At 31.2% G+C, this 72,089-nt stretch overlaps 3 protein-coding genes and 1 long non-coding RNA gene across 13 annotated transcripts; 1 reads left to right on the top strand and 3 right to left on the bottom strand.

The window, feature by feature from the left end:
* The first annotated feature begins 38,729 nt into the window (after positions 1-38,729).
* LOC129287574 (uncharacterized) lies at positions 38,730-45,762 on the top strand. Its single transcript, XM_054923783.1, has 7 exons — positions 38,730-39,533; positions 40,843-40,989; positions 41,300-41,649; positions 43,721-44,465; positions 44,548-44,644; positions 44,729-44,783; positions 45,239-45,762. The coding sequence occupies exons 1-7, from the start codon at positions 38,993-38,995 to the stop codon at positions 45,299-45,301; spliced, it is 1,998 nt and encodes a 665-aa protein (XP_054779758.1). The 5' UTR covers positions 38,730-38,992; the 3' UTR covers positions 45,302-45,762.
* A 979-nt stretch (positions 45,763-46,741) lies between these two features.
* Positions 46,742-50,523, bottom strand: LOC129308959 (transmembrane ascorbate ferrireductase 2). Its single transcript, XM_054950318.1, has 4 exons — positions 50,286-50,523; positions 49,432-49,480; positions 47,345-47,544; positions 46,742-47,240 (listed from the first exon to the last, which is right to left on the bottom strand). The coding sequence occupies exons 1-4, from the start codon at positions 50,430-50,432 to the stop codon at positions 46,950-46,952; spliced, it is 687 nt and encodes a 228-aa protein (XP_054806293.1). The 5' UTR covers positions 50,433-50,523; the 3' UTR covers positions 46,742-46,949.
* A 2,759-nt stretch (positions 50,524-53,282) lies between these two features.
* LOC129315677 (uncharacterized) lies at positions 53,283-60,980 on the bottom strand. Of its 10 annotated transcripts, none has more exons than XM_054959601.1 (10): positions 60,786-60,924; positions 60,411-60,514; positions 59,422-60,113; positions 58,639-58,720; positions 58,274-58,349; positions 56,987-57,067; positions 56,034-56,167; positions 54,974-55,226; positions 54,544-54,607; positions 53,283-54,409 (listed from the first exon to the last, which is right to left on the bottom strand). In XM_054959601.1, the coding sequence occupies exons 3-10, from the start codon at positions 60,011-60,013 to the stop codon at positions 53,766-53,768; spliced, it is 1,926 nt and encodes a 641-aa protein (XP_054815576.1). In that variant the 5' UTR covers positions 60,014-60,113; positions 60,411-60,514; positions 60,786-60,924; the 3' UTR covers positions 53,283-53,765. The 10 variants fall into 10 exon arrangements, with proteins under 10 accessions (XP_054815576.1, XP_054815594.1, XP_054815612.1 ...); XM_054959619.1 differs by having other exon boundaries at positions 59,422-59,817; XM_054959637.1 differs by having other exon boundaries at positions 59,422-59,586.
* Positions 60,981-63,550: 2,570 nt separating this feature from the next.
* LOC129304634 (uncharacterized) lies at positions 63,551-65,059 on the bottom strand. Its single transcript, XR_008591741.1, has 2 exons — positions 64,875-65,059; positions 63,551-63,723 (listed from the first exon to the last, which is right to left on the bottom strand). It is a non-coding gene; the product is annotated as an uncharacterized LOC129304634 (long non-coding RNA).
* Positions 65,060-72,089: the final 7,030 nt, after the last annotated feature.

Genomic DNA, 72,089 nt, shown 5'->3' with positions numbered 1-72,089 from the left:
CAAATATCTCACATTTTATCTTGTCAACCAATAAATTCCTTTTTCTAATAAAAGAAACAGAAAAAATTGATTTTACCTCTGCAAGATGAAAATGCTTTTGAATCCTAATGTTACTATTAGTCCCAGCCACTTCCGTTCAAAAAAAAAAAAAAAGGGATTAGTCCCAGCCACTCAATGCCTAATCTGGTTTGGTACTTTTTCACCGTATAAACTTGATTTTCAATCTGATTTGGTACTTAATAACGTCCCGATAAAACAATGAATATTTCTCCATGAAAATGATAAATTTTATGTAAATACAAAATAAATCTAGTTCATTCAGGCATTTTTTTTATTATCTACAAGTATCCTGTTATTAGAGATAATTTAGTTGATACATGTTTTAAATAAATTTTTGACGTATTTATCGCGCTTGATACAGAATTTGATATATAAACAATATTATTTACAGCTTGTAAATAGCTCATCATCTCACTACAAATTATTAAATTTTAATCAATCTATGTCTATGCATACATGCATGCTATATATATATATATATATTGGTGCATTGATGAAGAGAAGTGATCCACGATCAGGAAAAACAAACAGAATAGTGGAAGCTTGTAGCAGTTTCATCAAAGTTGTTAATTTGGGCTATTTTTAGGTGTTAAGCCTTTCCTATTCTGCTACACATTTTAACCTGTTCATGTGGGTTAGCTCTTCATCTTGTCTGCTAAGATGTTTTCTCTGATTTTGATTTTTCGAACAGTTTTTTTTTAATTTTGGCTCTTCATGTTGAGAGTTTAATTGGAGACACGTACTATTTTTTTCAATCCAAACAAAAAGAATAGTTAATTGTTATTATATGTGAACATCAATCAAATATAATATATGCATCTTTATCTTATCTTTTGTAAAATGCATTAAAGTCAACTGTTCCTCCTACAATTTTTTCACTGTTTTTTGTACAGTGAAGTATAATGTATTTTTTGTGTTTTATCCTTCCGCGCTAAAAGAAATTAAAAAAACCCTCCGATTTATATTATTAAAAAATATAAAGACTGATATTATAGGGAGTTTTTCATATACGCACTATCATTGTTGAAAATACATCAAAAGTAAATCCTTTAAATTGTTTAAAGTCTTCATTATTAAATATGAATAATAGTTAAATTTTTTAAGAAAAATAATGAGAAATATACTTTTGACAATTTTTTTTAAAAAATGAGTTGAGAATATTAATTTAAATAATTAAAAATTCATGAGTTTTATAACAAATAGGGAATTTTATTTTTTCAACATATATTATTAAAAAAACATATAAAGACCGCCACAACACACTATATCTTAAAGTTAAAGACTATTATATCTTTATTAAAAATAATAAGTCTCAATCAATTTTTACTTAAAAAATAATAAATTTATTTTATAAATTGCAAGATTCAAAAAAAATTTTTACAACTTATCAAGTGTAATTTCTTTATTAAAAACAAGTCCAAAATACAATTTTTACTTAAAAAATAATAACTTTTATTCTGAATTATAAGAATTGAACAAGAAATCATAATTTGTTAAATACAATTTATTATAAAAAAATAAGTCTCAAAATAACAAACTCCAAATTACAACTTTTATTTATAAATAACAAATTTTATTCAAAGAATTGTAAGAATTAAATAAAAAATAAAAACTTGTCAATAAGGTTAAAATAGTTTTTTTATTTTAAAACTTATTAACACAAAGGTCTTTATAAACTTCAATAATATTATAATTCAAAGATTTTAATATCACTTTCCCTGTATATATTGGCGTGTTGATGATTTTTTTTTTTGACCGACTTATTGGTATGTTGATGATTGAAGGGAATGATATACAAAACAGAATAGTGGAAGCTTGTCGCAATTTCATCAAAATTGTTAATTTGGGCTATTTATTAGCGTTAAGCCTTTCCTATTCTGCAACATATTTTAACCAGTTCGATAGCTCTTCATCTGTCTGTTAAGATATTTTCTCTGATTTTGATTTTTTGAACAGTTTTTTTTTTTTTTGCTCTTCATATGAGAGTTAATTAGAGATACGTACTATTTTTTAAATCCAAAGCAAAAAGGATAGTTAATTGTTATCATACGTGAACGTCAATATCAAATATATACATAAAAAATTCATTAAAATCACTGTTCCTGCTACAATATTTTCACTGTTTTTCTACGGTGTAGTATATGTATTTTTAGTGTTTTATCCTTCATCACTAAAAGAAATTAAAAATCCCTTCGATATATTAAAAAAAGTATAAAGACTGATATTATTAAGGAGTTTTCATATATACAATACTGTGAACATTTTTGGCTGTTGAAAATACATCAAAAAGTAAATCCTTTAAATTGTTTAAAATCTTCTGCTACAGAAGCCATTGTCAAAGAAAAATTTAACTAATGACAAACATATTTTTGACCGTTTTTTAAATGAGTGAAAATACCAATTCAAAACATTACAAATTCATAAGTTTTAATTATAAATAAGTTCCAGCAAAAATAATTATAAATAGGGTAAATTAGCCTAATAGTCATGAAAAATACAATTCCTATAAATTATGGATGGAGATGATTTTTTAATATTTTAAAATTTGACCCATTCACAAAACTAATTAGAGGTTATTTTTCTTTTTAATCCATAGACAAATATATTATTAAAAGTTTTTGCATAAATTGATACACATATGAATTTATATTCTATAACTAATTAATACTTTTAACCTTTAATTAACTAAATCAAATCCTTATACAGTTGTCCATCGCATCGCTTTCCCTCTCACAGTAATTTTTTCTCTTTCTTGACGGGAGGAGAAATCAAGGCGATATTCATAAATTACTTTCTTGTTGTCCTAACAAATGCACTCTTCACAAGAGACATCCCAACATAGGTAATTCAATTTTGTGCCTCTATAAAGAAGTCTCATTGTTAGGCTTTCTTGTGCAAAAGTAAATGTAAACCTATAACTTTCATTATAAAGGGGTATTTGATTCTCTGTAATAAGTTAAGATGTCCAGAATTTTTTATAGCTTGTGTTGGATTTGTTTTGAGCAAATAATTATTATTTTTTTTCATGTTTTTGATCCATGATAGTATAATTGTATATCACTAATAAACCATATTAGTAAATTTTTCATGTTTTTGATCCATGATAGTATAATTGTATATCACTAATAAACCATATTAGTAAAAATTTATTAACAATATTAATCTTTTAGATATGAGGATGCTAATATTATCTTTTCTAATGATGAAAATAAGATTTGTTAATTTAAGTATTTGATTCTTTGTAATAAGTTATGATATCCATATTTTTTTTACTAACTATGTTGATTTGTTTTGAGTAAATAATTTTTTTTGTGTTTTTGATCTATGATGGCATATCAATGATTATACCGATAAATCATATTAGTAAAAATTTATCAACACCATTTAATCCTATAAATACAAGGATGTCTAATTTCATCATTTTTTTTTTTGGTTTTTGAAAGAGGATCAAATGAAGTTTTCTTCTTTCTTCGAGCATTTAAAAAAATTTGTCAAAAAAAAGTATTTGAAAGGTCATATTATTTGCAAAGAGGATAATTTTGTCATATAAAGCGTAACTAAATATTAAAATAGTCATTATTTAAACTATAACAAATATTAGCAATTTATTGAGCTGTTTATTTTCAATATATATCATTAAAAAAAATATAGAGACTGACACTACACACCATATCTTATTATTAGGGAGCTTAATATGCACTATTATACACATTTTTTAGTGTTGAAATATCTAACTAAACGCAATCCTTTCAATTGTTTTGAAGTCTCTTATGAGTCAAACCCAACATGTTATTCTTCTGAAAGTTTTAGCTAGAGTTTTACGACTTGCTTGGTTGTGTTTTATTCATTTTTTTTTAAATTGTTTTGCTATATGATAGCCAAATGTAACATATTTTGAAAATAGAAATAATAAAATGAAAATAATTTTAAAATGTTTCTATTTTTTTAAAAAAAATGAGAACAATTTTAAAAATATTAATCAAAAACACTCGTCTGCTAACAAATTTTTATTTTTTATTTTTTTTAAAAAACTGTTTTTTTCAAAAAAATAGAATCCAAAGAGCCTGTCAATGATGAGAACCTAAACTTTGTTTAGGTTTATTGAGATATAATCTACCGGTCAAATAGTTGTGTAATTGACTCTAATCCCATTATTTCTAAGATGTTACAGACACATGACAGTTATATTTTGAGCTGTACTCATTTATATAGTTCATAAATCCAATTTTGCTTAGTATTTCAAGGTTTTTGGAGCCACATTTTTCCAATCCCTTTAAAATGTCTTCATAAAATTCAAGTCATTTGCGGACAATTTTCAGGTCTGCAGGAAATCAAGGGAGTGGGAAACCATTTGTCAACACAAGGGAATGGTGGATTAGGACATGGAATTGGGCAGCCTTATGATATTTGGTTTTTCACAATAAAAAATTTAAGTGAGTTGAGTTTTAAAGACTCATTATAAAAGAAATTACAAATTAACTGCTATCAAGATCTTAACATTAGTAATGGAATTTGAATTTGTTGACAAATTAAAGAGGAGAAGACTGTTGATGAAACCATCCACCAATAAAAAACAATAAGTACAAACATTCGATTCACTTGCAGGATTACAAAATAATCAACCACTTAGGTGATAAACAAAACTTTATTTTGTAGACTAACAGGAGGTGGAGTACCTTAGTAACCTCCTTTTTTTTAGGTAAAACTAAAACCTCTTATCAAAATATCCAACCCTTATCCTTTTATAACAGGTTTAAATTAACAACTAACCATGATTATTATTAATTAACTAACCATGGTTTAACAATTAATATTTCAATAAATTCACAATCTTATAAGATATTGTTAACCCTTATTACTTGATCAATGATGACACAAGACAACTTCTTTTGTATAGGGGCATGCCCATGTGACTTTTTTAAGACAAGGAAAATAATTTTTTTCGCTATCTTCAAAACGATCCTACTATGATCAGTTTCTCACCATACAATAAAAAATAAGTGATTTGTTTTTTATAAAAAATCCCCAACCAGGCCGTACATCTGCGCCCTCGCATCAGTCTATATAAAGGAATCAAACCTATATAATCTAAAGGAGAAATGGTAAAAGCAAAACCAAAGGTAAATGGTGTGCTAATGAATGTTTAGAAAGTCAATATAGAAAGTAATAGCATTGCATATATGCAAGTGTATATATGTATGGAGCATAGGGATGCATGAGATCGATGAGGAATGATGGAGCTGAAATATCTGAATAAAGTTGTCATTTTCTCAAGAGTTGCTTTGGGCATCCTCGTTGACAGCTTCCCCCCCCCGACAACTTACGTTGTCCGTAATTTATGGGTTGGTGCCCTATAATTTTTTTAAGAATCTCCATAATTTAAATAATTTGGATATGAATTTTAAAAAAATTAATAAAATTATAGAAAGTAATAATTATATTTTTTCTATATATAAAAATTTCAATTTATAGGTCATTTTTAACCTATTTTATTGAAATTAAAATTTAAAAATTCATTAACTTTTTCCCAAAAATTAATAAGGTTCCAACATGAATTATATTAAATATGGATATTTTAATGACATGCTTTCTCTACGAATATTTCATTAAGGATAAAAGAAAAAATTAATCACTTACTTATACATAAGTTAAAAAATAATATATATTCTTTATCTTGTACATAAATTAGAGAGAGTAATAAATTGCATACGCTAGCATATCATGATTGTATCAATATGATTTAATAATTAAATTATTTTTAAATCTCAAATTTGAAGGAGGTATATTTCTTTCTCCGATCCTAAATAGAAACAAATTTTAGAAATTTTTATTTGGTCATTGATATAAGAAAAGTTAGAGTAACTATTTTTTTTAAAATTTTACTTATTATTTATTGTGGCTTGAATTTCTATGCAACAATTTATGACGATTATTATTATTTGGAAAGAGAGTAAAATTAAAAAGTTATATAGTTTTTTTCATAATTTTAAGGATATGACTAACGTTTAGTTTATTTTACTTTTATAATAAGAATCAAAAGTATATTAACATTTAATCATGTTCCAATTGCTTTGGGATAGTACTATTATGAAGGGTATGCATCTTTGGTTGAGCGCAGTTTCACTAATCCGTTGAAATTACAACATTACCCTCAGCTTTCCTACCCTCAGCTTTCCACCTCAGATAGGGTGACGTCATCCAGTACCGGCCTTCACTTTCGTCCCTCTGAGAACCAACCACCGACGGCAATCCTTTCTGTCTGGCTCTCTCTTTCGAACTACACGGGGAAGCTAAAGGCCTAAAGCTTGAGAAAAGCCAAAATAAACTAAGGACTTATTGATCGCCTGTTCTGAAAATAATTTTTTATTATTTAAAATAAGAAAATAAAAAAAATTTGTTTAATATGTATTTTTAAACAATAAAAAAATAAAATATTATTTTAAATAATAAAAAATAAAAATAATTTTTAAGTTTTATAAAATTATTGTTCTGAACATTAAGAAAGAATGAAATATTCCCTCCGTTTAAAAGTGTAAGGCATTTTTAACCGCATCTCACCTTTTAATAAAGTTGTTATCTATTTTCAAATTAACCCTATCTTTTTATATTTAGCCCTATTAAACACCCTATAATAAATATAAAGTCACTATTAATAGGGACAATTTAAAAAAAAACAATGATTATACCTTAAAAATTAAAAGTGCCTTATATTTTTAATATCTAATTTCTCAAAAAATATTTTATATTTTTTAACAGAAGGAGTAATTATTTTTATTATTTTTATTTTTAAAACATATTTTATAAAATATTAATTTTTAAAATAATAAAATAAAAACAATTTTAAACAAGTCATAAGAGTCCTTAGCACCATTGGCTTTGTCAACCATGAGAGTCTGATGACGTGTTAAAACAGTGGTGTTGCAAAAACTACGTCCTCATATCGCACATGAGATGCTTTCCCTGCACATGTACGTCGACAAAAATCACAAAATGATGTTCTTGGGAATATTCCTTCCATATGTACCCGCAAACTATTGGAATATAATTTTTAATTAAAAAATTTTTTAATTTTTAATACGTGCAATCCAAGGCATATAATTCAAACATTATAATCCAAGGCATATTTTAAGACCTTTTTTTAAAAAAAAATTATAATATAATTTGTTAAAGATTTTCCTTTTTTATTCCTAATATTTCTTAATTTTCTTTAAAACACAAATTTGAAATTCCTAAGAAAATAAGTTATGATGTTTCTAAAAATAATTATTTTATTTATTTTTATTACATTTTACTATTTATTTTCAAGTATTTTATTTTAAGTTGTGAATTAACTTGTATATTTTTATTTTATTTCAAAATATACTGTAATATGAAAAAAATAATATCTAAAAAATGATTAGATTATATATATATTATATATAGTATTTTATGATTATGTGTGCTCGCGCCCTTGTCTAAACATATTATCCCTATATTTTTTTAAAAAATTAATTATTTAATTCTTATAGTTTTAATCCAATTGTAATTCAATTCCTCAATTTTAAATCATTATAATTTAGTCTTTAAAATTTTGACTTGGTTATAAATCAGTTCCTGAATTTTACGTTTTACAATTCAATCCTTAACATTGCAACTTCTTAAATATTGATATCTATATTTTAAAAAAATAAAATCATAAATATTAAAAATATTTTAAAATTTTAATGTTTATAATATTTATAAAGATTAAAAGGGTTTAATAATTTAAAATATTAGTGATAAATTTTAAAATATTTTTAATCTTTATAATTTTATTTTTAAAATATAGGGATTAATATTTAAGAGGTTAAAACTTTAGGAACTAAATTACAAGAGTTAAAATTTAGGGACTAATTTACAATGAGTCCAAAACTTTAGGATTGAGTTTTAACGAATGAAAGTTCAAGGATTTTAAATTACAATTAAATTAAAACTACAAGCAAAATGATTAATTTTTTCTTTTTAAAAATAAACATTTGGACATACCACATAGGTATCATATCCTGTTCATATATCATATTATGAATCATAACTTATTGTATACCCAAGAACATATAATTTTCTCTATTTACATGTGGCTTCGCAAAGTGTCATTCACATTTTCTTTAATAAAAACAAATATCATTCCATCAAATTTTATACCGTATCAAACACATTATTGACAATCAATGCTAGTATTACATTATTATCGAGGTTTGTAATTAATTAAACCTACCCTTGAATTTTCATCAATCAATGTTCCATTAATTTGAATACTGTTTAAATGAGTTTGCGTACTACCTCTGATCCATTCCAATTGATAAGATATTTTTTTAGTAAGATTCAGTAATTTAAAATATAAAATAATTTAATAAAAATAAAATTTCAATAATAATACTTTTTTTAATATTATCTTTCTTATTATATTCTTTCTCTTTAATATTTTTTATAAAAAAGACTTTTTTAAAAGTTTATATTTTTATTTAAAATAAGATTGTATGGTATATTTAATAAATTTAATAAATATATTATAATTTTATTTTGAAATATTTATAATTTGAGACCAAAAAAACGTGGTTAAGGAAGCTTGTCAAAAGAAATTGTTTTTGTCCAAAATTTCCTATTCTTTCATCTTTTGTCGGGGGCCAAATGTCTCAAATTTCCCGTTCAGTACCCCGCTTCTCAGCTTTTAGTCGCCGTCTTACTCGAGGTTCCCAAAAAGTCTCCGTCTCCCTCCTGATCTTATTTCCGTACGGACAAGATAGTTCCAAGATATTTATGTTCACTAGACACTAATTTTTTTAACCCTAAGATAAATATCGCTATATGAAATGACATTCTCCCCACGTCATGGAAGAAACGATAATTCAAAAGCCTTCAATATATACATATATATAAAATTTGATAACATGTCATTCATCATCATTTGTATACTGTGAGGTTTATGCAAATTGGATAACCATAAATTATATTAATGGCCATGTTGTTAAAATTCATTCATTATTACATCACATTTTATATTTATTTTTTGAATAAATGAACAAATTATCTCTTACTTTAAATTTAGTAGTACCATGAACCTTGAATTTATTTATTGTACAAATTATTCTTTAAACTTTTGAAAACAGAGTAATTTAGTTTTTGTTATTAACAAAAGTTAATTTAACCCTCAATTGACTAGAAAATAACCTCAAAATTATAGAAGATGACCAAATTTTTTATCTTTTTCTATAATTTTTAAATCTTTTATTGTAATTTTTTAGTCATTTTATTATTTTTTAATCAACTAACTGTTAAGATTAACTTTTGTTAACGATAAGGGTCAAATTGTACTATTTTTAAAAGTTGAGATAATAATTTACACAATAAATAAGTTTAGAATCTATGGTATTACTGAACTTAAAATTTGGGTATAATTTGCTTATATACGCTTATTCCTTTAAAATATATATGATTTAAAAAAATTAAAAAGTCCATACTTTTAATCTTTCATCAATTATAATTATGAAAAAATAACTTTAAACAAGGTTTTAATTTGATCTTTTAACTTTATTATAAAGTATCTATTTATTCATATCTAGCTAATTCTAGTGCTATTAGTTTCATGTAATGATTTTTTTTATATCAATAATTATTGTCAATATTAAAAAGTCCTATGCCAGTATCTTCTGTTATAGAAACAAACACTGTTAAAACTTAAAAAGCTAGCTAGAAAACTAAAATGAAATTATATATAAAAAACTAAAAGATCAAAAGCTTGTGTGGGCCACGCTATTGATAGTGGGAGCTCTATAAGAAGGATTCAAAGTTAAGAGCTCAAAAAGCAGATTGATTGATTGTGTAAGAGTGTGGTGTGCATGTCTCAAGACCTTTGTGTTTGTGCACGTGATACGTATAACATGTATTATTAGTAAAGGAGGATCGAGAACAACAGAAGATCAATGGAGATCATGATGAGCTCAAACAATAATAAATCTATGAGAGCTTCAAACATGAAGACTAACACGAAGAAGATGAAGGTGATCAGTTTCCAGAAGCTTCGACGCTCTCTCGCCCACCAGAAAGCAAAACTCTACATTATCAAAGCATGTCTCCCTATGCTTCTTTCCCCCGACTCTTCATAACTCTCTCCCTCTCTCTCTATCCCCATTCCCTCTTCTTATGCTTCGTCCCTCACCATTTTAAGTCAAACTGTCGTCAAAATGATCATAAATAAAGTATTTTATTGAGTCAGTTATAGCACTGTTCAATTAGTCAGATTGGTTTGGATTTCAATATTATATACTAAAGCCTTTATCTTGGTTAATTAATTGTAATTTCTCATGTACATGAAGAGTTTGTATTATATATGCTTTTTAATCTTAAGTCCTATCTTATGCTTAAATACAATCGCGCTTGATACTAGCAATATTCAAGCGCATGGTTAGAGCTTGATTTGTGTTGAGTTTAGTTTGTTTGGATACTTGTTGATTTTAAAGTGCAAAAGTTCGTTTTCAATGAGTTTTCAAATATACTATTAGTTATTTATGGTTTGTGAATAATGTAATTTTATGTACATATCAAATTGGATAAATCAGAAGTTTTCTTAAAAAGCAAAAAATAGACTAATATGTTATATATAATTATTTATTTTTGTGTTCTATATTATATAATATATTTTATATATAACAGGTATATTATATGTGTGTGTGTAATGTAGGGGTGAATGGAACAAGAAGTGGGGGTCTAACTTTCGTTTCTGGTACATGGGTGGCCAAATCACGAGTCAAATTAGTGGGAAGGAGGCTTGGAAATATAGAGCATATATTATACTCCTAAATTATAAAATATTTTTAGATAAAATTTTACATACTAATAAACTTTATTAAATATACTTAATAGACTTATCTTTTTAAAACAAAAATATAAAATTTTAAAAATATTCATCATTTAATATATTGAAAAGAAAAGTGATGGAAATTAATTATAGAGAGAGAAAGGATAATATTAAAATTGGTGTATTTAATGAAACTTTAATCTACTCAAAATGTCTTATATTTTATGATAAAAAAACTCCTTCAAAGGTATCCTATAATATAAGGCGAAGAGAATACTATAAAAGATATCATTAACTACTCTACTGTTCTAAAAAATTATGTAAAAATTTAATTAATTTCTAAAATATGACAATAACTTAGCTTCATTAATTTCTAACGTATTAATAGCAATAAGCACTCTGTACTAAAAAGTGAGGTAATATTTCCTCTAAACAATTATTTTAAAGGTAAAATCATCCTTCTATCAAATACTTATCATTTTTTTCACTATCCGTTGATAGGGAATAATTGTGGGGTTTACAAATAATAATAATAAGGTATTCTAAACCCATTTTGACTAGTGATAATGACAATAACTTAACTTGATATTAGTGATGAAACAATTGCAAAATAGCTCAATATGTTTTCTATTACTATACATTGGTCCTACAACTATTCTAAGTTAGTAGGTAGCAGCAAAGATGACAAGTTTCTAGCAGAAGAACAGTTTGTTCCTAAAAGAAGTTGTTTAGGGGGGAGATGTTGCTCTTTTAATTTAGGGTGTTCAACACTTCTAAAAAAAAAGTTAAGAAAAAAATAATCTTTAACCTTTTAAAATATACACTCATTAAATAATAAATCAATTAGGATATAGTTGAGAAAATAATTATAAAAATTATATACTAATGTCATATATTTTTAAACTAAAAAAAATTTCTAAAAAAATGTCTAATATATTATGATTAGAGGTAATGTATAATATATGGAGAGGGGGTGAACCAGACCCCACATGGATGCTCTCTTGTCACTTGCCACCAACATGGAAACATGTACTCTTTTAGTTATGTAATAAGTGAGGTCACCAATCTCATGAAAATTCGGATATGCTTTAAAACTTATAGAACACTTACAGAAATTTATTTTTCATTTATTTAGTATGGAGATCTAGATTAATTATATTATCATAAATACTTGCTCTATTTTATTATACTTGAAATCTCTCTCCACTTCTATGTATTAAGCAAAACTTTCACGTAGTTTTTTTAATTTTTTTTTATAAGCAAAACAACAAATTTTGAAAAGTAAAAAATTTATTTTCATTAAAAAATTAATGATCAAACTTTATCTAGATTAATGGCAGGGGTGAGAATGATTCATTTTTTAATCTTTGAGAAAAAATTAATTTAAAATTGAATTTAAGACAACAGTTGTATCTAAAGCTAATATGTCACAAGGAAAATAATCACATTTAACCTTTTAATAACCATGGACTTGATTAAGTTTGTCTTGTACTCTATTAAGAACTGGATAGAGAATAAAATATTTTTGATAGAGAGAGAGAGAGAGAGAGAGAGAGAGATTATAGTACCTTTTTAGTTCTATTTATAAGATATATAGTTGATTCTATTTATACGACATCTCAATTATCGTTATGCTTTTCTTTACTCTTTTACCCCAACTAAAAATTGGGAAGATTGCTAAGTGATAGAATAATTTAACTTTCAAAAACATATATTTAATAGAAATAAAATAAAAAATAAAAATAATAAAATGACTAGTCTGAACTTTTAGGGGCCGCCCTTAGGTTGATGTGTTCAAGCCTAAAAAATTTAGGTCTAAAAAACTTACATACCCAAAATATATATCATCTATGAAGTTTGGTTTCGAGCTTGCGAACTTAAGGTCGGCCCTAACCTCTAAGAGCTTTAGGCTCTTTTAATTATTTTCAAAAAATATTTAAAATGAATATATGAAAATAAAAATCAATTAAATCATAAATGAAATATTAATAAATTAAAATGCCAAATCATTGTTTAAATCTTTAAAATAAAAATAAACAAAGCTAAATAAACTAAACAAATCTTTCCTAAATATAAATAAAACAATAAATCCAAATATTAGCATCATTATCATCTTCAGTATTAATAATATTTGATTCTACATGCTTCACTATGAAATTGCTGGCAAAAATATCAAGATTTTTTATTTAGGCTACGGTTTTTAATTTTTCAAACATACTTTTTTTTTTCAAACTTAAATTTTCTTTCTCCCCATTTATTAAATATTATAAATTTTTTAATAAAAATATAAATAGACTTAAATGGGCCAGCCCTTGGTCATAGAGTGTCAACTTGTTTATTTCTAAGCCTATCAGGTTTGGCTAGTTTAAACCCAATTAAGCATTGATGGATCTAAATATAAACTCAGTCCTTCAATTAAATGGGTTGACTCAATAGGCTCGATCAGTTTTCCTAATTCTAATTAAAAATTTGTTAAATTTTTTTAAAATGTTAATGAAGTTTAAAGTTTTCTTAGTTCTAGTAAAATTGATGAAAGTGACTTATGAATAGAATTAAAGAAAGTAATTTGCCTTTAATGAATGGACCCTTACACCCTTATTAAATTGGAAAGAGAAAAAAATAAGTACTCTCATTAATTTATTTTGAAAAAAGAGATTCATTTTTTATTTATAATAATTAGGAGCAAAATTGAAATGTTTCTGTTCTTTTAATTAAAAAATCAACTTTTATTAATTTGCGTGATTCAATTAAAAATATCTTATATATAAAGACAGAGGAAGTAATTCACAATAATTAAAAAATTAATTAAATTACTCAGTACTTAGCAGTAATAAATGTGTCGACCAAAAAAATTAGTAGCTGTAAATGTGTCAATAATTTTTGTTATTATTCTAGACTTACTCTTAGCATTTAATGGATATATTACTTTAACTAATACCTTTTATTTAAATTTTAGCATTGATTAAAGATATTTCTATTAAAAAAGTTAATGTAATAGATAAAATGGATGTAAAGCAAAACATAATTTCAAGTCCCTGTAGTTCGCTCACATTTTATTATAAGTCTTTATATTTTTTTTTTTATATTCTAAACACCTACACTTTTGTTTTTTTTTTTTTTATATTCTAGATCCTTTCAAAGTTTTTACACTTTATTCATAAAGAGATCTACAACATTAAAAAATAAAAATATAAGGGCTTAGAACACTAAAAAAATATAAGGACATATAGCAAAATGAAAGCAAAGTGTAGGAATTTAAAATGATATTTTTTTTCTAAATATAATCTTATATGAAGTGCTGAAATAAAGTGCTCAAAAGTGTTTTATGTAGTTAACAAAGGTTTGTATAGCTAATAAATATTTAATCCATAATTCACAAACCATTAGATTCAAACTCAGTTGTCAATATAATGATTATATTAGCAAGTAATATGGCATCTTTTAAATAAAGGCATGCTCTAATTTTAAGAAACTCCAAAAATTCAATTGACTCAAACTTTTTATAACCCAAAAAAAAAAAAAAAGTATTTTACAAGCCATACGCCAAAAAGAACGCATGTGTATATTGACGTCATAGAAACCGTTCACATTAGTGTTTAACAGTATCTTGAATCATTCTAGTATAAGAATATCCATATATAAAAAGGGAAGAAAAATTAGTACTCCCTCCATTAAAAAATATAAAGTATTTTTAATCGAATCTTATTTTTAATAAAGTAATCACTTACTTTTTAACTAATCCTATTTTTTCATATTTACCCTTATTAAACACCCTACAATAAATATGAAGTCATTATCAACAGGGACACTTAAAAAAAAAGGCAATAATTATATTTTAAAAGATTAAAAATGTCTTATATTTTTAAATATTTAACTCTTTAAAAAATATCTTATATTTTCAAGCGGATGGAGTATTATCTATACATCATAGTCAACGGCTGACTTTCATTCATATATGTTCGTGAATGATGGAAGAGTATATCTTCCTATATAATCTTATGCATACTTGTAATGATACATTGATATTTTCCGAGGTACAAAGGCTGTAGCGACAGCAATAAATGCATCATAAATAAAAAATTTTATTAATAAAATTTTATTTTTATTAAAATATTTTATATTTTAAAATACTGAATTTCTTTTAAAAGTGTTTTATAAATTAAAATAAAATGAAAGAGCAGTACATTGCAAAGATTAATAAAAATAATTATATTTTAATTTAAACTAATTAATTTATCATAATTGATTATTTTGCAAAAAAATACCTTTTAATGTATTTGAACATTTTGTCTCTCTTTCCTAATTAATTAACATGAAAATAGTTCCATCTATGAGAATATTTTTATCAAAAAATGATAAATATGATATATAAATGGGAAAAAAAAAAGAATCCATGAAAGGAGGACTTGTTTTAAACAAAAAAAGAAAAATAGATGAGTTGAGTTTTAGGATATCACTAAGACTAGCATGCCTCTAAAAGAATCACCTATTAAAAAAGTCTTCACATTAATAATAAAATTTGATCTTTTTTAATTAATTTTTTATTAACCCAATCAATTTTTGTTGGCATGAAAGGAGGACTTTTGTTGTGATGATATGATAGAGTTTAGCCCACCAAACACCAAATGACTTTTTGTACCATTTGGGTCCAAAACCCTGTCCTTTTTGAGTTTTTTATTTTATTTTTTAACTAGATTTTCGGATTTTTTAGATAGTGCACAAGTGTATTTCTAATAAAGGCATTTTTATTATAATGGATTAGTCCTTTCTATTATATATAAGTTATGTTGATATTTCTTGGAGATTCTGATTACAGTAGTATCTTTTTTTTTTTAATATATGTTTCGTTCATTCCTTGTCCTTTTGCACTCATTGAAATAAATAATATTGTAACAAATATGGCCCATGTTATCATGATTTTCAAAAATAATAGGGGAATCAACTTTCCGTTTTGCTATGTGATGGGGCAAAGTTTAAAAGTCTTATTTGATGTTAAATATAAGGTAAAGATGTGATAGTTATCTTTTTCATTTTAGTGCCATAAAAAGAAACAGGAAAAAAGGGGGTTTCACGTTTACAAAATGAAAAATGCCAACTCAAGCCAAATATCAGCATCAGTCCAAGACACCCATCTTAATAGCGTCTCAATAAGACCATTGAAATCTTTTATTGGAAAATAAACAAATAAGCAAAGTATTTTAATCATTTTAATGTTCCGAGGTATTAAATTAACATATTAAAAAAAAAAAACCATCTAAGCAAGGATGCGAAGATTAAAAATTCAAGATCTCATGATCAAATAAATAAAAATAAAAAAATGTGTAAACAAAATATTAAATTTTCAGGTAACTTTTATCATACTTAGACATATTTTTCACGCGTTATCCATAATTTTAATAAACAAACATAAACAATATATTATTTATAGCTGGTAAATATAGCGCGTCTCTTAATTTGTGTATGTGGCCATTCCATCAAAATTCTCAATTTGGGCTATTAATTTATGTTGAGTCTTTCCCTATCTGAATTCTGATACATATTTTAATTTTCTTGGGTGGGGTCGCTCTTGATTTTTTCTGTTTTCTGTCTCCAGATATTTTCTATGATTTTGATGTTTCACACAGTACTTGAATTTTGGCTTTTCATGCGGATGAAGGAAAGTAATTAGTTAATTTACTCATTAAATGTATCGTATTTAAAAACATTTTCTCTCTCACATATAACCTTTTATTTTACGCACTCAAACAAAATTTTGAAAGAGTAAGACAGAAAGAAAGTTATTAGTGATTCATCTGTTCATGCAAAGATGACTTGTGAAAAGCATAGGACGATGGAACGCTCTCTGATGACGAGGAGGGTGTTATGGTTGTTGAAACTCTGCAAATTGCAATCTCAAATACCCCCATGGCACCACCTTTTAAAGACAAGCTATTGAACAGGGACCCCTCATCCAGAACGAAGAAGCAAGGAGGAATTACCGTTAAAGATGACAATGTCAAAGCTGATAAGGAAGGAGACATTCCCGCCATCTCTTCCTTAGAAAGGATCAGGAAAGCTCTTTTTGAGAATAAGAAACTCTTTGTTGTGGTCAAGCTGCTAGGGCATCCCATTAGGATTAAGACTCTCCGCGATTGTATCATTGACCTTTGGAACTTGTCGGGTGACTGCCAAATAAGTAATTTGGAAGGTAACTGTTTTATCGTAAAGTTTCAATAGGAAGAAGAATGTGAGGGAGCCTTAACTGAAGAACTATGGGTAATATTGGGGCACTATTTCGTAGTGCAACCATGGATACCTACATTCTTGTCGAGAACCTTCACGGTACATAGGGTAATTGGATGGATTAGAATGTCAGGGCTCTCCTTTTATTACTATCACAAGAGCGTGCTTGAATGCAATAGTGAGGTAATTGGGCAAGTTGTTAAGATAGATCACAACACTGAAGGAAGAGGCAAGGGGAAGTTTGCCACAATGATCATGGTCCTTGTAAAACTCAATCCAAATACTCAATTTTATTGGTTGATCAAGATTCTCCATGGTAATTAAACATCAAAATGGGATCCCAAGTTTTATAGCTAAAAACAAAAATAAAAAAAACAAACTAAAATAAAACTAAATCAGAGTTACAGATTGTGCGGAAGCATAGAATACCAACAAGTTTGGAAAATGTTTGCATAAAAGGGCAAAAACATCATTTCACAAGGACATGAGATGTTCACCACTGCCAACTATGCATTTGTGGTGGCGGACCAGATAAAGTGCATTCATCGTGGCCAACGTACTCATGCACTACGGTGAGCCTCCCTTATGCAGTGCATTGTGGCAAAGGCGCTATCTACCACGACAAGCTTGGTAGATCTGATAGCAATAATAGATCTAAGGGCCAATTTCCAACGCATTCCAAATCTCCACCCGACGTCTGATTGAGGCAATTTAAGTGTCTACAAAAAGTACATATAAAGAGCTAACTGATGGCATTAGTTTTACTTTCAAATTCTTTCATACAAAGGAGTTAGACATCAAAAAACATTTTAATCACTTTTCATAAATTTTATAGTAAAGGGTGTCCAACCCCCAACTAAAGTGCCATAAGTTCACCTAACCACCTAGATTAAGTTCAAAAGATCTAGGATAAACTGTGCAACATACCACAACACAACAATACATTTAAAATCTCATTTTTAACCCTCAAGCCCCATATTCAACAAAAAGCAAGGGGAGGTAACTCATCATGCAATTAACAAAATAATCATCCAATCTTTCTGAAATAACTCGAAACATACTTGTATTAGTATTTTGGCTTTATTTATAATTTAACAACACTTATAACTTGATCTAGGGCCCAAAATACCAATAACCAACATAAATACATGTAATGGTGCAAATATCTAAAATTATCATCTTAGTTGGTATTATCAATATAAATTACACATAAACAAAATAAAAGGAGGCATTACTATATGAATAGCAACTCTCTCAGCCTTAAGAGCTTTTCTCTTATCCTAATTAGAGCTAGTGCTTGAGAATTGTAAAATAAAAGGGTGAATACAGCCACTCAATAACCCATGTCGTCTATAACATGCTTATACAAGTCAGATAATCACAAGTATGCAAAGTGAGCAATTAAATAACAATTAACATCATTATCAACATAATACAATGCAATGCATGATTATCTATACCATGGACCTCTCTCATTGAATCCATGGAGTATACAATAATTAGGAGCTAAACTCATGTGACTAGGATGATCCAAGCTCTCCAATCATAAGAGATGACCCAATCAAGGCTTCATGCTCATTCTTAAACCTCGAATTCCCTCATATCAAACATAGAGGTATCACAAAACCCCTGTTGCCAACTTCGCTAGTTGGGGTTTAAGGGTAAGCCCTATTATCACATTTGTTAGGTAGGATTTAAGGGTAAAGTAATAGACCAAACACTGAGGCCTTGTGGTGTTGTTGTGATTTATGTGGATACTAATTACAACTCCATTAAGGCAAACTCCCGGCATCAATATAATTATGCAACTCATTACATGTTATATCACATAACTCATCACAAAATCATCACCATCAAGTTCATATTCAATAACATTTATGAAATTCAAGAATTGAAATCCTCATTTCCAAATTTCACAATTACATTTATGTACAAAATCCTACTTGCATAATTTTTTAAGACTAAACAACATATATACATTTAGATATATAAAATTATATTTTCATTTCACAAACACCTATAATTAACTAACAAGCAATAACACACAATAAAGTCTCCAAGTTATGTTCAAATCTTTAAGGGCTCAAAGGTTAGCCCTAAAAATTTACTTGCATTTGAGCTAAATTCAAGCTCCCCGATACTTTGCAGGGTTAATTTACAATTAAAATCAACCACCAATCACTATTAATCATCTAAAATAATACTTCCAACTTCTACATTTCCTATGTCAATAACTAACTTTCCAACTACAAGTTAAATCTCTTATCCAATGAGTTTATTAAGTCCCGTCAATTTCATTTAGTTTCTATTAACTCAAAGAATCACTAATATAGCATTTAATAATCCAAAAATGATCCCTTAAAGGCCTAATGTTCATCCAAAATAAATGATCCAAGCTCATAACCTTGTGTAAACTTCAAAAATAGGTGTAAAACACTTAAAACAACCCCCATTAGTCTTCTTTAGACCAATAGGTTCGAACCTATAGCTCTAAGTTCACAAATCACATTCTTTCAACTTAAATGCTTACTTCCAAAATGTGCAAAGAGAAGAAGAGGGAATAAAAAAGACATTTCTAGGTGGAAGAGCTCAAAACAACTTTCAAGTGTTCTAAAATTATTACCCTAGAAGAGCATTGGCTCTCTCTTGTCGTGTTCTCTCTTTTCCCTTATTCCTTCATTCTGCAACTCACATTCGTGAGTTTTTAATTTAAAATTTTGTTTGTTCGCTATGGAAAATAGTGCCTTTCGCCATGATGAATGGCATAGGATTGTCAACTCAAATTTAATCCCTTAATTTGGGCCCAAATGGCCCAAAACACCATCATATCCAATCCATATACTATAAATAAATCTAATAGGTTCATTAGCTATTCCAAACCATCCTTAAATTAATTAACACTAAATTTTACTTATTTAATCTCGTTTAGTTTACCTAAACCTAGGATTAAAAATTCAGGATGTTATGGTCCCTTACCTTATGCAACTACTAATCTCGAGAAACTCTATTGATGGTGTTATGCAAATTGTGGAATATGAGGATTTGCCCATCATTTTCTACCTTTATGGCTACTACGGACACTTCAAGCAATCATGTCCTCTTAAGAACCTTCCTCCATCCTTGTCGATAACTATTGTGGCTGTACTAATAACTGTAAATATTAATGAGGCAGCAAGCTCAAAACCTAAATATAAACCCTTCAGGAAAGCTTGAAAACCAAGTTGGAGATGTGAGAGAAGCACTCAATGTCCTACATAAGCAATCAAAGTTGTCATATCTACTGGCTCTAGGTGTGATTGGCTAGCCTCCTTGGAAGATGTAACTGAGAAGGATGAGGGGGATAATCAAGGTGCTAAGGTTGATAACAAGCCTACTCAAATAATTAAAGACACAAAGTAGAGTATTACTCAGAAGGAAATTCACTGAACATGCTCACAACAAAGCAAGGATTTGAGCCCCATAAGGTGACCAAAGCCTACCACCCTTAAAGTTGCTTAACTAAAAGATTTCAGCCCCATAAGGTCAACCAAAGCCTGCCACCTTTAAAGTAGTACATAATAACTTCATCTTAACCTCAAAAGCCTACTAAGCTATGCGCATGTCAATAACGCTAGATACATGCAAGCATGCTACAATTGTGTCTTTAATATTAGAGTTCCTCTAAAAAAATGGACCAAGCCTAATAGCAACCCAAAAAAACCCCCTTAAAATCCAACATGCAAGCTCAACAAGGAAAGGAAAACAACATACCTAAAGCTCCTGATAAAACTCTACCTAAATTAGGAGTTAGTGTGCAAGCCAATTTAAAGACAAAAAACCTTAGACCTAAAAGGAAGGACCCAAGCTTAAAAATGCTAGAAAAAATTAAAATTGCACTAGCAGAGGCCTTTGAAGCCATAAAAGATGATAGTGGTAATGAAAGATTTACCCAAGCAGAGACATGGATGAAGTTAGAAATGAGAACTCCGATATAGAGTTTTAGATTTCTTTCTTACATTATATTTTTATGTTCATGAACATATTGGTTTGGAACAGCTAAGTAGCAGGTTCTAACAGATTTTCATGCACTTAGACCAATCTAATCACAACCCACTCATAATTACATTACATCCCCATGGACTCATAAACAAGCTCAACCAAACCCTTCTTCTTTCTCGCTCCCTAGATTGCTTACTCGTAATTCCATGACTTTGTCAAACATATTTAGGCTCTAGAGGGTAGTTTTCTAGATAATATCACCAAGTTTAGAGAAGAAGTTACAATCTAGAACAAGAAAGTCTTAGGTAGTATCTTTAAGAGTAAATGTAGAATATTATCCTATTTAGGCGATCTAGAAAAAGAAACTGGCAAGTCTTTTGCTCCAACGAATGCTGAATTTAGAATGTGAGCTACAAGAAGAATTTGAAAGTGTGAGTTTACAAGAAGAATTACTCTAGCTATAAAAATCCAAATTTGATTAGACTAACCTTAGAGATTGAACACAAGCTATTTCCATACTAAAGCAATTGTTCAAGCCAAAAAGAGGAAAGTCATTGTGATTTTTTTTTTCAAAATTTGTCTACTATTGATGATTCTATCTTCAAACCCTATGAAATCAGAGGTAAGTTCCTTGTAATCCCAAATTCTCTTCAACTTTTTCTGACTCAAAATGTTACTTTACTTGAAGTCAAGAGTTCTCTTTTTGAGATGGTTCCAACTAAAGCCCCCAAAGAAGATGGCATTCATGCTTTATTCTACCAGAGTCAATGGGATATAATACGTCAATCTTTCTGTCAAATGGTTCAAGATTTCTTCCATGGAGGTGATTTAATTAGCTCTCTTAACAAGACGCTAATTACTCTTATTCCCAAGGTAGATCAACCCTAAACAATTAAGAAATTTAGATCTATTTGCCTTTGCTCGGTTCAATACAAATTAATTGCTAAGATTATCACTGATAGGTTCACAACTCTTATTCCTCTATTGATCTCATCGTGCTAATTAAGTTTTGTTCAAGGGCATGCCATCATCGATAATATCATCATAGCTCAAGTGGTGATATACTCAATGAAAAAGAAACAAAGAAAAATTGGATGAATGGCAATAAAAATTGACCTAGAAAAAGGTTTTAACATACTCAGGTGGGACTTCATTGAATATTACTTAAATGATGCTGGTATCCTAGAGCATCTAGGTCAGCTAATAATTAAGTGTGTCATGGGTGTCTTAATAAAGGTTTTATGGAATGGTAACCATTCTGATGAATTTATAATAATTAGAGGAATAAGACAAGGAGACTGTCTATCTCCCTACATTTTCATCCTTTATATGGAAAGACTATCACAAGCTATAATACATGAAGTTGAGCAAGGGTGATGGAGAACCATCCAGATGGGGAGGAATGGTCCAAAATTCTTACACCTCTTCTTTGCTGATGACCTTATCTTTGTTGACGACACATGACAACAACAAGTAGATACTATAGAAAAGGTCCTAGATCAATTTTGCCTTTCCTTTGGTCATTTGGTCAGTCAATCTAAATCTCGTATTTACTTCTCACACAATGTCTTATGGCAAGTAGCTAACTCAATTGATGGTACACTAAAGTTTCATAAAACTTATAATCTTACTTAGGAGTACCCTTAGTGCATGAAAGGGTAACTAAACTCACTTATAGTTACATTAATGATAATGACAAAAAATATCTAGATGGAAGGCAAAAACATTATCCCTTACTGGCAAAATTACTCTAGAAAAATTTGTTCTATTAACATGCTTTATTATGCCATGCAATCCAAAAAGCTACCAAACATGTGCTTTCAATGCATCAATAAGCTTATTCGTGACTTCTTGTGGGGAGCTGCAGATGAAGAAAAGAAACTAAACCTTCTTAAATGGGATAAGGTATGCCAACCCCTAAAAAATGGTGGGTGTAGTTTGAAAAATCTAGAGGGATAAAACAATGCATTCTTGGCCAAACTAATTTTCAAATTTCACTCCCAACCTAATTTGTTGTGGCTCCGAGTACTGAGAAGTAAATATAAATAGGAAAAGAAAGGCTTGAGGAGTCTTTGAACTTTAGGTGCATCCCACTTATGGAAGAGTCTCTAGAAAATATGGACTAAAGACACATTAGGAATTAAATGGAAGCCTAGAGATGGTATATCAACAAGTTTTTAGAGTGATAATTAGGTAGAAGATCTTGGTCCCCTCAAGAACCTTTCCTTTTTAGATATCTCTATGAGCGACTTGGAACGCCCAAACACACCCACTTCATCACGGTTGACATCTAGTGGAACTAGCCTTTTTTTGGGCACTTACTACCCTCACAAACTTGCAATACGATTGGCAATATTAGTCCTCCCTCCCCTGAAGATGGTGAAGCTCAATGCTTCTGGAGTCTGAATGGCAATGGTCAATTTACTGTTTCATCAACTTAGCAAAGCTTTTGTGAATTTCCCGAAACAAAGGAGAGACATTGGAGGATGGTTTGGAAGTGTCCTAGACCACAAAGGATCAAATCCTTCCTCTGGCTAGTCATGAAGAAGAAACTCCTAATAAATTACAAGAGTTAACAGTGCCTTGCAGACGAGGACACATGTAGCTATTGTGGCAATGCACTAAAGTATCTAAATCATGTGCTAAGAGGTTGCCATTTTCTCAATCTGACTTAGATCTAGTTAGTATTGATAGACTTAATTGTTGATTTTTTATCTCAACCCTTCATCAAGTAGCTCATTCACAATATTCACCTAATTTAAAATTCCATTGACTGGCAACTTCTATTTAGACTAACATGTTGGAAACTCTAGGCAGTAAGAAATATAAGAATTTTTAGCAGTGAATGCATGCAGCCATCTACGCACTACACTTATCAATGTTGTCCACGCTATGTTTCTCCACATCCTTCGTGCTAAGGATTACTTGAAGAATTTTGAACTAGATGTAACGTAACTAAAAGTTGTCTTGTTTCGTTTCTGCATTATGACTTTCTTTTAGTTGCTTTTCCCCTGTTGCAAGGTTTTATTTTATTTGAATATATTTCACCTTTTTCCAAAAAAATGACTTGTAAAATGGACTATCAATTTTTTCCATAAGATGATTTATATATAAAATCAAAAATAGAAGTTGCTAATTGTTATATTATGTGTTAATATCAAATATAAATTTATCTTATTCATAAATATTGAGTTACTGACTTATCATATTTCATGCAAGTGTTAAAGGATAATTAAATTTTTAAATTATAGGTCGAGAAGCATATAAAATCTTAATTTTTTTGTACAATGTTAATCCTTAAAAAAATATACAGTATCACCCTCACCATTAAAAAAAATTAATTTCAACAATTAACTGATTAAAAAAATTATAGAAAGTGATCTTAAAAATCATGGGAAAATACCCATAAAATTCAAATAAATATCTTATAATAAAATCAATATCAATTAAGTTCTTTAAATTGCAAATAAATAGCAAGGCACAAATTTTATTTCTTTTTCATGTAAAAGACTAAAAATATCATTGTGATCATTCATTTTAGTTGGCTACCAAGTGATTACCAAATCACTGTTATTGACGACAATACTGACAGGTAATTAAAAAATAATATGTTTGTTTTAGAAGTATATTAATAATTTAATATTTTGATTTTTATACATTGAATATTGATGGATATATTTAAATAAAAAAAATATAGGAGACAAACTTACTTTTTTTTTTATATAAATCATTCGATATCCTGGGTTCATTGCTTGTCCCAGACTAATCCGGACCCCAACGAGGAGACCTTACAGTGGTAGTGAGGCGCTGATGGGATGACCTTTTTGAAGTCGTGTTAATTATCATGTCTGTCACTCTCCAAGATTTGAACCCTCATCCTAAAAAATATTGGTAGTAGCCTTTGTCAATTCTACCAGGCGCCTATTGGTTTTTTATTGCTAATCATAATAATCTCTTCCATGACAAAGGCGCACCAGATGTTATTGGGCCTAGCCCAATGAAAATACGCTTACACTAATTGGGCCATAATCGAAGTGAACCTCATTTTGACTACTATTTTAAAACAAGACTTTTGTCTGAGCCCTAGAAAAATTACTCTTTTAACTTTGAATTGGATTGAACTATGAACAATGAATATTTGTAAATATATGGTCATACCAAAAGATTAAAAAAAAAAAAGCAGCATCGTAAACTTGAGCATTTAGAAATTTGTATATGCAGATATTAAACATATGGTTTAACCTATTTATATAACCTTTTATAAAGTTTTATTTTTGGGTAAAGTAGAGCTTCATAATTTATTTTGGCTAAAAAAAAAAGAGCTTCATAATTTATATTTTCGTTCATGCTTTCCGGTTTACTGAGGCACTTGTATGGCTATTCAGCATTGAATTCTTAAAACTATTTTTGGTTTTCAGTTATTTATGTTTATGTTTCTAAATCAAATTTAAGTTTACTCCTCATTTCTCACTCCTTCAAGCATACTTATTACTTATAGTGTAATTTCCCCCAACATTAATCATACTTAATCACATTATTTGGACAATTAAAGAAATTGGGAAAGGTACCGTGGGAAATTAAACTTCAATGTACAGTGATAGAAAGAACCAAAGGAAGATAAAAAGGATCAACCTTGATTATTGATAGATTTCCAAGATTTTTTTTTTAAAACACTTCAAAGAAATGGGATCCCAACATGACTTACATTGCAAACAAGAATTAAGGCCTTTTAAGAAAAATCACTTGAAATTAGAGTATTAATAGTTATGGAAGTATAGAAGAGAGTTTGAGTAATAAAGATAGGCTAAACATGATTAAAAAGATCATTGTTACAAAGCAAAGCAATCCACTGTGGTTGATGGCATGGATCCCACTAACTGCAGCGAAACACTCTTTTCGCTGCGGCTAGCTCACTTGACCATGTCTACCATGGCATGTGTACCTTGGCAACAATAGATATAAAAGCAATTAAAAGCTAATTTCAAAGCACTTAGTTTTTAGCTTGAGTCTTCGATTAAAGTGAACTTAGAGTCCCCATAAAAAATTAAATACTTTGACTAATGGCTCCAATTTCACCTCAATTCAATTTGGGATACTCAATACTAAAATTAATTATTGTCAAACTTACATTCACATTAACCAAGCATCTCCCTCACAAGCTTTTAGCATAAACATCTCAACAAGTATAACAAGCACTAACACATAATATACACAGCTACAAATCATGCTAGTATAATTAATCATCATCCATAACATGTCACATCCTAGATTTTAATTTTTAAGTAATAAATTAATTATAATAAATTTTGACTAAAGGAATTTTGATACATAAGAAATTGTTGAACATTTATGGAGGATTAGGAATTTAGAAAGCAAGTAAAATAATTTTGTAAAAAGAAAATTTATCTAAAATAAACAAATTATATGAATCTATCTTCAAGTAGTAGTAATAATAATAATAATAATAATAATAATACACAAATATATAAAAGAGAGTGGGTAAAAAGGATATATCAATATAAATATATAAATAAAATAATACACACACACACAAGCAAGTGCACGAAGGATTGAAAATAAATAAATAAATTTATTTATATTTGTAATTTGTAATATAAAATTTATTGTGTATGTATATAAATAAGTAGAAAGAAAAGAAAAGAAAAGAAAGATATACTCCCTCCATTCAAAAATCTAAGGTATTTTTAATTTTTTTATGTGTAATCATTATCTTTTTTTAAAAGTGCCCCTGTTGATAATGACTTTATATTTATTATAGAGTATTTAATATGAATAAATATAAAAAAATAGGGTTAGTTAAAAAGTAAATAACTACTTTATTGAGAGATAAAATTTAATAAAAAATATTTTATATTTTTAAAAAGAAAAAATATATTATAAGTTTATGTGTGTGGGGGTACGTGTGTGTGAACATATTTTCATAGTTGTAATTATAATATAAAATATTGTGTGTGGCTATCTATAATGTAGTGTATGTAATTTTGTATGTATGTATGTATAATGGAAAAAAGAAGACGAAAAAGAGGCTTGGGGGCCACTTCTCTTTTCCCATTTAATAATTACCCTAGTTATCACCCGCACGTTCTACACATTTTCCAGCGGCCGAACAAGAGAGTAGGTGAGAAAGAGTTGGTGCACGAGGCGGTGAAGAAATTTAGAACTAGTTTAATCGAAAATTTTAGAGGTGGTTTGGAGATTTATAAAATCATGTAAATGTTCTAAAATATTTATTCTATCAATTTATTTTCTTAGTTTTTAATTTCTACAGGATAAAAAAATCCAGCGCGTGATATATTTAGAACTTTTAGGTTTTTTTGTTGATAAAGAGCTACCTTAAAAATATTTGTAGATCTATTTTGATTTTTTAGAAGGTTTAATTTTTAGATATAAATTTCTCATAAGGTTTGAGAACTTTTAAATTAAGGTTTGAGATTTAAAATAAATGTTTGAGATGAATAGAGACTTTAAATCAATTATTTTGAGTAGTAAAAAAATTATTAGATATATAAATATAGTGAAACTAGTCTATATAAAAAAGGATATGAACTTAAAAGAATATTTTAGGTTCTTTTTGGTAGCTTTAAGGCCCTAAATAACTTTAAAACAACCTCATAGTAGCTTTAGAGAAATTCTTTAGTAATTTTAAATTATATATCAATATTTTTGCATGTGGATGCCTTCAACAGACTCTCACTAAAGGCTCTTATTGCTTGGATTAATTGTATGGCTACATGTAAGCTTAAGGAGAATAGGTGACTCAAAGTTTTTTATATGTGAGCCAATTATATTTGTTGCAGTAACTTATTTAAGTATGCTCCTGTATATTTTGTCTGATTGAATATGATAAATGTATATAGACTATACACAAATTGTTGAGAAATTATAAAGGATGTGATTATGGAATCTAATGAGTTACTTTAATCTGACCAGCCATGCTTGTGACTTATGGCCATGATTATGTGAGGTATTACATTTCCTTTAAAGCTTGTTTGTATGCATTGTAATTATTGCATATGCATGTCATGCATTAGTGATGGGCCGAGGAGATGACAATGATGATGATGTGAATGTTGATTTATACATGATTGTGACCATGTGGTTTATTTTCACTACGCGTATAGTGGTTGGCATTTTATTTCCATAGCCTCAATCCTTAATACTTACCCAGTCAGGTTTGTAAATAGGGAACGCGAGACAGTGATAATGTAATGTTCTCTAAATCGAAATATCATTAATACCAAAATCAAGGTAGTTAAGGGAATAAGCCTACAAAAGATTACCAAGTTTTCATAATTCATAATTAGGAGAAATAATTCACAAAACATTTACAATGGGATCCTAAGATTTATAACATATAAATCTCTTAAACACTTTCGTTAAGCTTATATCAGAGCTTTATAACAATTTAGAAGCTTGGGATTCGATTAAGACCCAAAACATTAAGTTTCAAAATCCAAGATAGGGAAATTGTGCAGAAAAACATGTCATCTACAGTGGCTAAGTATCAGTGTGTAGTAGCTCACTTGTCTCTGTGACATGCGTTGTGGCATGAGGCACCATGCACAGTGGTGCATTACATAAAATTTGATAGCAAACAACTGCTACCATTTGATAGTAGTGGGAGTGAACTTCAAATACATCCTAAATCTCTGTCTGACATTCGATTGAGGTGGTTTTAGTGTCTACATGAAGCTCTCCCCTATCTCTAGCTAATGACATAAGTTTTATACTTAAATTCATTTTCTACAAAAAGTTGAACACTAAAACCCATTTTATCACTTTTTCACATAAAATGCACAACAACAATGTCCCAACTCAAACACAAGTGCCAAAAGCCTGCATCGACTATTTGCCACACTTAAGAGACTCTAGTGAACTCATGCAACATACTATACTCAATCAAAAATACATAAACCCCAATTTCATCACTTAACCCTAAATTTTACAAAACACAAGGGGGAGGAATTTCTTACACAGAAACAATCATTTTCATTTTGAATTAGTCAAAATATACATGTTCCTATTTACAAAAGTATTTTGGCCCTATCCAAGGGTTTGCAATTAAAACTCACTAACTCAGGGCATAAAATACACAAGTGTGACACAATATTAATGCAAGTACAAAATAATGACATGTGATCTAGTTGGCAATTTTACAATATTAATACATGTGAATAGAGTAGAGAGGCATGAAAGTAGGATTTTCACCATAATCCTATGCCTCAGTATGCTTTCCCGAAATTAGATTCGATGAGTTAGGCCCTGAAAATATTTAAGAATTGAGGGTGAGCACAACCATTCAGTAATCAAGTTTCATCTAATCTATACAATTGCATATCAATTGAAAACAGATGCAAATAGGCAAAAACATATAAATATAGCACATATGATGAGCATAGCCATGGCTCATAATACTAACAACTATGTGATCGGGCTTTAAACACAGATGATCATATTAAAGGATAATGCACATATTGTGGTCACAATGGTACCAACTATGCACCTCTAACTCATTCAAATCACAATAACAACAACCATATGGTTGGATCTAAATGCATGATCACATGCCAAATTTACTAATTAGACCTCTCTGGTCACAAACCACATCAATTTACTAATCACATTTATTAAATTAATTAACCATGATTAAATTTCCTAAATGTTACAGATACCTCCTGGTTGGATTCTCCAAGGAAGGGAGTTATAGTATGGTGCTTGGTTTATGTATGTTTGGCTGGGTATATCTCATACTTTGGAGATGCTTTACAGCTTGTTTGGATAGATTATATAATCAATTTTGAGAGAAAAATAGTTGATTTTATTAAAAATTACCCAAACAATAAAGAAATTGATTATTGATTATTGAGCTAAAATTACATTTTAAATTAAGTTCTGAAAGGTTACTTATAGATTCAATTTTATTATTAAATAATATATTTTACTTTTTAAATAAAGTTTGACAAATTTAACAAAATTAAATATAACTTTATCAATAATTTAATTTTGAATAGCAATGTCCTTTATGATAATTTGCACAGCTAAAATCAATTTTAAAAAAATAGTATCTAAATAGATTGCGTTATAACATAATCAATTATAATAAAAATTAATCATATTAATTAATTATCTTTATAATCAATTATATCCAACTAAAATTCAAATGGGCCCTCAATCAATCCAATGAGTGGGCTTGACTACGGATAAATGTATGATTCTAGTTAACAGTATAAGGTAGGACAGAACAATAATGGGAGTTTTTGCATATGATCATATGTTGTATATAAATATTATGAATGATGGCCTATAAATTGTTATGCTTCTAATTTAATAATGATGATGAACTTATATGTATGCATATGATGTTAATTATGTGTAGTTAGTTTGTATATATATGGTAGAATTTTGAGTTATTAGGATGTTAGTACTCACCCATCTCTTTAACATTTTAGGTAAGTTTAATAGAAAAAACGAGAAGCATTTGGAAGTTTGGAGTTTAGTTTAAGAAAGCTTTAAATCCCATTTTAATTTATAGAATAATCATTTGTCAGTATAGGAGTCATTTGTCATTAGGGTTGATATTTGATGCCTAAAACCATAGAAATTGCATAATAAATCTATTTAGAGTAAATATTTTAATATAGAATTTTAAATGTTAAGACATTTATCGAAATAAATATTAGAGTCTTTATGATACGGTGTGACATGCATGTCTACAAACTTTAGTAAGCCTAGACTTTTGTGAAATAGAATATTTATTTTTAGATTTTTTTATCTACTATGATAGACTTTTTTCTATCATGATAGGGTATTATTTATAGTTTTAAATAATAAGGACAAACTTTTATAACTTTGGTAGCCTTATTAACAAGTTTAATCTTTTTCTACTAGGAATAATTTTTAAATATATATTTATTAGATAAATTTTTATAACCATGGTAGCTTTTTAAAATATAAATTAACTCTTTTCTATCATGGTTACCTTTTAAAAATAAATTTGAGAATTAGCTTTAAATTTTTATACTATGGTAATTATTTTTATTAGTTTAAATCATTTTGTCACTATGGTATTTAGTTAAGTTTTTAGTTAGTAAAGTTAGGATGTTACATAACACATGCTTACATGCTGGGCCCCACTATTAAAAATCATATGGAGACCAGTACCAAAAAGTCTCCAAGCCAACGCTAGGCATATGCAAATGTAATATAGCTAAGTATGCACAAGTCCCTAATATTAGCGATATAAATATTTGAATTACACATAAACTAGGTTAAAGACTTCATATTCTTACATCTCTAGCCCCAAATGCCTCTCTTTTTTGCTCATAGCTAGATTGTCTTTTAAAATCATTCAACTACAGGGAGTGATATTATAGAATCTCAATGATCAAGGTATGTAAATTCAAGTATATAAAATTATGGTAGATACAAGCATGTAGGGCAAAGATTCATATTTAACATTCCAATGACACTCAACACGTATCATAACACTATTAATCATTAATCGTGTGGCATAATTCAATAATGATAATTATGTATGATCATATGCAATCAATCATTATTTCTCTCCTTATATCTTTTGACTGAGTTTATGGGTTCTCAAATTATATAAGACTAACATGGGTCGCTGGATTAGGCCCTCTCTCTTATTGTGACTGGTTACCAAGCCAAGGTACTTGCTTTCCACTCTCAAACTATGGATTTTCCTTTCTTGAATTTTTATGTTGTCATAGTTTCTCGACCACCACCATCCCCTATAGGAAACCAACGATCCTAGGCGGCATACTCATATACGCTATTCCTAAGTAATCATAAACATAAACACACTTTAATCAAATATGGCAACCATTGTGTGCAAATCTCAGTAAAGGTTACACCATGTGAAATTTTCATATCGCCCTTCCTCACTTGGGTGAACTCCCACCCATCCATGATCATGTAGCATGCTATCAAGTCAAAATGTCATATTATAAATGCAAACTTAATTAACTTATCTTATAATCGATTGTATGCTATCAAGTCAAAAATACATAACTAATATTTAATCTCATGCCATAATCATATATTTAAACTTATCTTAATAGCAAGCTTTCATTTAAGCACATATTACAACTCAATCATGAAACACAACCTATCATTGTTCATATTTATCATTATACCAAGTATTCACTTAAATACATACTCACATTCTTATACCCATGCTCATTAATTTACATGCCCATATTCATTTTGATTAGGATTACATGCTTACCAACCACACTGAAATTCATTCAATTATGCCATAAAACTCATGCTAACAACACATATTAACATGGTGCAACCACACAAATCAAATCAAATCAACCATTCCATTTCATCATCAAGTAAGCATATGACCACATGTCACACAATTCATCCACACTAATATGCTTGCATATTCATATCACCAAGCAATTAACAAACAACTCTTAATTGAAAACAACGATTATCCATTAGAATTTAATTCTCAGTTACTTTAACTCTTAGTTTATCAAACCAAACGGATAAATTTAAATTTTGAGGGAGCTTCCAAATGCATATAGAACTCCAAAGACAATCAATCTACAATTTATATTTAATAGCAGCATTAGTGACTAACCATCATTAATTAGGCCTTAATGGAAATTAATGCTTAAGACCCTAATTAGTGATATTAATTATTATTAATCCAAATTCTCATTTTCATTAGTTTATTTAACCTCTATTTAGCTCAATGAACATTATGAAACAATTCCATTAGCTTGATCTAGGTTAATTATTATTAGGGTTAATTCTAAACCCATTATTAGCACCCTTAACCACTATCATTCACTTAAGCAAATGACTAGAAACTTAAATAACCATTATTAGACTCCATTAGAGTCATATGAGTAGTTGGAACTCACAATAAATTTTTGAACATAGCCCCTAACTTAGAAAATCTTGGAGAAAAATGCATGAAGAGGGTAGGGAAATGAGTAGAGAAGCTTACTCAAGGATTTGGTAGTCCACAAACACCTTCAAGCATAGGCAAGGATGAACCTTGGCAGAGCTCCATGCTTCTCTCTCAATTTCCTTTCAACTCAACCTCTATTTTTCAATTCTATTTATGTCTCTCAGATTTTAAAGTCTGATGCGTCTACCATGGTGCATGGCATTATCTGCTATGGTGGATGGTGCAATCCGAAAACCCTAACATAAGTCCATTAATTTGGGTCTAAAGTAGAGGCTACTTTAGTCCCCATCTAAGCCCATTTAGGGGTCCAATGTGCCCATTGGCCATCCAATTATTCTAATTAATCCGATTAGAACCTATGTTAATTAATCTATTCCCTTAATAATTTTAATTAATTTTATTTTAAATTTTAGAATGTTACAAAGATTATATGGTAAATTGGTGATCAAATATGGTATCCATGTGAATAATAAGAGTAATAAATGTAATTTAAAAGAAAAAGTAAATGTATAATAACTATCATGAACTTTAAAATACAAACAAAGAGGAAGCAAATAACTTGAAATAATTGATATCAATTAAGCTATGCACTAGTCCAAACTGAAGCGGAAGTTATCAAGAGACAACTAAAATCTCAATTCTTGCTTTTGGAGTAATATCTTGTGAATTCTTATTTAATTTACATTAATTTCTATCTTATTTACAAGTTATTTCTAACATATTTTATTGGAATTAAAGATTATTTTAAAGTGTATTACCTCTCTTTTTTAAAATTTAATAAGTTTTTTAACCTTTTTTTGCAAGCCTAAGGGGTAATATCTCCTTTGAGGTATTGAGATTGGAAAGCAAAAGGTAGGCATCTTATAACTAAATTGTTGCATACATAAGGACTATAATTCAAACCATCAATTATTTATTTAAGTGGCAAGAGCTTTAAAACTAGAGGTAGTAATTAAAGTTAAACTTGAATAAATTTGAAAACTCTTAGGGCAAGGATTGAGAGTTTATAATTTTTTTTCCTCTAGTCTTATTCAGATTATTGGACTGTTCAAATAAGCTCAAAGAAATTTTGGCTAGTCCAAAATCAAAATGGATGAATTTAGCTTAAATATTTGAATTCTTGTTTCTTATTATTTATAAAATGAAATTATTTTTCACCTAAGCTTTCGCTTATTATCCACAAACCTCCTGCCAATTTTGCACGTTTTGCACTCTTGAATGAAGTCTTAATGTTCTAATAATTATTTATTTTAAATACTTTTAAAAATATTAAGGAAAAATAAATACAAGATGTTAATTCATGTGCTTTTATTTTTACTCTTTTAATATTTGATCTCACTTTAATTAGGATGGAAACATATGTTGTAGTGTTATGTTACTTGAAAAACCATAAATTTTAAGATAAAAATTGAAATTGGTTAGAAAAATAAAATAAAATAATATTTAACAATTAAAATGTTTGGATCATCCTAAATAAACTCAAAAGCCCAAGATTTTAAGGTAGAATTTAATTATATAAGTTTATATATATATATATATATTTTATTATTTTAAGTTTGATCTGAATAAGTTTAACTCTCTCAAATTACCAACTCTATTTAAAATTTTAAATTTTTTAATTTTATTTCTATTAAATATACATTATTTAACCATATATCTTTAACCAATATTCAATGAAAGGGCAAAAGAAAAAACTTGTGGGAAAAAAAAATCAATCACAAGCTTTATAAATGGGACCAAAAACATTTGCTTTATGAATCGGTCCCGATAGAGTAATGGTTGAATTGTAATTTGTCAATGTGCTTATTAATTAGGCATTTGTAAGATATTCTTTTTTTGACAAATTTTTGAAAGATATTCTTAAATTGTCTTCATGAGGAAACTCATTCAATGGGGACCAAATAAATAATATATGTATCAAAGCACAATCCGGTACAAAAGAAGGATTTGAATATCCTAAAATCCAGATGACCGTCGTCCCACCTGGGTTGCTCATGATTCTTATAAGATAACAAAAGTTACTGATAAATTTGGTCTAAATGAATCAATCAAAGTATGTTCAAGTTTTCCAAAGAAAGTCTGGCCCCAAAAAGAAAACAGTTTTCAAATAAAGAAAGAAAGCAAGAAAGAAAGTGATTGAGAATGTACAAATCTCAGGTATTAATTGACCACCAAAAATTAATTCAGTTGATAAAAATTTTACTCATATCTTATAGGATTGTAGGTTTAAATTTTGGTGAAGATATGTAAATCATATTATTGCATAATTTGTAAATTCATCTTTTAATTGTTCTTCATGCTCAAAAGCAGGTCCTAATTAATCCTATAAAAATCACTATCTTCAAAACCTTTTTTTAGATATAAAGATTTCCAGCATTAAAAAATATATCTAGTGATTAAAATTTATAATTTTGATAGTTAAAATAATTTTGAAATAAAAATACTTTTTGAGGGTAATAAATCTAATTATTGTACCAGCGTTCTATCATATTTTTTTTTTAAATTATAATGTAAATACAATCTTGTTACAGGAATTTTTCAAAATGAAAATATGCTTTAGGATAATGAAAATTGATAGGACTATTTTTTTTCAACTAAATTCAATGACATTTAATTGGCCTGTGGAAAAACTCAGTAGTCCGGTCCAATCTAGCAGAACTTGACCCTATCGAGTTTGAGGAAAAAAAAAATCCAGTGCCAACAAAAAAAAAAACAAACAAACAAACCAAACTTATTTATTCAAATTGAACTGGATATGAAACTCATCTATCAAACTACTTAATTCAGTTTGGTCCTATAAATTTTTTAAAATATATATATTTTTTAATATAATTGAAGTTCACTCATCCATCTTATTGTAATGCTGTCTTGCATATTAGTATTCTTAGTTTTATATGTTTTTAATATAATTTTTAATTTGTTAATTAGTGTTATTAGTTTCGTATGTTTTATTAGTCTCGCATATGTAAAAATGGTAAGTGCTTACTCAATTTTAAAAGAGTAAGGGTGAAGCCCAATATGCTTTTGTTTTTTTTTTTTCTTAATAAAATATATTGCATTATCAAGTGAATTACAGCAAAAGCAGTAGAGTTTAGATTAATTAAATGACATAATAGTTTGATTAATTAGTCTCGCATATTGTGATTATTATACAGTATAACTCTTTTATCTATAGATGAGTTAGAGGAATTGTTTAGTTAAATTTAAACTCCATTATATAATTAATTGATCTTATTTATAAGTTTTCAACATATTTTACCAAAAATAAAAAAAATTTTAAAAATTTTATCCTTGTATTTATTTTTTAAAAACACCGGACACCTCATATTCTTAAATGGGATAATTTTTTCTTGAAGTATTTTTTTGAGCTTCAAAAAGGCCTTTCTATTAGTAGGGTGTTAATTTTGCCATTTTTTGTTGACATAGCATGTGTATGGGCCCACGTACAATAATAAGTAAGACTTTAACCATATCCTTTAGTATTAATTCGCTCCTAAATTAGAGTACCCTAAAGTCTTTTTCTAGAAGTACTGAATTTCTTAAAGTCTTATTAAAATAAAATTTAATAAATATTATCAAAATATTAAATATTTTCATATTTAATAATTTAAATATTGTTATTTATAAATATTCATTTAACATTTATAAATTTCTTTGATCTTCTCTTTGAGACAATGTCTAAATTATTATGCCTTTTTATACGTGTTAGAATTTACTTCAATTTTTAATATTGGTTAAATTTTTTAAATTTTGAAGTTATTTTCTATAATTTTTTTAGTCAACTAATGATCTTCCTCCAAATTATTACACTACTTAAATTTAATACTATCTGTAAGTTGAAGTGTTTGGAGCAAAATAAGAAACATAACAAATAAAGACCAACAATATGCCAACAAAAATGTTCATTTAAAATATATTACTTATTTTATTAATGTGCTATAAAAAGTTACTTAACAAGAGAAAAAAAGGAAAGATGAGAAGAAATTTTTTTTTTATTAATTTGAAGGTTCATTCTCTTCATTTTTAATATAAAATTACAAAATATAAAAAATATTAAAATATTAAAATATTAAATTGGGTGATGTAATATTTTAAATAATAATATTTAAATTATTGCATATTAAAATATTTAACAACAATCATTAAATTTTATTTTAACAAGATTTCAAAGTGCCTAGTACTCCTCAAAAAAGACTTTAGAATACTAAACACTTCTAAAAAAAAGTTTAGGGGTAAATTATTTAAATTATCACCAAAGGACATGGACAAAGTCTTACATGTCATTGTGTATGGGTCCCACACGCATGCTATGTTAGCATAAAATGAAAAAAATTAATGGTTGACTAATAGAAGGAGTTTTTTGCTCTTCAAAAAATATAGTTCAGGCATAAAATTGCCCCACGTAAAAGTATAAGGTACCCAATGCTCCTAAAAAATAAATATGAGGACAAAATTGAATCTCAACCCTTTAAAAATTTATTAATTTCATCTAACAATTTAATAATTTTTTAACTTTTACTCTATTTAATATATATAATTTCTTTCATCAACGTTTGATGAATGGAAAAAGAAAAAACTTACTATAAAAATCAATGATGTCTTATAAACAAGATTAAAATAATTATTATTTTTACCTTAGAGAAAATATAATTTTAGATTTTTGTATTTTGCTCGTATTTTGTTATTTATCCTCATATTTTTTTGATATTTTTAGTCTTTATACTTTTATTTTTCATTATTTTAGGTCCTTTCATAAATAAAATATATGGACCTTAAAGGAATATAAAATAATAAAAAATAAAAATACATGCACCAGAAAGATTAAAAAAAATATAGGGATTAATAATAAAATGCAAGCGAAGTACATGGACCTAAAATTATATTTTTTTTATCTTATAAATAAAATTAGAGAAAATATAAACCCATCAAATCAAATTACTAATCCACGTTCTATCTCTCTACATATAACACATTATTTTATATTATACATAAAAATTATATCATTGATTAATTGTGAAAAATACAAGTGTGCAACTCATACCATGTCATAGACACCTTAATGTTTTTGGTAATTATATTATCACTGGTTTAATATTAGATTAAGGTATATTTTTAATTATTTAACTTTATATAAAATTTTACTTTAATTCTTTAATTTTATAAAATATAATTTCACTCCTTTAACCCTAACCATATTAATTTTATTATAGAAAATTTTTATATAACATTTTTAAATATTAATAAAATATTTTCAAATATTGATCTATCAAATTAATTTTTTTAAAATAATAATTATTGATAGAAAAATAATTATTTAAAATTATTGATATTATAATTAAAAATCAAAAAAGGTAATTTATAATTTTTTTAAAAAATAAAATATTACTCCATTTGTTTAAAAATGTAAAGTATTTTTTGAGAAGTTGGATGTTAAAAAATGTAAAATATTTTTAATCTTTTGAAGTGAAATCATTATTTTTTTTTTTAAAGTACTTCCAACTTTATATTTATTATAAAATATTTTAATAAAAATAAATATGAAAAGATAATGTTAGTTTAAAGGTAAGTAATTATTTTATTAAAAATAAAATTTAATTAAAAATATAAGTTTATAAAGTTGGAGACGAAATTGAATAACACTAATACTGTTAATTAATTAATGTTGATTTTCTTATGGCCGCGGCCTGTGCAGCTCAGTCAGTGATTGATTGCTTTTCCTCTCACTCCACTCTCTCTTCCCGCATCCCCACACCATAGGACTCCGCCCTGCGAAACCATCCCAACCCTTCCATCTCAATCCTCAAGACCCTCCTTCCTCAAATTTTCCCGAGAAAATTACCAAACTCTTTTCTTCTTCAAATTTTCCTCTCTCCCCAACACACGCCATGTACCCATCCCAATAACACTACCTCTTACTTCGCCTTCAACCCTAAGCTCCTCCTTCATCCATGGACTCTCGCCGAGCACCTCGCGCTGTGATTGACCCCAAGGTCCGCCAAGTAGGGTTCTTTGCTCCCGGAGCTCCACCCGAACGCACCCACTCTAGTCCACCCGACCCGTTTTCCCCCAAATCTTCTTCTCCTCTGGTTTCTGATATCTCTCCCTCCGGCAATTCCCTGTCGCCGGTGATGATCCCGCCGCCACGTCATTCGTCCGACAATTTGCTCCTCAACACCCGTCCGGCGGCATTCCCGGCGCCTTCCCCTCTCCGGGGAGATTCCATTGCTGCTGGCAGCTACAACTCTTCATCCGAGTTTTTTCCTGCCCCCATGTCTCCAACCCCTTCCTCTTACTCGAACAAGGCGGTTGCTGAAGGAGATTTGTTTGATGGGATTGCATCGCCGAGCCGTGGAATAAGGGGCCATGCTGGAAAAGGGGCTTCTTCATTTCCTCGGGGAGGTTTTGACTTGACAGCGATGAAGGCTAGCAGTGTGCCGGCTAGTGGATTGACCACGGTCTCGGTTGTGAATGACCCTCTTGGAATTGCGGGTGAGCTTTCGGTTCTTGCTTGCATCTTTTTGAGTTAGTGGAAAGAAGGGAGTCTATTACCTTTGTTACGTAGACATATGCGATATAGTTAGTGGACGGACTGGGAGTATGATTATGATTGTTAAATCAAGAATGCTCTTAGAGTCCTTTTCCGAGTGCTATGGTAATAATGGAATTAAAGGATATATATATTCAATATGTTGAAATTGACAATAGTGCTATGTTTTGGGTTGAGCACCAACAATTGTATAGTCGCCAGTTAAGATTTAGTTAACTGCGGGATATTTTGGCAGAGCATGTCTAGTTTATTGGTCTTTAAACATGGACGCTGTGACAGGAATTTTTTCTTTTATTGTCGTATGTTTAAGCAGATTCACTGCTTTTCTTAAGTGAAAAGCTTGTGGCTGTTGAGTGAATAGTACTGGAGGTCATATGATATCTATTTTACAATACCCTCATTATCAACATTAAGGTGAAAAACTTCTTGATCTTTACGGAAAGGATATATTTAATAGTATTGGTAATGATTTGCAGATGATAGTAATAAGTACATTGTAGTTTCATTAAATTTGTGCTGTTTGAATTTGTTAAAATTAATCCAGAGCTTTATTTGAAACCTTGTATGATACAATCAAAGAGACTTGCAATATTTGCTGAAAAAATTATGTTCTATAACTAAATCTAAACATGGCATCTTTGCAGTGTGTTTTATCTTCACTAGATTAATTTTGATTATGGCATTATTTGGTGTAATGCTTATTTGAATTAAGGACTTTGCTTCTTACAATTGAACACGGTGATTTTTCTTAAAGAATCCATTTTTTCTAGGCTTAATTAAATGAACTAGTTCAAAAATAGCTCCTGGGCTTGATACTTTCTTAATTCTGGTTTTTGATCACTTGGATTCCCAAGTGCATGTTTTCTTTCTACACTTTGTTGAGAAGTTGATGTCTTGCCTCTTATGGCTAAAGCCCAGAACTTGTATGTTTACGAGGACTGGGGCAGTGGTTTTCTTTTTGAGTCATGTGTATCTTTCACTGCTCATGATGTTAATGTCTTCTGGGCTGTCTTCTTTGGTGTTGACTTTAACATTGTTTGTACAGTTAGATCATTTGACTAATGGTTCTTAAATTGGTCTGAGTTTTGCTTGTTTTAATCATATGAAATGCCATCGCATAGACACAATATTTTCTCTCCATGCATGAACCTTTGATGGAGTCTTGCACATTCAGAAATATTCATTTGATTTAGGTATTGAAGCATTTTAAAGTTTTAACCTTTTTCCTCCCCCTTCCTCTACTCATATTAGAGAAAGATAAAGCAGACAAAGGAGGAGGATTGACAGTAGAAGCCAAAGAACAGGCTTCAAGTTCAAAACCCCAGAAGGAAAAACTCACAAGAGCTGAAAGACGTGCTCTTCAAGAAGCTCAACGAGCTGCAAAGGCTGCTGCTAAAGGTTTGTTAACATATTGAAATCCTGTTTAACTGGGATTTTTACATGGTCGGTGTGAGTTGCAGCCATTTGTTTGAAGGTTCTTTTGTGTGGTTTTAATATGTTGCTTGTGGATGCGAAAATTGTTCAGTTCTGCAGCAGATTTGTTTTCATCTTTACACTCGCAACTTGCATGCATCAATTTTTTGTCCTTTCTAATAGTTTTAGCATTCTTAAAATTCGGAAGTTAAATGTGCTAGCATGAGGATTCTTTTCTGAAAAATATCCACCCTGACTCTAACAGTTGTTATGCTATTTGATATAAATGTGTTAGCTGAAGGAAGCAAGGCACCTGGAACAGTGACTTCAGCAAATGCAAAACCTGTTAAAGCTGCAAAGCCTCCTCAAAAGGTTGATAATGCTTCAGTTGCTGCTACTGAGAAAAAGGGATGTGATCGCCCATCAGACAAAGATAGAAAGAAAGATGTTCCTCAACCACGCATGCAGTACGATGATAAGAATCGAGTGGAGAAAGCTAAACGGCGTGCTGTGGTAAAACAAACTGAAACTAGGAACAGAGTTGAGTTGTTCAGACATTTGCCTCAATATGAACATGGGAGTCAGTTGCCAGATCTTGAGGCCAAGTTTTTTCAACTTGATCCCATGCATCATGCTGTCTATAAGGTATCTATTTAATCTCATATCACTTGTCACAATTTATATGTTATGTGGTCCCGAAGTTTATCATTGCATGGTGTTTGACTTTTGTTTTTGTTTTTTGTTTTTTATTTTGTGTGTGTTGAAGAATCTTTTTCATTGCCTTTTCTTTTCTTTAATTGTTTTGGCAATGGCAATTGAAGCTCTCTAGAGCTTCTTTAGTTAGTTTTTGGTCCACATTCAATTTAAAATGGGACCAATAAATTCTTTTTCTGTGAACAGAAATGTTAGTATAAAGATGATTGCTCTTAAAATGTTTTTCTTACCCTGAAAATAGTGATGCCCAGATTCAACTAATTTTCTTGCTCTATAATGTTAAGTCATATGATGCTTGACAAAGGAATAGATCGTGTGCATGTATATAATGCTTGGTATTTTGTAGGCTTTATGGTTGATAATAGAGGTCAAATTTAGATATCATGCATTATGCTATGGATGGTATGCAGTGTTACCTTTATCTTTTACGCTGTTTGGCATGTTGAATGAAATGGAACGAAAAGGAAGATTGGAAGGAAAAATTGATTTTATAGATGAGAAATATTCCTAGTGTTCCTTAGTAATAATCCCACCTAATGAGATAAGGCTTGTTGTTATTGTTGTTTATTTCTTAGTAATCAAAATATAAAATAATAAAAATGACTTTTATTATCAAGTAATAATTATGAGGATAAGGATATCGTGTATCTTGTTTTTGTGTAACGCAAAGGAAATGCCTTTTCTGTGGTGCAATCGGGGCCCTGGTGTCTAATAGTAACAAGAAGGGGGCTAACCTGATTTAGATGCCAATTATGCAATAATATAGATTAGTTATTCTATTATATGGATGTTCCTTTTATCAGAATACCCTTATTAATGAAAACAAAATCTAATGCGAATATCTTTTGGTGCATTTGTGCAAGTGAAATCTACTCTTCCATTTGTTATATCTGAAAATAGAGTTGGTATTAATTTCAGCAAAATTTAGATGTTCATGTAGCTGGTGTTAACAAGTGCAATTGCTCAGATATATAAACTTATGTATTAAAACGCTTGCAATCCAATACACTGAAAGCATACGGGGCCACTTATTCAACTACGAAATAAACACCTAGAGTGAACGATGGAGCAAGGAGCAATATGAATTATGAAGATACTTTCCTATTTTGAATCAAAATTAGAAGATAATCCTAATGCACCATTTGTTATGATGGAAGATTTTCAAAGGAGTTGGAATGGGAGGGGAATGGGAATGAAAATGAGTTTAAATGTTTGGTATGCATGAAAATGGAAAGGAGATACTTCTTCGAATGATTTTTGGTATGATGCAAAGGAATGGATATAAATAAAGTTTAAAAGAGCAGAAGCATACAAAATGATGAACTCATTTTTGTAAGGACATTAGGATATTTTTGTGAATTTCATCCATTCCATCGTCTATAGGACCATTCTATCTACTTGATGACGGAATCATCTGAGATGCTTTTTTTTTTTAACCGGAATGGATGAAGCATTCCAATCCCAGTGTACCCAACTCTAGAAAAGCCCTAATTCATTACCGTTATATTTCCGTAGCATCCTTTTCCATTAAAGCGAGCATGCCGTCAGAGATCGATAAAATTCTCAACATGTTTGAAGCAATTATCAAGTCTCTGGGTCACGTCATTGGGAGAAGAAAGTGGGATGTCTTCTAGTGGCTGTTGATTTGTTGGGGTATGTGCGTGGAATGTCATTAACAAGACTGAGCAGTTGTTTCTGAATGTTTGTTGAGCTCCATCCATTGGCTAAAAAATGAGCTTGGATCTTGTATTATTAATAGCACTTGATTGTTTTACGTTGCTCAAGAAGTCATGTTAAAATAGCTTCAAAACGATTTATAAAAATTTTCTTTTCTCAGCCATGAGTAATAGATGTTAAAATACTCAATGTAAGTATGATTATAATTACTTGCAGATTGTAATGGATATAGTAGTGTTTAGGATCTGTTTAATTATAATTTGTATATTGGACCTTAATATAGATGCATTATCTTATCTCAGTAACCTTATATTGTGGATATCAGGTGGGATTGCAGTATCTGTCTGGTGATATATCTGGTGGCAATGCCCGGTGTATTGCAATGCTTCAAGCATTTCAAGAAGTCATCAAAGACTATAGAGTACCCCCTGAGAAAGCTCTTGCGAGAGACCTAACAGCAAAAATAAGTAGTTATGTTTCATTTTTCATTGCGTGTCGGCCTCTTTCAATCAGCATGGGAAATGCAATTAGATTTCTTAAGAGTCGAATTGCTAAGCTGCCTTTGACTCTGTCAGAGTCAGAAGCCAAAGCTTCTCTTCAGTCAGATATTGATCGCTTTATAAGTGAGAAGATTATCCTTGCCAATAAGGTGATAACCAAACATGCTGTCACAAAAATAAGAGATGGTGATGTTCTCCTTACTTACGGGTCATCGTCTGCAGTCGAGATGATACTGTTACATGCTCATGAACTAGGAAAACAGTTTCGTGTGGTAGTAGTTGACTCTCGTCCAAAGCTTAGCGGTCAACTCTTACTCAGTAGGCTGGCGGCTAAAGGTCTTAGCTGCACTTACACACATATAAATGCTGTTTCCTACATAATGAAAGAAGTTACTCGAGTTTTTCTGGGTGCTTCATCAGTATTGTCTAACGGTACAGTTTACTCTAGAGTTGGGACTGCATGCGTTGCAATGGTTGCTCATGCATTCCGTGTACCTGTCTTGGTGTGTTGTGAGGCTTATAAATTTCACGAAAGGGTGCAGCTTGATTCGATATGCTCAAATGAACTTGGTATGTCAATTTACAACTTTCCATTGGTATCTAGTTTTCCTTGGGTGTGGGAAATTTGACATTCCCATAAACATTCTTGCAGGAGATCCAGATGTCATTTCAAAGGTTCAGGGTAGAGAGGATGTCAACTACTTGGATGGTTGGGCCAACACAGGAAATCTGCAACTTCTAAATCTCATGTATGAAATTAAGTCAGTCTAATTCAACACCAAAATTTTGTCATTTTCTAACTCTGACCTTGCATTTCTTAAAATATTTTGCAGTTATGATGCCACGCCTTCAGATTATGTTTCAATGATAGTCACCGATTATGGCATGGTAAGTGCTGGACTTTCAAAGAATGCACACACGATAGATGTGCCCAAACTATGGATAGATGAATTGGATACATATAATTTATCTCATGATTCGTTTTTTGGGAAAGTGTCATCCAAAAAGAGAGAAGCTTGGAGTTTAGACGTTGAAGAACCCACAGTAATATAGAGCGAAACAGCTAAGTTAAACTTAAAATCATCTTCATTTTCCTTTAAATAAAAGAACTCCCAAAACTAAGAAACTTTGATTAGAAGTGGGGAGGGCTAGAAATGATCCATTCCTACGCAAAGTAGGCAAAAAGTCCTCATAACAAAGCTCTTCAATTGCAATAAAAAAAACTTCAGTCTTCCCTTTTCTTCTCCCACCCTCTCTCTCACACACAAATGCATCTCAAGGGGCATGAATGTTTCATATCTTTAAAACAAATATGATGTCTTATTCTTTTTTTTTTTTTTCAGGTCCCACCCACAAGTGTACCCGTAATTGTAAGAGAATATAGGAGAGAACAATTATGGATATAAATGATGAAATGTGGATCATCTCATTTTTGTCTACCTGTAAATGTGGATCACCCACAAGTCCAAACCCCCAATTTAGCAGCCGGGTAAAAAATAAGACTTGAGAAGGTTGTTGTGATGCATCTGTTTTGGTATTGCATTTTTGGATCTGGGAATAATGTGTAACGGGCCGTTTTGATCTTTTGAAATTTTTGGACTTTTTGTCGGTGTTCGTCTGCCTCAGTGCAGAGCGCGAGTTTTCGCCTCTCCAGCCAGGCCATGTTTATCCCATGCATTCTCGCCTGTAATAGTTTTTGTTCTAGTGATGTTCAAATTTTGGATGATACTTCACTCACAATTTTGGCTTATGTTAAAGTCTTTAGTTTGTTCTTAGCGCTTTCTCTGGTATTCTTTTTTTTCTTTGGGGGTTTTGTTCCAGAGTAATCCTTCGTTTAGTTTGACAGTACCTTCACAATTTTGGCTTATGTTGTAGTCTTTAGCTGTTCTTTGACCTTTGCCTGGTAATTTTTTATTTGGTAGAGTAATTCTTTGTTCAGTTTGAAAGTACTTTACTCGAGTCGTTTAATGTATGCCACATAAATCGAGGTGTTTATGACATTATTATCTTATGAAAATGAAATAAAATGTGAAATGAAAAAAATTATAAATGTGAGATGTTAGTTGCAATTATCATGATTGATGCAATGATTGGTTGTATCACTAGAATCTAACTGGTTTGACCGATCGGGTTGGTTTGAGTTCTAAATATCGGCACAAAGTACAATTTATTTATGATTTATTAATGCTATGAATTCTTATGAATTTTATATGATATATGCATCCTATAATTAATTGCAGTTTAGTCATTCACAAATTGGAAACGAAAACAGAGTTAATTCATTCCTTTTTTGTAAATAAATTAATTCATTCTTTTTAGAGAGAATTAATTTGCAGCTGGAATTAGATTTAGTTTTTCTTGATTTTAAATTAAATCTATGTAATTTATTTTGTTTTAATTAAATGTTTAATTAATTACATGTGAAAGTCTTTGAAAGTTAAAATTATTTATAAATGATTGTTTTTAAAATTTAGAGTGTAACTCCATTACTGCTTATCTTGCTAAATCAGCCTAGTATTGGAATTAAACTTAATATGCTAATATTTGATAATGGTTTATTAGCAGTTAAAATTCCAATATCAACATTTTCTATTAATTAAATTAATTACGGCTGAAAAATATTTTATAAATTAATGATCAAATTGAAATTTTATATTAAAGAATCAAAAGCAAGCTTTAATCTATGCAGGCAAAACCATAAAATTACTTATCTTGGTTATCATATGCCTATAAACTAAACATCATACTTTCGTTTCTTCTACTAGAAAAGCCCAAATTCACATCAGATTCCGGTAATTATTTTGTGCATGAAATGGAAAAAGCTATCACTAATATACAAAGCAATCGAACAAGTAGTAAACAAATCGATTTAGGAAGAGAGGACAAAAACAAATCTTGCGTAAGTCAAACTTGTTGGTACAGGTAAACCAAACAGAACAATAAACCTGTATGTATATTTAAATAAATTCAATTGATACATCATGCTAGCTGTGTGGTAGAAGTAGAAGCTACACACAACTGTGAGTTGATAAAGCAGTTTGGTAATTGATTTCCTTATGAGGTATTAGCTTTTTCATTAGATGGCGCAACGATTCCAAGAATTACAAAGCCACCTAAAATGACAATCAAAATGCCCAAGGAATTGACCAACATTGCTTCACCGGAATAACGTGATATTACCTTGTTTGTCTGAAGGAATGTAGCTTTTTCTAAGATACCAGTAGTGGCAGTGGCTAGAGCCAGAGCATATATATAGATTCCAAAAAAGACATGCCATGGCAACAGGGTGGCTCTGCTATTTCTTGACCCTCCTGGGTACCAATAAGTAACAAATCCAGCAGCCCACTGTAAAATGGTTACACCGAGAAGTCAGGCAAATACTATAACTGAATCAAAGTCCTATGCTAGAACGACAGAAGTAATGGAGATTATCAGAATAATAAAGGTACCTGAATGAAGAAGAGGAAAAGGCAAGCTAGACCCAACCATGAATGCAGGCTGTAGAAATTCTCGATGCCCTTGTCATTGTGAAACTTCCAAGCAGCCCAGATACCAATCAAGCTTAGAACGAAAGAAAGAAATTGTAACGTGAGATGAACTCCTTTTTTAAAGTTTTTTGTTCCCGGTATTGTTTTGTATGCAAGCATCCCTGCATAATGCCGTAAATATAAGAAGTTATGTTCTTGGGAAGGAACACTGGCCAGGAAACAATCTAAGAATCAGTTAGTGAGGAAATCAATCCACAGAAATTATGTAGAAAGCAGTTATGGGCATTTTGAGGGTTCTGGCTACCTGACGATGGTCAATTATGATCATACCAGAAGGACCAAAACAAGTTAAGAAGAACAGATGTTACAGATGTTGGACACAAGTATGAAACATGAGAGAATAATAATGCAATTTAAAGTGTCACATGGTGTCTAATACAAGTGCCAGACCTGTATCGGATACTATACAACTCCCTCTTTTAAGTATTTGTTTCGTAGAAATCCAGCTCAGATCTGGTACATTTTCTTTTGTAGGAAATGGAGCTTGTAATCAAGTTTGAGGAAGAGGCTAGTTCTAGACCTTTGGATGTCAAAGTTACTCTGGAATCTGGATTAATGATAGGAAAATTTCCATTTTAGGGGTGACAATCAAGATATATTTTTATGGACACAACGCAGGGCTTCCATGCTGCCATGTTAAAATACACTGACAAGCTCTACAAACAATGATTAGGGTATCATAAGAAGACACGTTACCTAGAAGTCAAAAATGAAGATGTCATATCACTAGAACAACAAAGGACAATTCACCCAAATCTAGTTTTGTTACTTCTGGATGAAAGAGCAGGTCAATTGCTAATCATTTTTTCCGAAGCATGCAGCATAAGCGGAGATAAAACAATGCATTTTAAGTCGGATGTTTTCATGCCATCATATTTCAGACTTTTTGTTACTTGTCCATGTCCATAGTTCGGAGGTAACAGATATTACAGATGATACAAGATCTTATTAGATTTTTTAACATTCTGGGTGGGTTCAAAGACTGGTGACTCTACTTTTAAGCAGCCTTTTGCTATCACTTACTGCAATAAATCCTTAAAGAAAGGTGATTGGAAAATCATAATGCGTAGAAGGCATTACACATCATCAAGAAAACAAATTATGAGTGGAATGAACTCCTTATCTCTTGACAGGTATGGCGCAATTTGATTAAATTTCACAGTTGAATCTTTTAATCAGATGGGATTCAAGAATGCATGCTATTAACATTGCAGAGAGATGAAAGGGTTTAAGCATCCTAGCATGTTACAAACATATGAACCATGGCCATACAACTACAGTCTGAAGATATAGTTACATCTTGCATGACCTTTGGCATATCATGGTAAAATCAACTGTTACGTTATAGGTCACCAGTTATTGTTTCATGGCAAAGAAGGATCCTGAACTGAGTCAAGCTTTAGCTAAAAGTCAGAATAATAACCATATACGTCCATTTAACAGTATAGACACTTGGCGTAGATTGAATCATGAGCAATAATGATAAGTTTTATTAAGAAAATTAGGGAATTCACGTGAGGAAATAAAAGTTAAGATGCAGAATCCCTTTTCAGCACCCAAAAAACTTCATGAAAGTTACCAATTAAACATGCAAGGCAGACAAGCCTCAAAGGCCAGAGATGTATATTTTTCAGTGGGGAGAAGTGTGAAAAATAAACGAGAGAATGAAACATTGTGAGCTTAACAAATACTTTAACTGTTAATCAATAGCAGTGTCATATTTCATTTTTACAGTGAGTTCGGGACCCTCAATTTTTTTTTTCTTCTTCACTATTTATCTCCTAGCATTTCCATTATGTTGATCATTCACGTTTCATCTTACCATAGATAATGTTATTAAATCTAATTAAAATTTAAAATTCTCCGGTGGCAACAAGTTTGTAATTGGTGGAATAAACAATCTTTCCAGAATGACAATAAAAAGTCGCAGAGAAATGCTGATATGCTGGCAACAAATTATTTCCACTTAAGAACGAAAGATCGTTTACCTTCGCCATTGATTAGAATAAGTCCAACCACCATCAACACCGGATGCACCTAAGGAGGACATGATAAGAAACCACAGATCAAATACCAATACATGCATATCTTGTTTAAGCAACTAACTTAAAATATTCAATAGAGTGCACAAAAAGTAACAGTCAAACTGAAAAAATTTGCAGAAGTTTTTCACAATAAAGATTTCTATGACTCCTATGAATTCCGGTCTATAATTACTGCACAAAAAGTTACAGTCAAACTGAAAAAATGTGCAGAAGTTTTTCACAATAAAGATTTCTATGACTCCTATGAATTCCGGTCTATAAATTACTCAAGCAAAGTAACACAAACCCTCAGAAAATCTCTTGACAAGTTAAGTAGAAGAAAGTAATGTATTCAGGGCCCGCTTATTCATTCTATTGTGACATTCTTGAAAGCAAAGAAAATACATAATTTTGTCCTCTTAACGCGACTAGGTAATAATCATTTGGCGAAAAGGTCCCATCGAAGTCAAACGTCTCCCTCAAGTTCCACGGACGGACATAATAAGATTAATTATAAAGGAATAGACAACGACCAAAATTCAGTTGACAGTGTCAATGACGATGGGATCAAAGGCCACAATTTATGAACTCACAGCCATCAGCGAACGACCTGACTTGAACAAGCTCAATCAGGCAAATCAAACACCAATACGCGCAAAAATACTACCGAAAGGAAAAAGAAAAGAGACTCCAAGCACAAAGTTCACTGATCATAAAAACTCTTTTCCCTCAATGCACTGCTGCACTCGATGTCCTAAGAAGAATGGACCACAAGAACTAGGAAAGGTCGAAGTAAAGAGCGAAGAGAGTAAAATTACATTAAAAATGAGATCCTTGTTGTCGGAAACGAGAGCAAGGCCTCCTCTGAAACGCTGTGTCCAGACGAAGAGAAGAAGCGTAACCACAATACCGACTAATCTCACCGTCAAGAAGATCGGGAACCTCACCACCGGAGGAGACGCCATTTCCGACTTCTTTGAGTTCAACGTGCAGAGAGAGAGAGAGAGAGGCGGCGTGACTATTTGCTTTTCAAAGACGAAGAAATATGCTGTGATGCGTTGTACTTGTAGATGGTAAAAAAAGAGGGGGAACCATAAGTATCAAATTTCATATTACTTGCTTGAGTTGAACATCCAGGAAAAGAATAGCTTCTCATCGGAAAATCAATTTATTTTAAGGGAAGAATATCAAATAACAAATGTTAAGAGCCATTAGTTGGAATGAATCGGCTTTATTCAAATTAAATTTAATTTAGATTGAGTTTACTCAAATCATGCTTAAAATATTATATTCTTTTAAATAAATTTATATGACCAAATTTAATTTTAATTTTTTCAAAAAAGTTCGAATTCTAAATGTTATCATTCATATCATGCTCCAGGTTCAACTTTTTAAAAAAATCATAATTAAAGACTTAAAAAAAATAAATAATAGCGATTCATAATCATAAAATACTGAAGTTGAATTTATTAAGTGTTATGGTCTTTTTTTTATATGTTAAAAATTTTTCTTGAGCCTAAAATACCCCTTACAGTAAGTACTTGGACTTGCTGCAGCAAACAAGTTTAACTACAAAAAAAGATCATAAATAGTATGGAAATCCAAGTTAGTTTGTTTGGTTGAACTGATAAATTATAAAATTAGTATCTTAACCAGTTTAATAAAATATTTTATTTATGATCAAGTTTGACTACGATTTTAACCACTAATACTTGAATTAGTACTTTAACTGATTCAATAACTAATATAATTTTCAATAATTGGGACAATAGTTCTTAAATTCAATTTCACTCTTTGGTCTTAAATAGTTATTACTTATTTTTTTAGGTCCTTAATTGTGATTTTCTCTAAATCTTTTTTTTCCCCACATGTTAAGTACTTTTTAAAAATATGCAGTATTTTGAGGGCAAAATTAAGAACAAATATTATACTTTAATAATAGAGTATCATTTATGAATAATCTGACCACTGAAATATTAATAGATTTTATTGACCTTAACGTCATGTAATAATTTTATTTTTCTTAGGGGATAAATTTAACAATTTTATTTACTAGGGTACTTCAATATTAATATATCACTATAAAATAAAAGACAAACCTTATAAAATGTCCATTTATATAGTGCACCTCATTTTTCAATCTCTTTATAAATTACATAAATTATAAAGTACAGGCCCCGCATCTAGTTATAATTGAATTTAAATTTAACATTTACGTTAAATTAAAGGTTAAAATTTTGTAATATAGATTCTTTCTTATTGAGTGTATGGTTTTATGAAAATGAAAATAATATAAAATGATATTTATAACACTCAATTCCTTTACTTATCTTGTTTTTGTTCCATTACATAGAACAATATCATGCTCGGGTGAATATTAAACTAGGAAGCAATTTTCCCCAAATGTTATAAGAGCAACATTTGGTCATCTTCTAATAAAAATAATAATATAACTTGGTTGCCCATTTTCATTTAAAAGGATTAAAATAAAACATTTACATATAGAAAATTTAAGAAACCGGATACTTCCTATTGATGAGAAAATTTATAAGTTTTAATAATTATCAAAATTTAATAATTGGGTGTTTAATCAAATAAGATTTCTTACTATTAATCAAGATGCTAACCAATGAAAATTAGTTAGAATTAGTAAAAATTTAACTCATAATTCACAAAATTATGAACATAAACCCCACTCTCATTGTCAATGTGAGCACTCTATTAATAGACGATCTTTAAGTATTATTACAAGTGCTTTTTGAACTTAAAAATATATTCTAGTCTTGATAAGTTTCTGCAACCAACTTGCATAAACTCTCTTCATAAGGGGAAAAAAAATCAAGATACTAAACAAATACACAAGTATAAGTGAAGTTTTGCAAATATAACATTCCAAGATAATTAAGTTGGTGTGATAATTATACCTTTCCCGAAATGAATTTCCCTGTGTAGGAACTAACGAATTCATGATGCAAACCAAAAACCTTTCCAGGAAAGGAAAATGTGTTTCCTTACGTACAAGAGAAATCTTATTGGAAGAAAATAAAAAAGTGAGACCGATTGAGAAATCTATAATTTCGAATCTAATTTATCTCTTTTCTGTTTCCGCACGCAAGGTTTTTTCCCCTTCCCCTAATGAGAGGGTGCTTGTTTCATCTGTTTTAAATTCTTCATCTGGGTTTGATTCAATGATAAGATGTCTCCACGAAAAATTAACACAAGAAAAATTAAAATTAACTGAAAAATATTTTAACTGAAAAAAGAATATGCACTTGAGCAATTAACGCTATTTCAGTTTAAGAAAAAAAATTAAAATTAAACAAGAGTCTTGTATTACTTGTTGCTTCTGCACGTGCTTGTAATGAAAAATAAACTCGTATAAGTACCAAAAAAAAAATTATAGAATTTGCTCAAAAATATGCGCGAGCAAATACAAGTGAATTGAAGAAATTTAATTCTTCCAAACACTATCTCAAACTCATAAAAGTGTGTATCCCCTAAATGTTAAAGTGGCGTATAAAAACAAAAAGTAATAATTCATTTACATGCTAAACACACTTGGTACATGTATGGACACAATTTTTGAAGGCTTAAATGGACTATCAGAAAATTTACTGATGCATGGTTTTATTTATTATCTCAGTTTACCAAATGTAAAGTACACTTGAAAGTCTATTTTGCAAGAACAACTGAGTTTTGCATTTGGAAAAAGTTCATTTGTATTTAATGAACCCTGCCTGCTGGATGCAACATCTAAAATGCATTTACTTGTCAGACACTGAAGAGCTAAAGAATTTCTACTCCAAATCATCACATAATATCAAATGACAAGTGACGACATTCTAAATATCATATATCTGAATATCTAACACCAAGAACTATATGAAAGTATTAATACTAATACTAATACTAGTAGCGTGTTTGGTTTCACGAACTAAATCGCTTTTCTAACGGCCAATTCCTGATAGACTAAGTCACTCTCGAGCCAAAGATTGTAAACAAGCTGCAAATGATAACAGCTAACAATCTTACAATCAAACACACAAGTTAAGACAAAGGGGGGGAACGGAGCAAAGATGCTTCAACCCTTCATAATGGAGCTAATGATAAAAAAATATTTGGGCAGTAAAATATCACACTATTATTTGAGAAAGGCCAGCAGGAAGGGCTAAAGCCTAAAACATGCCAACTTCTCTAGAACTCTGTACAGACCCTAATCCTAATTGGCAAGGGTTAGAGGTAAGTTCAACTTTAAGTGGACGAAACTGTATCTCCACAAACTACCATTATTACCACTTTTACCTCCAGCTGCGATAGTGGCGGCCTTCTGATGTATCCTTCATTCGAGAACGACCTGGGTCTCTGTCATTCAGGCTTTCAGTCCAGTAATTAGGTCTGCCTGAATCATGATCGCGAGGTGAAAGAAGCCTGTGTGTGTGTGAATAGTGAGAGTAGTGAAAAGAACTAAAGGAGGAAGGGTTTGAGGATCCTTCATCACGCAAAGGACTTCTCCAACTTCTCTCTGACTGAGACCTCCCCAAGGTAGGGCTTCCTGTATTGTATTCGTCATCATATTTACTGTACCTTGGATGAAAACTATACATGGATGAGCCATATCCTGGGTCCCCTGGAGGGCCGTCATCCCTGAAATCCATTGACGACTTCCGCTCACGATAATATCCTCTGCTGACATAATCTGTACTAGAGTTTGATGATCTGTGCTGAGGCCGGTTTCTGAAAGTATCTGAGCTTGAAGGTCCAGCAGCCCACAGTCTTTCATCTGCATTTTCTGGAATGGGCGCATTTATTCCTGGAAATTCGACAGTCATTTTTGTTTTTGACTTTGAGTAATCTGCCTCCATAATTTCCCCATCCTCCTGTTCTCTGATTTCTTCTTCACCATATATGGTAATGCCTGATGGCTGATTCTCATCGTCCACATCTAGAATTCCAAAACAATAATTAGGAGTATAACTTTGACAAGTTCAAAAGGTAAACTGCAGACAGTAGGACTTAGTTTTATATAAGGACACAGGAAATACAGGATTTAGCCTTCTATTAAATGTGGTAATTCACCTAAATATCCGGGTGGGTATCCAATTTCTCGCATTCTGTTAAGCCAAGGGGGCGGATCAAGTACCTGCATAAAAGGGGAAAAAAATCTCTAATATCACAGAGAGAGTTGAATTCTGCTACAACCTCAAAAGTTTCCATCCTACAGTCAAAAGCAAAACTAGACAAGCTATAAATACAATTTCCATCTTGATCTTCCAAAATCAAAAGGAGAATCAGAAAACAATAAGATAACATTGCAGCTTATTGTTAAAACCCTCAAACCAACTGCAAGTAGTAAAATGATGCAAAAAAAACCATTGAGAACGCCAATCAATGCTAGGTCATCTTTGAAAGATGGAAACGGGGTTACACTACAAAGATATCTGTTAAAATGAAAATTAATAATTATAGCCAATATCAAAACATCATTTTGAATAACAACTGCTCTTACCCCCAAACCCAAGAGTTGACGTGTTTCAGTATCAAGAGCACCTGGCCTCAAACCATCATATTTTCCAGGAGGAGGATTCTGATAATATCGAGTTGGATTCCGGGAAGCAGGATTCTGGTTCTTCTTAGACTTGTGTTGCTTACGAGCAACATTGACAGCAGCAGTATCACGGGGCCGTGGACATTCTCTCAAAGAATGATCATAGGCACCACAATTAAAACACCGGGGAGCATCACCAATGATCTCTAGACCCCTTTACATTTTGAACAAACCAGATGAAATAAGGAAATTTATTTTGTTTTTCCCAAAAAAAAAGGAAATCTGTTTTTAAAGAATATAATAATATAAGAAATACTTAATTAACTGACAGAAGATACAATAATGAAAATTGGAATGGCACAGTCTTTACAATAAGCGACAGATAAAAGAAAAACATCAGAAACAGAAGGTCCAGGAAATCCTATCCTATCCTAAGGGATCTAGAGAAGAGCTCATAACCCTCTAATTTCCAACCTTCGCACTCACCTTCTCTTACTATTATCCTGCTACCTTCTTCATGCTGTTAATTTGAATTCATGGTTAACATAGGCATTATCCTCAAACACTAGAGGCTTTTCGATTAACAACGTACAAAGTGTTTGGAAGGAAATATCCATAGGGGCATAGAACTTTTAGGTGAGGAGAGTAACACCTACGACCCTTTTGATGTTCAGAGTACCCAAAAAAAGACACTCTCTGACAGATTTTGAGCCAAGTTCCTTCTAAGTCAGGAAAGGATATGAACATATGCAATACACCCAAATAACATTAGCTGCAGGTCAGTGACTGTGTGTGTTTAAGGGAAGACTACAAGGAGAACATGGCACAGAGAATCAGATTTAGGAGTTATTGTTCACGTGAATCTAAATGACCTACCTAGCATTTTTAAAGTATCGATTTTCTTTTGCTTATACTATTTTGTTGAGGAGTTCAGACATAATAACTTTGATTAGATGTATCTCTTCAAGGAACAACATCACATGTCATCTAAAATAACACAAAGCAAGAGTACAGCAAATACCCATCAACATTACTTGCACCATCTGCTGAAGTCAAACCTAAAGCATATCCACGATCATACAAAGGCACGGAATTACCATCTACAGGAGTGAAACATTTCTGCTCCTTTGTTGTTTGGTTATCCATCCAAAACGACTGCAATAAAAAAGAGAAAGGTAATATATCTGAAATCGATAACAACGAACTTATAGGATATATAGTCCTGCCACAATGAATCTTGAATCTTCATGATGCAACACAGAAGAGCAAGGATAACATGGAAAAAGGCATCATTAATACCACAAGAAACCCACTAGCCAAGATTTGCCTTTAAAGCACAAGCCTAAATTAAATGAAAATAAAAGAGAGAGCAAATATAAGGAGAAATAAGAAAAACCAATAACCTCATAACCACATAAATAAGCATGTTTTCCATGCATTGAACAAAGTAATTTTATGTGCAATATACTTGCTGAAAAGTAAATTGTTGTATGCTCAATTGAATGTGACTTTCAATTACTTGAAAGGAAAGATATAGTAAAATCAGTGATCTATAAAATACAAGACAGCAGCCCCTTTGGCTTTTCAAATAAAACTCACAAATATACTAACTTCTAAAATATATAATTCATCGACTGGATGCTGCAACAGAATTTTCTAATCCGCAAGCTCACTTATATATGTTGGATCATCTGAACTCATGCTCGTTAGATTTAGTAGGCAGGTTAAGCTTTTGATAGAAAAACTCATTAAGTATGGCTTTGGCAAAGTCAAAACAAACTGGAATGACAAGCAGGTGCCGCAGAAACTATACATCCAACTACAATTGATGACAACAAGTAAAGCCTATTCAGGGAACACCATTAAGGATAAAACAACGAAAGAAACCAAACAATCCAGACTCGACACAAAAAGCAGAATTGAGACCTCTCAATCTGCAGGTTTGCAAATTCACCTATCATTCATGAAACTCACCACTGCAGGTGCCTTTTCCATGCCAATCTGAAGAGCGGGAAAGAATGTCTCCTCACCACATTCAAACACTTCATCAGGATCCTGAACAGAGAGACATATTGTAAGCCTCTAATAATTCTTTGGAAAACCTGAATAGGAAGAACTGTATTTGTTAACAACAAAATATATGACCAGAATATAGCATTTTTTTCAAGAACTTTCACTTACAAGCTCCAGAAAAAGGGAACCTCAAGGAGGATCTATGCAAGAATTTAACAAGACGTTTTCAATCAAAAAACACAGAAATCTAAACCTAGGAGCAAAACCTTCCATTTTTTGATAAAAGAAGACATATTATCAGGGGACAATAGAAGATAGTGACAACAGAACAAGACTAGAGGATGAGATAGAGTCTAATAAAAGCTAGGCAAAAAAACAATGTCAAATACATCAATTAAGCAAAGCTAGCCAGTCAAACTAAATGTCCAACAAAGAAATCTCTCTAAAATAACCATCAGCTGAGCACCATTATGCGGCTAAGAATACTACTTTCTGCAGCCGATGACTTTTATACTAGAAAATATAATATAATAGCCTTTCATATCCCTGCCAGTACACCAAATATTCAAGGATCCTCCCCTTTCTAGATCAATGAAGTTGTTGAAAAGGTCAGTTTTTACAGAACTATTAGACCCATATCTAAATCCAATAATAAACTTTTGGCCAAGTAGTCCTTTCTGATTTGTCAACATGCAAAGGGAAAGAAGAAAAAAATTCACTTCCAACACAAATGAGGAGTAGATCTTAGCAGATTCCTTTCCATAACTCATATCTCACCAAGACCACTTCAGGTTGAAGTTGAACCATGAAGAATTCATCCCGTAGATTCAAAAAGCCAATTACTTGTCAGATTATTGCATTTCATCAGGGATTTGTATCTGAAGACCAATACACATTGATCATCACCTCACCCCTCAGTAAAAACTATTAACAGACATCAAAACAAGCTTCAAGGTTGATTTTGAAAGCACTCTCACTGGAAGCGGTCCTATGGTTTCAAAAGATATTTAAGCCTGAATTTGAATTTGTTAATCCTTAATGACAAAGTAAATATTGTTTGGATTACTGTTCAACCACAGCACATGTACACGCTCCAAGTTTATTTCATTCATTACTCCTTTGACTAAAAAACTCCATATTCCCTTTTTCTTCATCTTTTCTTGTAGGGCCACTTACTCTCATCCTCTTATTACTCATAATTGTTAGCACCATTCTTCTTCCTTTAAAGAGAAATCCAATTATCTATACCTTGGATAAAGAAACATGCTGAGCATGCCATTCTGACCATTGCTGTAGTAGTCCCTCAAGCTTTCGTTTACTAGCTCTGAAAACAGAACGCAAAAATATCAAAATACTAACATTGTAAATATGTATATTAACCAACAAAACGAGCATGCATCATCATGATTTTTGTCAGAAAAAAATTATTATGCACATTTTTTCTTATTATTCTCCTCTCTTTTTTTTCATCCCTCCCACCCTTAACTAAAATCACACACTGTAAATTAATGTGTGTTCCACTCTTATATTGGCAAAAACATGAGTCATGTCCCATTGTAGTTTTACACAACTTTACTTATCAGTTCAAAGACAAGAATAGCACTAACACTAACCTTGTTAGGGAATTATAGACAACATGCACTGAAGGTTGACGTTCATCTATAGTGACGCGGGCTCTTTTAGCACCCACTTGAGCTGCGTGTCATAAAGGAGAACACTTTGATATCATATAATATGTTTTGGTTGGAGACTTGGACATGTATGATGGTGAACAAATGCATGAAAGGAAGTTAAGGCAGAAAAACTAAATATACAGTAGCAAATTTGATAAAAATTTAAACAATAAAAAAATTAATTGAAGATATCACACAAAATATTATTTGAATCCAAATTTACCCATTACACTGGTACAAATAAAACTTGGAAGAAAAAACTTCTCATTCTGAAAGGGGAGAGAACTGAATTTGTCCACCAAGTATATCATCACAATTTATGAATATTTTGAATGACTCTGCCCACAAAGAAAGTAAATTTATAATATTGTGCTTGATCACATGAATACTAGCTGTGGCACATAGCACGGACAGAATCTTTTAAACCCCCGTTATCCCACTAAAAACTAAAAAAGTGTTTATTACGCAGAAGTTTTCTTTATCTTTTTTGATAGAACAGTCAGCATTGTGTGTTTAGGATTTCAATTCCAAAGTGCTTCAAGGAGATATTGAATCCAGGTTGCTAAAGAGAAATAATATCCTCTCTTAACAACTAAAGCTAACCCCTTTGGATATATGCAGGACTTTCTACACAGTAGAAATCAGTTTGCAACCTATGAAGTAATACAGGCTTGAAGAAAGTATACAAAACAACAATAAGTTGCTAAATTCAATAAAGGATACAACTTGTATTGGGACTTCCATCCCTGAGAGCTTGGAAACCATTCTCACCAATTGCTCCTGGGCTTGAACATTTCGGTTCTTCAGAGACTATGACAGTTTCAGTCAACTCAAAATTCACCTGCAAGGCAGATTGACCATCTTCTAAATCCTCACCATGCTTCGCTTCTGGAAAGCAATGAGCACTGTCAGGCTGAATAAAATTCTCAGTCTGGCACAGCTTTCTATTTTCCATCTCATTGTCTTTGTCCAAAATATCACTGGGTTGAGTGCCCATATCACTAAACTTTTCTTTGTTCTCATGCTTACAGCCAGTATTAATAGATACAGGAAAGCTAACAGTATCTTCAGTTTCCATTAGTGCGTGATTGTCAACATGAACTTCTACGAGGTTTGCACCTGACATGCAGCAAGTATGTTCAAAATCAACATCACCTTTGTGTTCCACACTTTCCCCACTTAGAATGTCTTCTTTATGCTCAGAATTGTTAGATTGAGAATCAATGCTACTGTACCCAAATTGGGTTTTGCTCTTTTCACTTTCAGAAACAGAATCAACTATGGATGGAAGTTTATTTAAATCCTCATCTTCCATATCTAAAAGATGTAAGAACTCTATCCGACAGCAACTTCACCAGGAAAACCACAGAAACAGTTTTAATATCAACTTTGACAAGAGAACCACCGTTAAGGGGCTGCAAAAGTTGACCAGATTTTAGTGAAATGAGACTAGTAAATCAACGAGAAAAGATGTCTACAAAAAGGTTCCGGCAATAAAACAAAATTGCCAAAATAAATTTAAAATATCAAGCAACAAACGATAAATGCTAGCTCAGCGTGATTATACTCAAAAGTTGGGCAGTTTATAAATATTTAAATATTCAAAATACTCCACAACTTCAAATTTCAAAAGAAAACGTGAAAATCTACTTGTTTCCTTGAGAGAAGTAAGATGCGGATGTTGATATTATCAAAGCGACCAGAAAATATACCATAGAAATCCAGCATTTCAGCTAAAGATCCGTGGCAACTGCATGAACAAAGAAGACACCGGCAATGCGGGTGTAGCATGAATTATGGAATTCCGTAAATTAATCTGAAACCTCACAACACACAACATGAAAATTGAAGACGAGAAACAAAAATTTAACAATAAATGGTCGAGTAAGATATAAGAGCAATAGCAGAACTACCATATGAGCATGTCTAGTAGCCAACACTAAGCTCAATTATCAGCAAATGATAGAAATAATAAGAAAACGAGCATAGTTAATCCTGATTTCATCCTTGAAGTATGAGATATCAACACGCATAGCTCAGTGTGCATAGTAAAAGAAATCGGAGAAATGAACGAGAGAAAAACCAACCTCGAAAGGAATCGACTAGTTCTTGGAGGTTGCTCCGGCGTCCTCTGGCATGGCAGGAATTCCACAGCACGGAAACCAACACAGAAAGCCGAGAAGCAGAAACCCTAGACGGAATCCCGTTAGTTTGACTTGATTTCTTTTGGGTGCCAAACCAAAACACGTTTTGTGTCGTTATCACTGTTAGCTTTTCCCAGATCGCCATTGAGATCCTGAGCCGCAAGCGCGATATTTTTAAAAACTTATAATTATAATTCAGAATAAATTTTCTTTAAAAAAATGTCCGAAAATCAATATCAATAATTTTCCCAACAAAATCAAAATCAATATTAATAATTAATAAATTAATTTAATACAATCAGTGGAACAGAATATATTGGACAGAATTTTTTGTTAAAAAATAATATGACTAGTCTCAAATTCTATACCATGCATCTTCATCAATAATAATATATAGTAAACTATTGATTGCCAATATGTGTGTAATATATATTAAACTTTAAACAAAACAACTTATATTGAAAGACACAAATCTATGACATGTGAGGAACATGATTTACATGTAACTAACAGAGCGATTTTGGCTTTTTTTTTTAAATATGTCATTGAATAAAATTCAAATGTTATCAGGTTTAATTAGAAGTAATTTTCCGAAAAACAATTTAGAACTATTAAACATATTTGGTATGATTTGGAGAATGTTTGCATATTTTCTTTCTAATACATTGATAGAGTAGGCGCCAAAGAAAAGCATGGGAGAATTTGATGATTTTGGTTGTCATCCTCTGTATTTTTATCCTTTTGCTCCTTTCATAGTTTTATATTTTAATATGTGTGTGTAAGAATAAAAAGGCCACATAAACATTGTGCAAAGTGACAAGAATCATGTCATTTTAGATGCCTAGTGAGTAAGCCAATCTATATTGTTATTAACTTCTCCAACTATGTGATCCAAAATGATCGTCTAGTCTCTTATGACATGATCCCTAATTTGATTGATAGTATTAGACAAGAGGTGATTGGGCAAATTCATGCTGAATGAGTGTGCACGATCTCCAAAATGTTTGGAAAAGCCTTTTAGACAAATTCTTTGATCATCATGAATGAGACTTCCACAAGCAACAAGGCTCTCAATGTTAACTGAGCCATCTATGTCAAGTCTTACCTAGCCTAATTTAGGAAAATGCCATCTGGCTTAAGATCTATCATGGCCCAAAGATAAGATGTTCAGTTGTGATTGAAGATTAGGATCATTGATCATGTCTTGGGTGTAAGAGAATACAATATCTTTGTTAGGGATAGTTTTTTTTTATCAGTAGATGATTTTGCACTTTTCCCCAAATGTTCGAACATATACAAGCACAAAGTCTTTGCCAAAAATGTTGTAATAGTTGAGAGTGGTCTGTCAAAATGATAAATCCTACATTGCTCACACAAGAGAAGCTCCAAGGGTATGAGTACCAGGAAGTGAAAGTGGCTAATTAAAGGGCTTGGAGGAGAAGTGAGCTTACGTGCACGAGATAGGCCAACGCAGGGTAGTTATAATTGAAAACAACTAATTTGCCCCCTACACGCAAGTTAAGGCAGTATTGGGATACTTTTTATCTTATTATTTTTGCAAAAATGAATAATTATTTATTTAAAAATTGCCTACTAAAAAGCCTTTTATTTTGATTGTTTGAAATTTGAATTTGAACCTCATCCCTTTTATGGGCTTTAAACAGATCTCACTAAGGATAATTATCCTCTAGACGACTCTAGACAAGTACTTAATGGTAGTTTATATGCTTATAACTAATACTTAATAGTGGTTTAACTTAGTGTTTTAGGTAGGGGTGAGCAAGTGACTTGTGAACCAGTAAACTCGCCCACACCCGCTTGTGTTTGGCTAATTTAGGCTAGCCCAAACCTACCCAAAAATAAAAATGGGTAGGCTAGAAAAAATATGGGTGAGGCAGGCTACGAGTAGACCTTCAGACTACCTGTTCTCGCCCGTATATATTATTCTTATTAAAAAGTCTATTAGATTGAGTCGGTCTAAAATTTGGCCAAAAAAATCAATCCAAAAAATCATATGTAAAGCCAAATCCATTAGCTCCCCCCTTGCGTCACATATTTGCAAATTCTCATTTCCCAAATAAAAGAACCTTAGCGTCTCTTTTTTTCACTCCTCTCTCTCACCAACTTCGCCAATGCCCAAGCCTTATCACCTTCTCATTCATGCTTTCATAGCTCTGGGGAGTTGATCTAACTAAAAAGGAAGGCTGAAGTTAAAGGAGACTAAAAGGACTTGCAAGAAGAAATCAAAAAATAAGTAATTTGCATCTTTCAAGTATGTACTTTGTCGCCTTCTTCTTCAATCTTCATCTGAAACCCTTGCATCTCCCTCCGTTGTAACACACCAAAATTTTTTTTTAAATAATTTAACTCAACCATAGTTGGGTTACAGCCACCCAACACATTTTTATATCAATAATTTCAATATAAAATATTTTATAATCGGCTTCAACTCACACACTATAACATTTCAGATAAATTTTTACCTCCCACATGCCATTAGGCTAAATCACATTTGTCCATCCTTATACTCCCAACAAGTAAACTAAATCACATTTGTCCATCCTTATACTCCCAACAAGTAAAATAAGCAATTTAATCAATTTTCAACACAAGCCAGTTATTTGACCTTATAATCATGCCATTTTAACCAATCCAAAGTAAACCAAATATTAAAATTACAGTCATCCAAATTGTACCAAAAATAGAAATAGTTTGAAAGGCATGATTACATTTATATATTCATATAATTGACAATAAACAAAAAGCCCTAATATTGGCAATATAATACATTATAAATCATAAATTAAATACCCAAAAGAGACAGTGGATCTATACCACTAAGCCTCTGGGACTCCTCCACGTGTCACTCTTGGCTCTTCTCCTGAAAATTGTTAACCACATAATGAGACTCAAAAGTCCCAGTAACCGAAGCCAATTTATGATAGTGTATACAAACAGTTAAGTGTGTGCTTACTAAGTGAGAATTAAAAATAATATAATTCCAACAAATATAAGAAATATTATAATAAACACAAACAACCATCCTTATATCCCTCCATTAACCTCGAGCCGTAGCCCTCACTCGGTACTAAATTGCCCGGCCAAAGGTAGATTAGCCCGAGCCCTTACAAACCACCTATTGAGCTCCAATAGGGGCGTACCACGTGGCACATAAATACAACAATAATAGCAAGTCTCCCAACACCTCCCACAATAATCAAACAAATTCATAATAATATTGCACAATTATACAATATTACAAAATTCATAATTTTCTCAATAATCACCCAATTAACATGAAGTAACACTAATCACAAATTAAAAGCATGGTTACCTTGTGGCTTTTTCAATAAATTATTCCTTAAAATTTCTCTCTCACCACAATCTTCACCAGTAATACAATCTACAAATAACATATTATTTATAAATATTAGTTTCAATTTTTGAAACTAATAAAATAATTCTAATAATAGAATTAAAAATATAACATAATTCCTAATCTCAATCTTAATACAAATCTATAGTTAATACTATTAAGTATAATTTTTAACTCCTCTTTTAATTATCAATAAACATTAATAATCTAAAAATCAACTTCTAAACTAATTTCTATTATCAAAATTTTCTTTTTATTTCATAAATTCGTACCTAAAATACTCAAAAATTAAAAATTAAGTCTCTAGCTTAGAATCATAATCCTATAACCATAATAATTCATTTCTCATCCCAAATAATCATCTAAACCTCAATAAATCAACATATATTTTCAGATCTAGTTTAGAATTTGATCCATAAGCCATAAATTCAAAGATCATTAACAAATTTATACTCTATAACATTTATTATACTACTGACAACCTCAAAAACCATATTTATTCAACATAAATTCATCCCTCTTTCAGATCTTAAATTTTCTACCACTACAAACTCAGAAACTAAAGAAGAAGGATGACTAAGAAAAATTTTTAGAACACTTACTTAGTCTTGAAAAGCTTAAAATCACACCCTAAATATCCTATTAAAAACTCTTACCTTAAAACCCAGCACCGGTGAATTTGGCTCACAGATGCTCTCTCTGCCGAAGCTCACGCACGAAAGAAGGAATGAAGAAATGAAGGAACAGGTGAGTTTTTATAAAAATTCAGTGGGTCCCACATTTTTTTTAATTATTTTCTCTCTCTTCTTCTTCTTTTCTTTTTATTATTATTTTATTATTGTTACTGTTGAGGCGGCGGACGAAGCAAATTCGTTTTCTTCTTCTTCTTCCTTTCTTTTCCTTTCTTTCTTTTTATTATTATAATAATAATAATTTAATAATATTTTATTTTTTTATTTATTATTATTTTTTTATTTTTTTATTTATTTTTATTTATTTTTTTATTATTTTTTTATTTTATTTTATTTTTTTTTGCATACCTTTTTTTTTATAATAATAATTTAATAATACTTTTCAAAATTTTTATTAACCCAAATTAACTATTAAAATTTAAATTGGGATGTTACAATTCTCCCCTCCTTTTAGAAATTTTGTCCTCAAAATTTAAAATTAATAACTATTAACTACTCACTTAATCAAAAAGATGAGGATAATCACGTCGCATACTGTCCTCGGTCTCCCACGTAACATCACCTGGAGTTGTGCTCTTCCAGATTACTTTAACCAATCTAATGGTCTTATTTCTTAATTGCTTGTCCTTATAATCCATAATCCTTTCTGGTTCAGCTCTGAATGTCAAATTCTCCCTGAGTTCAATTTTCTCGGGTTCAATTATATGGGAAGGATCTGGTTGATACTTTTTCAGTTGTGACACATGGAATACGTTGTGTATTCCAGCAATTTGGGGTGGTAATGCTACTTGGTACGCTACTGGTCCAACTCGTTTTAAGATCTCAAAAGGCCCCATAAACCTTGGTGTTAACTTCTTAGCTTTAATAGCTCTTCCAACACCAGTTACCGGAGAGATTTTTAAAAATATATGGTCACCTACTTCAAACTCAAGCGGTCTTCTCCTCTTATCCGCATAACTCTTTTGTCTACTTTGAGCTGTGAGTAATTTTTGCTTGATTAAAGCAATCTTTTGGGTAGTCTCATCAACAATGTCTGGCCCCAAAACAGTTCTCTCACTTAATTCTGTCCAACACAGTGGCGATCTACATTTTCTTCCATACAATGCCTCATAAGGTGCCATCTGAATGCTAGAATGAAAACTATTATTGTAGGCAAATTCAGCTAATGGCAAGTGACTATCCCAATTACCTCTAAGCTCAATGGCACAAGCTCTTAACATGTCTTCAAGAGTTTGTATGGTTCGTTCCGTTTGCCCATCGGTCTGGGGGTGGTAAGCTGTGCTAAAACTCGGACGAGTACCTATGGCTTCCTGTAATGACTTCCAAAAGTTTGATGTGAATCTCGGATCACGATCAGATACAATATTTGTCGGCACTCAATGCAATCTCACCACTTCTCTTATGTAGATTTCAGTTAATTTTTCGAGAGAATACTTGATATTAGTAGCCAGAAAATGAGCTGATTTGGTGAGTCGATCTACGATTACCCATATAGTGTCATGACCAGAAGATGTTCTAGGCAATCCTGTAATGAAGTCCATAGAAATGCTGTCCCATTTCCACTCTGGAATATCAAGAGACTGTAGCATCCCGGCTGGTTTCTGATGCTCAATTTTGACTTTTGACAAGTCAAACAACGAGTTACATGTTCAGTTACATCTCTCTTCATCCTTGGCCACCACCAACCACGTCTTAAGTCATGATACATCTTAGTTGCTCCTGGGTGAATGGTATATTTACTCTGATGAGCCTCCTCAAGTAAGATATTTTTCAATCGAGCATCATTAGGCACGCACACTCTACCTTTATATCTTACGACATCATCATCGGTCACATCAAAATGTTCAGCCTTTCCAGCCCCAATCTCTACCCTAATCTTATTCAAATAATCATCCTTCTGCTGCGAAATTCTGATTTCTTCCCAAAAATTATTCTCAAATTCAGTAATATGTAGAGCAGCCAAACGATTTTCGACTACTTCTACATTTACTGCATGAAAACTACTCCATAATTCATGTTCTCTGACCATCATGTGAGCAGTATGTACAAGCTTCCTGCTCAGAGCATCGGCGACTACGTTAGCTTTCCCTGGATGATACTTCAACTCAAAGTCATAATCCTTCAAAAACTCAATCCATCTGCGCTGTCTCATGTTGAGCTCCTTTTGATCAAACAAATATTTTAAACTTTTATGATCACTGAAGACTTCAAAAGAAGAACCATAAAGATAGTACCTCCAAATCTTCAAGGCAAATACCACAGCAGCAAGCTCCAAGTCATGAGTAGGGTAATTTTCCTCATGAGGTCTCAACTGTCGAGAGGCATAAGCCACTACTCGATCCTCCTGCATCAATACACAACCTAAACCTTTCTTAGAAGCATCAGTATATAAGGTATAAGGAGCAGTTGGAACAGGTAAGGTGAGCACCGGTGTGGTGGTCAACCTCTTTTTCAGTTCCTGGAAGGCAACTTCACACTCGTTCGTCCAAATAAATGGAGCATCTTTCCTGGTCAACTTAGTCAAGGGCATTGCAATTTGTGAAAAACCCTTAATGAAACGACGATAGTAGCCTGCAAGACCCAAGAAACTCCTAATTTCTGTCACACTTCGAGGTTGTTCCCATTTCATCACTGCATCTATCTTACTAGGGTCCACTGCTACCCTTTCTTCTGAAACAACATGGCCTAAAAATTTAACTTCTTTAAGCCAAAAATCACATTTGCTCAACTTGGCATAGAGCTTGTGCTCTCTTAATATCTCCAAAACAATTTTAAGATGTCTAACATGGTCCACCTCATCTCGAGAATAAATAAGTATGTCATCAATAAAGACTACAACAAATTCATCGAGATAAGGCCTGAAGATTCGATTCATATAATCCATGAAGACAGCTGGGGCATTTGTTAACCCAAATGGCATCACCAGGAACTCATAGTGCCTATATCTAGTCCTAAAAGCAGTTTTAGGGATATCCTCTGCTCTAACCCTCAATTGATGATACCCTGATCTTAGATCAATCTTAGAAAACACCGCTGAATTGACTAATTGGTCTAACAAATCATCAATTCGAGGTAAGGGGTACTTATTCTTGATAGTTACCTTATTCAATTGTCTATAATCAATACACAATCTAAGGCTTCCATCTTTCTTTTTCACAAACAGTACCGGTGACCCCCATGGTGATACACTCGGTCTGATAAACCCCTTCTCTAACAACTCTTCAATTTGTCTCTTCAACTCAGCTAACTCCGATGGAGACATCCTATAGGGTGCCTTAGAAATAGGCCCCGTACCAGGTACGAGTTCAATCGAGAACTCAACCTCTCGTTCTGGAGGCAAACCGATCACTTCAGTAGGAAAGACGTCAGGGAATTCTCTCACTACTGGAATCTGATCTACACCTTCTTCAATCTCTGCCTTGATTGAGAAGAAAATCATAAAAGCTTGACAGCCCTTTCTTATACACTGTTCTACTTGAGCTGCAGACAACAACATAGGACTTTGGGACTCCACAGGGGTTACAGTAAGAGCTGAGAGTGACACACTCTTTTTCTGACAATCAAGTACAGCTCCATTTGCAGACAACCAATCCATCCCCACAATAACATCAATCCCAGACAAAGACAAACAAATGAGGTCTATGGTGGTCTTTCGACCCTCATACTCAACCTCTACATTTAGACATGCCTTAGCAGTCCTTACAGTCAAACCAGCAGGAGTAGAAATCTTCACATCAAAAGGTAAGGTACACACAGGCAATTTACATCTTTTCACACATTCATCAGACACAAAAGAGTGTGTAGCACCCGAATCAAACAAAGCACAAACATCATTATCAAGGATTTGGATTATACCTCTGATAGCATTAGGGTTGTTAGCAGCCTCTGGCCCAGAGAGGGCATACACTCGTGCTGGTACTGTAGGTCTCTGATCATTACCCCTATTTTGGTTTTGATAGCAGAATCTAGCAATATGACCAGGCTTCTGACAGATGTAACAAACCCAACAATCACCAGAATGAAACTTCCCACACTTACTGCATGCTTGATTACTAGCAGCACTAGGAGTAGGATTAAAGGTAGCTGGGCTCCTATAAGACCCTTGACTTCCACTCTGATTCCCTCTGTAGCTCTGGCCCTTATGATAGTAGCCCTTCTTCTTCTGATTTCTAAAACCTCCAAAGATTTGACTGCTCCTCTTCTCTACTCCACCAATGGGTCGGGTGTGGATAGGGGGCTTCCCATGAGGTTCTTTCCTCCTCTCTCTATCAGCTTCTAATCTAGCCTCTCTCTTCCTCCGAGAAACTATTCGAAGCTTATTGCACATCTCACTGAATGTCTTGATCTCAAAAGGGGCTAACTGTTCCCTTAGATCAGGCCTCGCCTTCTCTAGTAATCGTTCAGCCATCCACTCCGTGTCTTCATGTTTCTGGAGGTAAGTAGAGTATTTAGATAATTCTGAGAATTGTTCAATAAATTCATCCTCATCTAAATCACCCTGGCGGAATGCATGAAACTCAGCCTCCTTTTCTGCTCTCAGTGCAGTAGGAAAATAATTCTCGAACAATATGACTTTAAAATCTTCCCAAGTAAGAGAGGAATCATCCTTCGGTCCTAATGTTTCCCACCATTTCTTAGCACTCTTCTGTAGTAGGAATATTGCCAGCTGCACCTTTTGATTAGAAGTGCACACAACCATACGAAAAATACTCTCCAATTGATCTATCCATTCTTCAACCACTGCTGGCTTAAGATTTCCATCGAAAGTAGGAGGATTAAACTTACGAAAAGTACTCCAGATCTTTGTAATCGTGGATGTCTGTTGGTCAGAGTGGAGACTCACATTCTTCGGACTAGTCTCATGGTGAGAATAGGAAGGTAAGCCTTCATCAGCAGATTGGCTCGCATTGAATACCTTGGTATGGCTTCCTTCTTGTTGGCCATTTCCCTTTCGGTTATCATTCTCCTTATATTGTCTTAAAGCGGCCAACTCTTCTTCTTGTCTCTTCATACGGTCACTAAGATTATATAGTAGATCCATCATTTGCCTCATAGTTGGCTCATCCTGCCTTAGTTGTGACTGTATGGGCTCGCCCTGCCCAATTTGTTGCTGTGTGGACTCCGGTTGTGGCAGTGAAGGTATGTCATTTCCTATTGGCTCTATAGAATCACCGGTAATTTCGCCACCTCTCCTAGTTTTGGACACCATCTCTCCCCTCCTAAAGGATGGAAGTCACATAATTAAATTAACACTAATCTCAAGACAAGAAAAATAATGGAGAAGTATTATGATTTACTAATGTATATTGCCAATAAACTAGGTTAATGTATAACAATTTCATAATTTATAAGAATTTGAAACATGTAGCTCTGATACCAAAATTTGTAACACACCAAAATTTTTTTTTTAAATAATTTAACTCAACCATAGTTGGGTTACAGCCACCCAACACATTTTTATATCAATAATTTCAATATAAAATATTTTATAATCGGCTTCAACTCACACACTATAACATTTCAGATAAATTTTTACCTCCCACATGCCATTAGGCTAAATCACATTTGTCCATCCTTATACTCCCAACAAGTAAACTAAATCACATTTGTCCATCCTTATACTCCCAACAAGTAAAATAAGCAATTTAATCAATTTTCAACACAAGCCAGTTATTTGACCTTATAATCATGCCATTTTAACCAATCCAAAGTAAACCAAATATTAAAATTACAGTCATCCAAATTGTACCAAAAATAGAAATAGTTTGAAAGGCATGATTACATTTATATATTCATATAATTGACAATAAACAAAAAGCCCTAATATTGGCAATATAATACATTATAAATCATAAATTAAATACCCAAAAGAGACAGTGGATCTATACCACTAAGCCTCTGGGACTCCTCCACGTGTCACTCTTGGCTCTTCTCTTGAAAATTGTTAACCACATAATGAGACTCAAAAGTCCCAGTAACCGAAGCCAATTTATGATAGTGTATACAAACAGTTAAGTGTGTGCTTACTAAGTGAGAATTAAAAATAATATAATTTCAACAAATATAAGAAATATTATAATAAACACAAACAACCATCCTTATATCCCTCCATTAACCTCGAGCCGTAGCCCTCACTCGATACTAAATTGCCCGGCCAAAGGTAGATTAGCCCGAGCCCTTACAAACCACCTATTGAGCTCCAATAGGGGCGTACCACGTGGCACATAAATACAACAATAATAGCAAGTCTCCCAACACCTCCCACAATAATCAAACAAATTCATAATAATATTGCACAATTATACAATATTACAAAATTCATAATTTTCTCAATAATCACCCAATTAACATGAAGTAACACTAATCACAAATTAAAAGCATGGTTACCTTGTGGCTTTTTCAATAAATTATTCCTTAAAATTTCTCTCTTACCACAATCTTCACCAGTAATACAATCTACAAATAACATATTATTTATAAATATTAGTTTCAATTTTTGAAACTAATAAAATAATTCTAATAATAGAATTAAAAATATAACATAATTCCTAATCTCAATCTTAATACAAATCTATAGTTAATACTATTAAGTATAATTTTTAACTCCTCTTTTAATTATCAATAAACATTAATAATCTAAAAATCAACTTCTAAACTAATTTCTATTATCAAAATTTTCTTTTTATTTCATAAATTCGTACCTAAAATATTCAAAAATTAAAAATTAAGTCTCTAGCTTAGAATCATAATCCTATAACCATAATAATTCATTTCTCATCCCAAATAATCATCTAAACCTCAATAAATCAACATATATTTTCAGATCTAGTTTAGAATTTGATCCATAAGCCATAAATTCAAAGATCATTAACAAATTTATACTCTATAACATTTATTATACTACTGACAACCTCAAAAACCATATTTATTCAACATAAATTCATCCCTCTTTCAGATCTTAAATTTTCTACCACTACAAACTCAGAAACTAAAGAAGAAGGATGACTAAGAAAAATTTTTAGAACACTTACTTAGTCTTGAAAAGCTTAAAATCACACCCTAAATATCCTATTAAAAACTCTTACCTTAAAACCCAGCACCGGTGAATTTGGCTCACAGATGCTCTCTCTGCCGAAGCTCACGCACGAAAGAAGGAATGAAGAAATGAAGGAACAGGTG

Source organism: Prosopis cineraria, unplaced genomic scaffold, assembly GCF_029017545.1.
Source record: "Prosopis cineraria cultivar Desert tree isolate PC_DT_omini unplaced genomic scaffold, ASM2901754v1 PC1, whole genome shotgun sequence".
Lineage (NCBI taxonomy): Eukaryota > Viridiplantae > Streptophyta > Magnoliopsida > Fabales > Fabaceae > Prosopis > Prosopis cineraria.
Note: the sequence above shows the minus strand (reverse complement) of the source record. Positions and strands in the feature narration are given on the sequence as shown.

What these genes read in the sequence shown, in the direction of transcription:
- LOC129287574 (XM_054923783.1), top strand. Translation starts at nt 38,993, where the DNA reads ATGGACTCTCGCCGAGCACCTCGCGCTGTGATTGACCCCAAGGTCCGC. An exon ending in TGCATCATGCTGTCTATAAG is followed by an intron (nt 41,650 to 43,720) that starts GTATCTATTTAA and finishes TGTGGATATCAG; the next exon opens with GTGGGATTGCAGTATCTGTC. An exon ending in CTGCAACTTCTAAATCTCAT is followed by an intron (nt 44,645 to 44,728) that starts GTATGAAATTAA and finishes AATATTTTGCAG; the next exon opens with TTATGATGCCACGCCTTCAG.
- LOC129308959 (XM_054950318.1), bottom strand. Translation starts at nt 50,432, where the DNA reads ATGGCGTCTCCTCCGGTGGTGAGGTTCCCGATCTTCTTGACGGTGAGA. An exon ending in ACAAGGATCTCATTTTTAAT is followed by an intron (nt 49,481 to 50,285) that starts GTAATTTTACTC and finishes TGTCCTCCTTAG; the next exon opens with GTGCATCCGGTGTTGATGGT. An exon ending in TATTCTAATCAATGGCGAAG is followed by an intron (nt 47,545 to 49,431) that starts GTAAACGATCTT and finishes GGCATTATGCAG; the next exon opens with GGATGCTTGCATACAAAACA.
- LOC129315677 (XM_054959591.1), bottom strand. Translation starts at nt 60,013, where the DNA reads ATGGAAGATGAGGATTTAAATAAACTTCCATCCATAGTTGATTCTGTT. An exon ending in GTCAACTCTTGGGTTTGGGG is followed by an intron (nt 54,608 to 54,973) that starts GTAAGAGCAGTT and finishes CCTTTTATGCAG; the next exon opens with GTACTTGATCCGCCCCCTTG. An exon ending in ATACCCACCCGGATATTTAG is followed by an intron (nt 54,410 to 54,543) that starts GTGAATTACCAC and finishes TTGGAATTCTAG; the next exon opens with ATGTGGACGATGAGAATCAG.